The 72,089-nt window shown below is 37.7% G+C and overlaps 3 protein-coding genes across 3 annotated transcripts; 1 reads left to right on the top strand and 2 right to left on the bottom strand.

Annotated features, from left to right (window-relative positions):
* Positions 1 to 5,969: 5,969 nt before the first annotated feature.
* OOEP (oocyte expressed protein) lies at positions 5,970 to 6,996 on the bottom strand (the record flags this gene model as incomplete). Its single annotated transcript, XM_084258707.1, has 3 exons — positions 5,970 to 6,049; positions 6,432 to 6,611; positions 6,807 to 6,996. The coding sequence occupies 3 exons, from the start codon at positions 6,994 to 6,996 to the stop codon at positions 5,970 to 5,972; spliced, it is 450 nt and encodes a 149-aa protein (XP_084114833.1).
* A 12,561-nt stretch (positions 6,997 to 19,557) lies between these two features.
* Positions 19,558 to 35,963, top strand: DDX43 (DEAD-box helicase 43; the record flags this gene model as incomplete). Its single annotated transcript, XM_084258697.1, has 16 exons — positions 19,558 to 19,804; positions 22,348 to 22,403; positions 24,021 to 24,147; positions 25,252 to 25,386; positions 27,167 to 27,248; positions 28,485 to 28,641; positions 28,854 to 28,972; positions 29,694 to 29,804; positions 30,183 to 30,324; positions 31,102 to 31,202; positions 32,152 to 32,239; positions 33,251 to 33,378; positions 33,588 to 33,697; positions 34,214 to 34,352; positions 35,170 to 35,257; positions 35,847 to 35,963. The coding sequence occupies 16 exons, from the start codon at positions 19,558 to 19,560 to the stop codon at positions 35,961 to 35,963; spliced, it is 1,947 nt and encodes a 648-aa protein (XP_084114823.1).
* A 5,703-nt stretch (positions 35,964 to 41,666) lies between these two features.
* Positions 41,667 to 69,019, bottom strand: CGAS (cyclic GMP-AMP synthase; the record flags this gene model as incomplete). The annotated part of the gene is made up of 5 exons (XM_084258685.1): positions 41,667 to 42,018; positions 47,298 to 47,400; positions 52,491 to 52,733; positions 59,618 to 59,837; positions 68,351 to 69,019. The coding sequence occupies 5 exons, from the start codon at positions 69,017 to 69,019 to the stop codon at positions 41,667 to 41,669; spliced, it is 1,587 nt and encodes a 528-aa protein (XP_084114811.1).
* Between the last annotated feature and the right edge of the window lie 3,070 nt (positions 69,020 to 72,089).

The raw sequence follows: 72,089 nt of genomic DNA, 5'->3' as shown, positions 1-72,089 counted from the left end.
GTATTGTATTGTATTGTGCATTGTATTCATTTGGAGTCTCATGGGAACTCTGTATATTCTGCTCCATTTTTCTGTGAACCTAAAGCTGCTTAAAAAATAAAAACTTTTTTAAAAACTTGTCAATCATTTACATAACTATATAATTTTGGGAGTATGACTTCAAACCTCCATTGGTGAACATACTTCACTTACCCTTCACCAAAATTCCAGCACAGTTGTCCTATTTCCTTTCTTCCCTTATCCCCTCAAGGTCCAACCATTTTGTCCCAGAAGGTACTATTTCATCTTTTTTAATAGCTGAGTAGTCTTCTGAGTATTTCACATTTTCTTTATCCAGTCAGGTAGGTTCCATGAATTGGCTCTTGTGAATAATACTCTTATGAACATAGTAGTGCATAAATCTCTCATATAAGTGTTTTTATAATCATACATGGAAAAATACCTAGTAGTGGTATTGCTGGATCACATAGTATTTCCATTTCCAGTTTTTTAAGGAATCTTCAAGCTAATCCCACAGATATTGCACCAAATTACATTCCTATCAACAGATTGTTCCTTTTTCTCTACATCCTCACCAACATTTATTGCTTCCATTCTTTTTGATATAGGTCATTCTAATGAAGATGAGGTGATATCTCATTGTGATTTTGATTTGCATTTCCCTTATAAAAGTGATGTTAGACAATTTTTCATGTGCTGTGAATGTAATCTTTAGAAAATTATCTATTTAAATTTCTTTTGCCCACTTATTGGTTAGGTTCCCATTCTGTTGTTGGATTATGAGTACTTTATAAATATATATTGGAAACTTGTATCTTGTCAGATGTATGCGATATACAAATATCTTCTCCCAATCTGTCAGTTCCTTTTTGTTTATTGTGATGGTTTCCTTTGAGGTACAAAATCTTTTTAGTTTGATGTAGTCCTACTTGTTTATTTTTCCTTTTGTTTTCTTTGCTTTTGGCATTGTGTCCCCAAATGCATCTTTGCTATAGATATCCTGTATTGTATCCTTAGGTTTTCTTCTAAATAATTTATGGTCTCAGTTCATATATCTAAATCTTTATCCCATTTTGAATTTTTTTTTGTGTGTATGGGCATCAGTATGGATCTAGTTTCATTTTTTTGCACAAGGCTGTCCATATTTCCCTATACCATTTGTTAAAGCCTTTCTTTTCTTCTTTGTATGGCTGTGGCTCCATTGTCAAAGATTAAAGATCCATATTTGTGTGGGTTATCTCTGGGATTTCCATTCTATTCCACTGGTCTGTGTTTCTGTTTTTTGTTCCAATACCATACTATTTTGATTACTGTTGCTGTGTAGTATAGCTTGACATCAGGGTGTGTGATATCTCTGTCTTCACTCAAAACTGCTTTATGTTCAGCGTCTTTTGTATTTCCATATAAATTTCATCATTGTTCTGTTGTAGAGCAACCCCAATACAAAATGGGGTGCCTGACTGTGGGTCCTCACCCGCGCGCTTAAAAGGACTTATCAATGCTCTACTGCAGGCACACGTGAAAGGTTAATAAAAGGTTTATTTACAAGGGAAGGGGAAATGAGGAAATGTACAGCTCTGGGAGAAAAGTGGGAGACAAAGTTTTAAATGAGTCCTACCCGATCCACCGATCAGGAATCCCAAAATGGCGCTCTCAGAGTTGGCCGCCAGCCAGGAGCGGTGAAGCCAGGAGGTGAGCGATCGCGAGCCAGAGAGAGCGAGCAAGGCCCACGTGTTTGGTTTTTATATCCAACCTGGCTGCCCAACTCCACCCTCAGGTCCCAGCCACCCTCCCTTTGGTGGTGATGGGATTTGTCTTTCCCAATGTCCTGACGGCTTTAGTCTGGAGTGGGGGTGGAGTCCACAAAGCCTGTATGGGATTAACTCAGGACATCACTTCCCCCTAACAGTTCTACTTCCTTGAAAAACGTGATTGAGGGCCTCCCCAGTGGCGCAGCGGTTGAGCGCTGTGTTGTGAAGCTGCCCGCAGCCTCTGCAGTGCTGGTTCTATCCCTGGTTGCTCCCTGGCCACCGGAGGAGGGTCCCACATGGCTTGCAGACCTCTCCTGCCGCCCGCTGCTCCCCTCAGCAGTGTACTTGGGTCCTTCTGCCTGCTCTGCTCCCCGCTCTGGCTCTGGTGAATTCTCTCACCCTCCTGCGCTTCTGACCGTACCCAGTGCTTGTATAAATAAATAAAATAAATAAAAATAAAAATTATTAAAAAAAGAAAAAAGTCATTGAGACTTTGATAGGTATTGTTTTGAATTAGCTTATTTAAGTAATATGGTTATTTTATGTTTGTTCCTCTAATCTATGAGCACAGAATATCAATCCATTAGTTTGTATCTTCTTTTATTTTCTTAACACAATGTTATAGTTTTCAAAGTATAGGTCCTTTGCTTCCTTCACCTTCATTAAGCTTATTCCCAGGTATTTCATCCTTTTTGATGTGTTTGCATAAAATCTGAAAACCAATATTGATTGGGAAAAACACAACAGTGGTTTGGAACATTAATACCCCACTTTCACTAATGCATAGATAGCCTTAAAGAATAAGACCACATGAGCTTAATGGTTATTTATAGGGCACTGGATCCTCCAAAAAGCTGAATACACATTCTTCTTAAGTTCACATGAGACAGTCTTCAGGATTGACCACATCCTGGGTCAATACATTTATGAATTCTGAAATCACACCAAGCATCTTTTCTGACACAGTGGTATCAAGCTAGAAATCAATCACAAAAAGAAAGCGGGAAAACCCCTAACATGTGGAGATTGAACAACATACTACTGAATTACTATTAGTTTAGTGAGGAAATCAAAGAAGAAATTTAAAAATGCCTCGAGACAAATGATAATGAGGACACACCCTTCCAGAGTTTATAGAGCTTGACATAAACAATACTAAAAGGGAAGTATTTAGCAATACAGCCCCCACATCAAGAAATAAGAGCTAAAATAAATAACCTTATCTCTCACCTTAAGGGAATAGAAAAAGATGAACAAATGAAATCAAATACAGTAGAAGGAAATAATAAAAATTAGCAGAACTAAATGAAATAGAAATAAAAATGATAGTTCAAAAGATTAATGAAACGAAAAGCCTGTTCTTTAAAAAAAAAGATAGAAAAGCCTCAAGTAGGCTCATAAAGAAAAAAGGTGATAAACTCAAACAAATACAACCAGAAATCAAAGTTGAGATGCTACAAAGATGTCTGCAATTCAGAGGGTCATAAGAGATTCTCATAAACAACTGCTTGGTAGTAAGTTGAATAACCTAGAAGAAATGGATGAATTTCATAGAAATATACAACCAGATGATACTGAATAGGGAAGAAATAGAATATCTGAACAGACCAATTACAAGCAAGGAAATTGAATCCGTAGTCAAAATTCTCTCCCACCAAAAAAAAAAAAAAAAAAAAGTCCAGGACCAGACAGTTTCACAAGTGAGTTCTACCAAAACTTCAGGGATGAATTAATATCCATCCTTCTCAAATTCCTTTCAAAGAAATGAGAAAAATGTAATACTTCCAAGCACATTTCATGAGGCCAACATTACCCTGATACCAAAACCAAACAATGACCACACAAAAAAAATTAGGAAAATTTCCCTATGAACATAGATGCAAAAACCCTCAGTAAAATATAGCAAACCAAATCCAACAATGCATTAAAAGTATCATATATCATGACCAAGGGAGATTTATTCCAGGGACAAAAGGTTGGTTCAACATCCAAAACCAATCAACAGAGTTCACCACATCAAAGATACTGAACAATTCAAATCTCAGAGTAGGAAGGAATGTAAATTAATCACCACGGCAACTTAAATTTATGCACACCCTATAACCTAGCAATTCTAATCCTAGATACTCAAAAGAAATGCATGTGTGTATATATATCTATGCACCAAAAATCACGTGCAAGAATTTTTGTAGTAGTAGTAGTAGTAGTATAGTTCCAAACAGGTAAAGCAAAATGTGCACAATCAAAAAAAAATTATGACTTACTCGTAGAATGGGACCATAACTACTTGCAACGTGGATAAGTATCACAATAATTCCATTTATATGGGAGTCAGAATAGTAGTCATCCTTCAGGGACTCAAAAGGGGGGTTCTGGAGTGCTAGTAACGTTCCTTTTCTGAGTTTTGGCTAAATGGATGTGTTCTCCATGTTTTTCGATGAATCTCTTCAAGCTTTAAATGTGCTTATTTTTATATGAATGCTATGCATCAATAAAATGTTTACTAAAGTAGAAAACTATTTGGAGAAATAAAGATAGTTGAAGATAAATTACAGATAGTGAGATTAATCTTTTCTATATTGTCTAATTTTTTTACAGATTTATTTTATTTATGCATACAAGAGTTGGGGTGTAGGCCAGAGGTACAGGGGGCTGAGAGGATTCACCAGAGTGGGGAGCAGAAGAGATCGGTCTTCTGAAATACACTGCTGAGGGGAGCAGTGGGCGAGACAGGAGAGGTCTGCTGTGCAATGTGGGTCAGCTCCCTGGCTGCGGAACGAACTCATGCCAGTGGCTGGCAATAGCTTTATAGCACTGAGGCTTTAATCCATGCACCCCAGGGAGGCCCCAATATTGCCTAATTTTTTAAAAAAACATTGAGCATGTATATTTATCATGAGAAAAATCAATGCTGTTTTTTAGATGTGGTTATTTCAAACATCAGTATTTCAGCAAACTGTTAGGAAAAAAATGTATTTTATCCTGTGATAGAATGGATTCTTCACAAATAAGAGGTTTATTTTAATTCCTCTTAAAAAGAAATGAAAACAATGAGAAATGTGGGAAAAAATAGCGTAGAGGTAAGAGTTTGGGTCATGGAGTCAATGTTTGGTTCAAATCTCACCTACCCTGCCCCCACTTCCTAGTTCTGTGACTTTGGTAAATTACTTACGCTCCAATCATCCTATTTCATGTCTGAAGCCACAAAGCTCTTGGTAACCTTACACAACTCAGTCCCTGCAGGACACCTGTGCAAACCTCAGGGATAAAGCATTTCTGATTGCAGGAGTCCTTTGCCTGCTACAATGCCCAAGATCAGATCTTCTGTAAACTGCAGCACTGGAAGAATGAATGAATATTGATCACTTGTGTTTTGGATCACATGCCCAGGTGTGAGGAGGAAGGCTCCACTCCGCACACCAAGCTCTACTGGGGCCAAACCACTAGCTTCAAAGTAAGGACCTCAGGGGAAGCATTGGCATGATGTATGTACTTAATAAAGCAAATTCAAGCCACTGTCCTGCCCACCTGTGACTATGCAGGTGTCTCTCTTCACAAACCCTTCCCATTTGCAAAACAGTCACGGCAGCTCTCTTGCCCGCCTATGACCATACAGGTGCCTCTTTTTCTTTTTTCCTTTTCCTAATAAGCCTGTCTGTAAAAAAAAAAAAAAAAATAAATGAATAAAATTAAATTTAAAAAAAGGCAAATTCATAAACCCAGAACACTGAATCACCCAAGAAGTTGTTTAGGAAACTGTGTTTTAGCAAGTTTTCAAGGTGATGCTTAGATACTTCAAAGCTTGAGAACAAATGGTGCAATGAAACCAAAGCAAACTGACCCTGCATCTCTGCTCTGTGCTTAAGGGTAATTGAAAATCATAAAAAGGTGAGTAGTTTCAAAATGGTAGAAACTAAAGCAATAAAAATAAAACCACTACCTATCAGTCTTCTACCCACCCTACACATCAAGACATAAATGACTAAGAGTCAGTCTTTCATAAATTTGCTTTATTTTAAATGAGTAAAGATCTTTATGCCACTGTACAAAAAAGGAAATTCATTTCAGTTGTAGAATGGCATTACAAAATCATCTTTACATCAAAACAATCAAACCATCAAAGCACAGAAAAAAGAATTCAGAGATTTAAGGAGACTTGCTCCTCTTGAACTTCAGAAGGTAGAAGCAGGACCATTTTCATAATGCTCCTGACAATATTCATGTAACAGGATGTAGGGGAGTCTGGGGGCATGTTGTTGCAGCTTTCAAGAACTCTTCAAGTTGCTTCATTTTCTCAGCTGGAGGAAAAGCAATTGATAACAACCACCCATAAGGACAAGTGCTCACAAATTCAAACTGGTCTACCACTAAGGAGGGGAAGTGCTGGCACCCTCATTTCTCAGGGTGGAGATTTGAATCTGGGATCTGGAAATAGTGGCCTAACCAAGCTGATGATGGCATGGGCAGTGATGGGCCTTGAATGGGTCGCATCAGTTCTCCACTTACTTTCCCAGGGTCCTACTTGGATTTTTCTTGCAAAGGAATGTTCAGGGGCTGCAAGCTACATACTGTGGTTGGAATCTGCAAAAACGTTTTGGGAAGAAAGGCCAGAAAGAAGCCAGGTTCCAGCAGAGAGTTTACAGCTGTGACCGCAACACATGCAGATCTTCAGAGTCTTACCTCGGGCACGGTGTTTCCGGTGCCACGATGCCACGTTCAGAAGCATTCTCTTCACCTGACATTGCATACGAGGCCGTCCGAAGACAGTGATTTCGACTGATTTTCCCGAGTCAACTATGTCCACCAACAGGAGGGCCTGGCTCATCCACTCTATTTCTGGAATTCTGGCTCGGTCGGCGCCTAGACAATAAAAGAGACTCTCAGGGCATGCTTGGCGATCACGAGGTATGTTGGCCCGGGGAGGGTAGGAGCTGGAAGCTCAGCATCATGGCGTCAAATGTGGCCGGTGATGCAGAGAAAGACTCAAAAATTGCTGTGCCAGGCTTCTCTCTGAAAGGAAGAGTCTAACCCCCAAGCACACCGTGGGTGACTCACCAAAGATTACATCAGCCAGCCAAGCCTCCAGGTAAAACACCAATGGGTTTCTCAGCTCCTGCGCTGGAAACCACCATGGACGCATGCAAATCCGTGGGGGTGGAAGTGGTAACCTCAACAGCCTATCCAGGGACTGGTTAGGAATCCACTCATCTCCCCGGTCCTCAGCAGCATCTGCCTGGTCCACCATGCTCCAGTCTCCGTGCTAGCGGTTCTCACCAGAAGCCCGCATCCCTTTTACGGTTTCCGGTAAGCCCCACCCCTTCCTTGGCCTCGTGCCCCTGGTACACCTTCAGGGTGGTTGACACTAGGCACCCAGACCTGGTGGTGCCGGGGCACTTGTTAACCTCGTAAATCACCAGGACTTCCTCTAAGACCTTGAACTTGAATATTTATTTGAGCTCTAGCCAGGTCTCAGTGGCTACCCATGGTCATCTCTGTTGAGTAAGGTATTATTTAACCTCAAGGGCACCTGCCTCTGCTTGTAGCGGATTAACAGTGCAGTTTGAATTGGCGGCCTTGTTAACCAGGAATCAATTTCATTGCTTAGGTTTCTGTTACCGTGGGAGGTAAACTGATGAGGCCCGGGGCAGCCTCATTGAATTTGTATTTTCTTTCTTCTGCTTGTTATCGTTTGACTAGTTATTTCAAAATCAATCAAGCAAGTATGTCAAATATAAACATCAAAGGTGGTCTTAATAGAAAAGCTAGCACATATAGAGAAGTCCTGTTTATTTACAATATCCTTAAACAACTATTGTGAAGTACATCTCTTCCCAATGTTGTTACTTTTATTTTAAAATTTTAACATGAAAGATTTCACTAATTTAAAAAGGTACATGAATGTCATGATTTAAACACCCCCTCCACCTCATTTAACACTGCCCTAAGTTTGCCTCACTTCTTTCTTCTCGAAGGTAGCTATCACTAATGCATTTTTTCCTTCCCTCCCCAGGGGAAATCATTGTCCTGAAACAGGACAATGTATTATCCTATACATATTCTTACACTTTTTTCTACTGCATTTCTAGAAAAAATTTTACATTGTTTTAAAATAGATACCATCTGCAGTACAAATCATTTTGTTTTTACAACTAGTTGTAATGTTTTAAATCTTTTAAATGGAAAAAATTGATCATTCATATAAGGGTGTGGTATTACCATATTGAATTCCTTCATTCTCACAGATAATCTCTTTGAGAAGCGACTTTAATTTTAAACTTAGTGGATATTTTTATTTTCTAATTTTAAAAAATTAGCATAATAGTACATGTACATTATAAAAATATATCAAGGATATAAAGTAATATGTGAAAATTCTCCCTCAGTCTCTTCCTAATCCTTTATCCAAGTGTATTGTGAATATCTTTAAATTGTCTTTTCACTTTTTGTAAGGTGCCTTTTTATGAACAAATAATTATAATATATTCAAACATGTAAGTCTTTATATAGTAAATTCCTTTCCTGCCCTGAGATCCAAAGATATATACTTAATCTCAAGGGCACCTGTCCCTGCTCATAGCAGATTAACAGTGTGGTTTGAATTGGCAACTTTATTAACCAGGAATCACTGTTGTTCTACTAACAGTGTTGAAATTGATATCATAACATTTAAATCTTTTTTTTTTAAATTTATTTATTTATACAAGCACTGGGTACAGTCAGAAGGGTGACTGAGGGTGAGAGAACTCACCAGAGCCAGAGCGGGGAACAGAACAGGCAGAATGATGGAAGTACACTGCTGAGGGGAGCAGCAGGCGGCAGGAGAGGTCTGCGCACCATGTGGGACCCTTGCCCGGCAGCCGGGGATCAAACTGGCGCTGCAGAGGCTGCAGGCAGCTTCGCAGCCCAGCGCTCAACCGCTTCGCCACCAGGGAAGGCCCAACATTTAAATCTTTTAACCATCCGGTGTTAATTTTTAAAACTTGGTTATAAGGTAGTGATATAATTTTATCTTCTTATAAATTGATGACTTTTTAGGGAGCCATTTCAAATTAATCCTTGAAAATATACTTACTCTAAAAGCTTGACCTCACATTAGACATGGCAACACACTGAATTCAAGCATGTTAGATATTAGTTAAAAGAAGAAAAGAAACTAACAAGGATTCCCTCAGTAACAGGCAGGGGAGTGTCAACTTCAAATCCCTTCCTGGTGGTAGGGCACAGGAAATGTCACAAAAGGAAAACCACCTTACCTCCTTTGCTAGTATGGAATGGGGAAGCAAGTCATCCTGATGGATGCCAGCCCAAGGACCTTGTGAGGCTGGCACAACAACAAGCAGCTTCAGTTAGCCACAGACTGGTTTGTGGTAATAATTATTGGGTCAAGACCCTCTCGGAAAAGGGAAGATCAAGACTAGCTCCTTTGCCATTCCCATCTGGACAGGAAAGTTTATTTCTGATTTAGTTTTATTTTGGAAGTATAATTATTTGGGATTTAGCTTTATGCAGAGACCCTATATTAAATTTCCTACATTTTGTAAGCCTTGGGTAGTATTTTCTGGTGCTGTGCTAGCTTTAAAACAGAATTGTAAGGCTTTTAGGATTTAGCAGAATCTGCTAAGATGAATCAGTTTTGTCACTCTGTTATCTCCACAGCTTCCTGATTTGACTCTGGTTGGGAGGGGGGTTATAATTTGAATAATACTCTAACACTTGCTAGCTTTCTGACTGAATCCAGGGTACTTAAACTCAAACCAGATAAAGCAATGAGGACTATAGTTCTTTAACACATGAGCTGTTTCTCCATGGCACCCACATATCTGCTCATTTTATAAACATATGCACATTCTGTGACTTAAAAAGTTTACTCCTAAGTATATGTTCAACAGAAATGCACTAAAAGGTATATAAGAGTGTTCATGGTAGTGTTATTCAAAATAGAAATTTTATGAAAGTAACCAAATACCCATATACACTAGAAAGAATACATTTTGGTAGATTCATATAACAGAATATACTAGAAAGAATAAATGTTGGCAGATTCATGTAACAGAATTGATGAAAGTGAATAAGCCATTCTAATGTGAGTGAGCAAAAGAATACTGTATGATTCCACTTATGTAAAGCGCAAAAACAGGCAAGAGGAAGAAAGGACCAAGCATACTGATTATATTTTGAAGTTTGATTTGGGCAGTGATTATGGCTGTGCTACTTTGAAAATTCATTGAGCTTCAACCTTATGATTTGTATACTTCAATATGTAAATTAAACCTTCATTTTTTTTAGAGACCTAGTGACCAAGTACAATTAGTATATAGTCTCAGTAAATTCTGATTTATCTGTAAGTTTGAAACTGTTACAGAGACTTAAGAACACTAAATACAGTTCTTCCTCACCTTACAATGGAGTTATGTCTCTAAATGCATTCTAAGTTGAAAATACAGTAAGTCCAAATGCACTTAATACACCTAACCTACCAAAAATCACAGCATAGTTTAGCCTATCTTAAATGTGCTCAGAACACATATGGGAAAAAAAATCATCTAACACAAAACCAATTTTATAATCAAGTGTTGAATATCTCATGCAATTTATTGAACATTGCAATGAAAGTAAGAAACGGGTTGTTTACTCTTGTGATCACATGACTGTATGGGAACCAAAGATCTCAAGCTGAATATTGCTAGCCCAGAAAAAGATCAAAATTCAAAATCTGAAGTACAATTTCTACTGAATGCATATGTCTTTCACACCATGAGAAAGTTGAAAAATTGTCAAACCATCATAAGCTGGGGGCCATCTGTAAGTGCCCAGAACACAAGAGATAGCAGTTATTCAGAGAATAAATAAGCCAAAAAGAAAAAGAAAAATACTGGATGGTCTCACTCATAGCAGGAATCTAGAAAACTTAAATAAGGGACCAGGAAAATGAATATAAGAAAGTGAAAATCAAAATCAACAAAAAACTATGAACCAGAGACACTTTTTGGGGGGTGGGGGGCGGGAGGGGAAGGATTGGGGTCAGAATGGGGCGTTTGCAATTGTATGGGTGAATATAAAAATAAAATTTATTATTTAAAAAAAAAAAAAAAGAAAGCAGAGCTAGGTTCACTCACAAGATTTGGAACTTTGGTTGCTTGGATTTCAGTCTGTGAATCTTTGAGTTCTATCTTCAGGCACTGGAGAGCTTCACTTTGAGGATCTGGAGTAAAATAGCCTGTAGGAAGAGCTGAAGGCCAAGACCATATGTTGGCAAGTTCCATCAGTGAAACACGATTGAAGGTTTTATGTGAGAGAAGAAAGGTTGAGAAAGTGACTTCTCACTTTGACAAAAACTGCAGTGTCTGGTGAGACAGGAGCAAAAACTATATTGCAAAAGGCTAAGAGGGAACATGGGATGAACAGTTGGGGGTGACGAGTGTAGACTCTTCTTTATATTATGGATGTTCATGGAAAGATAAGGGACATATAGTACCTGATGCCAATGAAAGTTTTTACTTTCTCTAGGAAAAATATTTAACCTACAAATCAGAGGCAATATTAGAAACAGGTGACTCAAAATTAGAAGTACAGCAATAATATGAAGTAAAAAAAAAAATCACTTATAATAAACAGTGTACGTGATAGGTTTGTTAAGGATGAGAATGTTAAAATAATTATATCAAATGCCTCTATTTTTTAATCAATTATTTGCAGGGGGATGTGGTTTTATTACTGGGAGCTGACAACATGTACAATGGCAAGGATATGAAGAAAAATCTAAATGCGACATAGCAGAAGGAAGTAATGAAGATTAGAGGTTAAAAATATCAATGAAATACAAAGCAGAAGGGAACTTCCTCAATATAATAAAGTAATTGCAAAAAAAAAAAAAACCCCATGTCTATCTTCATACAACATACTTGATGAAGAAAGACTATTTTTTCCTCTAGAGATCAGGAACACCATAAGGATGCCTGCTCTCACTTTTTTTTTTCAGTTAATAATAATGCATCAATATTTATTAATAAATCATGACAAATGTACCATATTTAATATAAGATGTTACTAATAAAGGAAAATGGGCATGTGTGTATATGGGGGGGTGGCTATAGGAACTCTATGTATTATCATTATATTGTTTATAACTTAAAAACTTTTAAATAAGATGTTTAAAAAACAGAATTCAAAAAGTCTGTATGAGGTAATCATTATCACCATCAACAATATTCAACAAATAGAAATTACCCTAGAAAACAAAGATAAAGCAATCAAATTCATAAATACAAAAATCAAATAAAGATTTAGGATATATTTTTGGCCTATCAATTGAACCAAAATATAGAAAATAGACCACTTTAATTTGGCAAGAATTATTAAAACTGGTATTTTCAGAAGTGAAGGTTTGTTGTAAAGAGGTCATTTTATTTGCAGAGTAATAAAAAGTTATAGTGATTGACCTCTATAATACTAATTCTAGAAATATTTCCTAAAAAATAAATTATACTTGAACAATAACAATCATAAGCATGATAATTTTCTTAGTCATTATATTTATAAAAACAACAAAATGGAAATATCCTAAATACACAATAGTAATAGAATGAGTATTTAAATTATGGTTTATTCACTCAGTGGAATATTATGTTTTCTACTTCATAAACATAATGTATTTTGATCTGTTCTCTTTAGAAATCTTTCCAGTTGCTCAGTTGGAAATAGACTATTTGAAGAGCAGTGGTGGTAAAAACAACATTACAGTTAGGACACCTTGGAAAAGTTGAGCAGAAAATGGCAGGAGTTTGGAAAGGGATAATGTGGTGAATGTATTGGGAAATAGTTATCAGTTTGATCTACAATGAAGACTGATTTGAAAAGATTTGCTAATGGAGGGGATGCATGATATGAGGCAAAAATTGGTCAGGCATTATGTCAAAGTTAGTGCCAAGAACAACTGAAAGAGAGGAGTTAGCAGTGAGAGAGAGAAAGAGCTGAAGAGCCAATTTTGGAGAGGGAAAGCTAGTTTGACTGTTGGTTTTGGAAATATTAACAAGCCCATAGTTAATATCACTCTCAATGGTGAAAAGTTGAAATCATTTCCCTTAAGATCTGGAACAAGACAAGGGATGTCCACTTTCACCACTGCTTTTCAATATAATACTGGAAGTCCTAGCCGGAGCAATAAGACAAGAGAAAGACACAAGGAATTCAAATAGGAAAAGAAAAAGTAAAACTATCACCATTTGCAAAACTATCACCATTCGATATGATAATATACACAAAGAACCCCAAAAACTCCACAGAAAAACTAATAAAACTAATCAACCAATTTAGTAAAGTAGCAGGATACAAAATCAACACACAAAAATCAATAGCCTTCCTATACACAATCAATTGGAAGAAGAAATCAAGAAAACCATCCCTTTTATTATTGAAACAAAAAAAATCAAATACTTGGGAATAAACCTAATAAAAGAGATAAAGGACCTATGCAAAGAAAACCATAAGGTACTGTTAAAAGAAATAGAAGAAGACACAAAGAAATGGAAAGACATCCCCTGCTCATGGATTGAAAGAATTAACATTATCAAAATGGTCATCCTACCAAAAGCAATTTACAGATTCAATGCTATTCCAATAAAAATTTCAATGTCATTCTTCAAAGAAATAGAACTAATATTGATGAAATTCATACAGAACCACCAAAAATCCCAAATAGCCTAAGCTATTCGGGGAATGGAGGTATCACACTCCCAGACTTCAAGCTATACTACAAAGCCATAATAAAACTGGATGGTATCGGAACAAGAACAGACACACGGACCAATGGAACTGAATAGAAAATGCAGAAATAAACCCTCAGATTTATGGTCAACTAATCTTTGACAAAGGAACAAAGAATATGCAATGGAGCAAAGAAAGTTTGTTCAATAAATGGTGCTGGGAAAACTGGGTCACTACATGCAAAAGAATGAAGCTTGACTACTACCTCACACCATGCACAAAAACCAACTCAATATGGATTAAAGAACTAAGCATGAGTACAGACACATCACCCAAAGCAGTGATAGTGAAGGCAAAGATAAACAGCTGGGACTACATCAAATTAAAGAGCTTCTGCACAGCAAAAGAGACAATAACAAAAACAAAGAGAAACCCCACCAACTGGGAGAACATTTTTGCACACAACACTAATGATAAAGGACTGATCACAAAAATCTGCAAAGAGCTGATGAGACTCAGCAACAACAAAGAAAATAATCCAGTCAAAAAATGGGCAGAAGAGCTAAAAAGAAACTTCTCTGAAGAGGAAATGCAAATGGCCAACAGACATATGAAAAAATGTTCAACATCACTTGTAATCAGGGAAATGCAAATCAAAACTACCATGAGATACCATCTTACACCAGTGAGAATGGCACATATTAAAAAAACTAGCAACAGCAAATGTTGGCGAGGTTGTGGAGAAAAAGGAACTCTTCTACACTGTTGGTGAGAGTGCAAACTGGTCCAACCACTATGCAGAGCTGTGTGGAGATTTCTGGACCTACTAAACATAGAGCTTCCATATGATCCAGCAATTCCACTCCTAGGTATTTACCCAAAGGACACAGAAACATCAATTCCAAAGAATACTTGCACCCCTATGTTTATAGCAGCACTGTTTACAATAGCTAAGCTTTGGAAACAGCCCAAATGCCCCAAAATAGATGACTGGATCAAGAAGATGTGGTACATATATACCATGGAATATTACTCAGCATTCAAAAAAGATAAACACATGCAATTTGCAGCAACATGGATGGCGCTGGAAGGGATCATGCTCAGCGAAATAAGCCAAAAAGAAAAAGAAAAATACCGGATGGTCTCACTCATAGCAGGAATCTAGAAAACTTAAATAAGGGACCAGGAAAATGAATATAAGAAAGTGAAAATCAAAATCAACAAAAAACTATGAACCAGAGACACTTTTAGGGGTGCGGGGGCGGGAGGGGAGGGATTGGGGTCAGAATGGGGGGTTTGCAATTGTATGGGGGAATATAAAAATAAAATTTATTATTTAAAAAAAATTGTAAAAAAAAAAAAAAAGAACTAAGCATGAGACCTGAAACCATGAAATATATAGAAGGAAATATAGGCAAAACACTACATGACATACTCCTCCATAACATCTTTAAAGACACATCATCCAAAGCAGTGATAGTGAAGGCAAAGATAAACAGCTGGGACTACATCAAATTAAAGAGCTTCTGTACAGCAAAAGAGACAGTAACCAAAACAAAGAGACACCCCACTGATTGGGAAAAAATTTTTGCACACAACACTAATGATAAAGGCCTGATCATAAAAATCTACAAAGAGCTGACAAGATTCCACAAAAACAAAGTAAATAACCCAGTCAAAAAATGGGCAGAAGTGCTCTCACTTTTATTCAATATTGTACTACAATTACTTCAGACAGAGGTGACTCCTGAGCAAAGGAAAGTATCAGGATAAAGAGGGATGTTGTAATGTTAAAGGGATCAATTTTCTTAAGAAACTATAATTTTAACATGACTAAAAGCAGAATCAAAATAAGTGAGACTTACCTGGTGGAATTACAGAGTTACAGATGAATCTACTATTATAATTGGACATTTCAACACTTCCCTATCATATGGACTGTTCTGCTAAGCAGAAAATCAATAAGGAGACTTAGTTAAATTCAATATCACTGTCACTCCACTGGATAGAACTACATCTATAGACTACCACATCCATTAACAGCAGAATACACATTCTTCAGCTCACAAGGATCTTTCACCAAGATATACCACATTCTGGACCAAAATCCCACATTCTTCACAAATTTAAAAGAATATAAATCACAAAATGTATTGTATAGGAGCAAAATTAGCCATTCCCAAATATTCCTTTTTTAGCAAAAAGGTTTATTTAATAGGAGGAGCTCTGAAGTCTGCATAGAGGTCACCATTTGTAAAAGAGATTTACATGTGCGAAGGACAAACCATCTCCCTCACTGCACCTAATAGAACTAATCTCAACTCTTTTATTTATTTATTTAAATTTATTTTATTTTATTTATTTATTTATACAAGTACTGGGTACAGTCAGAAGCGCGGGAGGGTGAGAGAACTCACCAGAGCCAGAGCGGGGAGCAGAGCAGGCAGAAGGACCCAAGTACACTGCTGAGGGGAGCAGCGGGCGGCAGAAGAGGTCTGCGCGCCATGTGGGACCCTCCCTCCGGTGGCTGGGGAGCACCCGGGGATCGAACCGGCACTGCAGAGGCTGCAGGCAGCTTCACAGCCCAGCGCTCAACCACAGTGCCACCAGGGGAGGCCCAAATCTCAACTCTTTTAAATGGAGAAAGCAGAATAAATCTTCAATACTGTCATACCTTAGTTTAGTGTGCCTCCCCTGATATCCTTCCATAACTGACTTTCCCTTTTCCCCACCCCCCCCACCATCCCTTGTATTAGCTTATGTTACCTATGGTGTCTGAAGCCATGTGAATTATTCAGTCTTACTGTGTCTCTCCTATGTATGCAGGAGGTATATATATTATTATTAAACCTCTTGACTTTTTTCTCTTAATGGGTTTAATGCTTGTTTATTTTCAGCCTAGAAGAACTACGAGGTATAGGGATGATTTCCCTTTGTGCCCTGCTAATTGTTAAAAAAGAAGTAACAGGCCCCAAATTGAGTCATTTATGCCAGACCCCTTTAAGACTTAATACCTAATCTAATTGTAATCTCTCCCAAAAGTGAAAGTTTAAAGCAATCAATGGATGGTTATCACTAGTGAGGTAATCTCCATGATGAGACCCCTTCTGCCTTCCTTTAAGGGAAGGTGACTGTGCCTGAAATACTCTCTTTTCTTTTGCTAGTAGCTATTCTCTTTCTAACTATAAAAACTCTCAGTTTTGTACAACTCCTAGCACTGCCTTTCTACTTGCTTGATGGTATGCTGCCTGATTCATAAAACATTTAATGAAGCTAAGTTAGATCTCTAAATTTATTCTATGAATTTGTTTTTAACATTATTTTCTCAGACCATGGTGGAATTAGACTAATCATCAGAGGACATCTGGAAAATCCCAAAATACTTGAATAAAAACAATTTCTCAGTAATGTGGGTCAAAGAAGAAATATCAAGAGAAGTTAAGTTTTTTTTTTTTTTTAAAGATTTATTTATACAAGCACTGGGTACAGTCAGAAGTGTTGGGAGGGTGAGAGAATTCACCAGAGCCAGAGCAGGGAACAGAACAGGCAGACTGACGAAACGCACTGCTGAGGGGAGCAGTGGGCACGGCAGGAGAGGTCTGCGCGCCATGTGGGTCCCTCGCTGGTGGCCGGCTGCAGAGGCCGCGGGCAGCCTCGTAGCCCAGCGCTTAACCGCTGTGCCACCAGAGGAGGCCCGAAGTTAAAAGATTTTTTGAACTAAATGAAAACAAATATCAAAATTGTGGGATGACATGAAAGTGTTAAGTGTAAATATACATTTAATGCATATATTAGAAAAGAAAAAAAGATCTAAAAACAAATCTAAATTTCCATTCTAGGAAACTAGAAAAAGAAGAGTAAATTAAATCAAAAGTAAGCAGAAGTAAAGAAATCATAAAAATTAGGGCAGAAAGCAATGGAATTGAAAACAGAAAATAAAGAAAAGTCAATGAAACTAAAAGCTGGTTCTTTTTTTAAAAAAAATCATTACAATCAATAAACCTCTAGCTATGTTAACTATGAAAAAAAGGAAGACACTGCCGACTAAAAAAAGAATCTGTTCGTTAGAGATGTCTGTGCTCTGAGAAAACTGCAGAGCTGGCAGCTCCAGAAGCCTGAGTCAGCAAAAAGAAAGACATGTAGCCAAATCACACAAAGGAATTCACATGCCCAGTCCACCCCCATCATGGTTCAAGTTGCTGGAAAAAGGAACCAGAGATAAATGCCCAGCTGCACAGTTGAGGGCCCTCATACCTAGAGAAGCACTTTTCAGGATAGACAGAAGTGTTTATTATCCTCAGTTCTTGTGCTTTCCCACAAAGTGATGATATCTGACATTACAAAATAAGACCATTTTTTCATATACACTATTCTTCATTTATCTTCATTAAGGATGTAACCAGATAATATCTTTCTCTCTGCTACAGAACTCTGCATCTTAATGCTTACTGCACATAGTGTATGTAAAAGATCAAAACTTCTGAAGGGTGGGACCTATATTATTAGATACCAGAAACTCAGTTTTGCTCTGAATATTCTTTTTTAATAAACTTCTCTTTGAATTGCTTCACAATGGTAATTACTTCAGCCAATAACACAAATTAATGTTAGAATATTTTAGCCAACAAAACAAATTAGTATCAGAAATGAAAAAGCAGACATTACTACAGATCCCATGAACTCTTGAAAGATAAAGGAATACTATGAAGTCTATGCCCACAAGATTGATAATTCAGATGAAATGACCAATTCGTTGAAAGACACAATCTGCCAAAATTCACTCAAGAAGAAATAGACAAACGAGACATAACTGAACTGGTAATAACTTTGCAAAACAAAAGCACCAGACTGAAATGTGTTCACTGGACTACCCAAACATTTGAGGAGGAAATTAAACCAATTTTCTACAATCTTTTCCAGAAAACAGAAGCAGAAGGAAAACTTTCTAATTCATTCTATGAACTGAGGACATTACCCTTATACGAAAACCCGATAAAACACAAGAATACCACAGAACCATTTTTCATGAACATATATGGAAAAGTCCTCAACTAAATATTTGCAAATTTAATCCAACAAAATTCCTTTCTAAAAATCATTAATACTACCCATTTAAGATTAAGGAGTAACGAGATTAAATACCTAACACATTTATGTTGTTATGTATTTCCTGATTGCTCCAAATAGCACTGTAATCCTATTTCTCCAGACATTCACATTCAATTATAGATAATACCATTCAACCCAGACGGACCACCTGGTCCATCTTCCCCGTCCCCCAATTCTGGGCACAGATCACAGTGCCTACCATTGCAGTACATGTCTACTATGTTCTTAGATCATTGAACTGAGACTTGGGCAATTTGAAGATCCTAGTCAACGCAGGGGCACTCCCAGCTGGCCTGCATCACTGAAATATGTTCAGCCAGAAACAGGCTGCAGTAATTTATTCATTTATTCAATTTATTTCATTATCTCGAAAAGCACAACAAACGTTCAAGTGTTGCATGAAGCACGGAAGTAGCATCTCTGAGGTTTTTTTAACTGTGGATCATTAAACTTTGTAGATTATAAACCAACAATTTACAAACTAATATAGGTTTAAACCAGGTACTTAAACCTGATAACTGCTGATAACTGATAACTGCTCACGTTATCAATGCTAAAAGACTGTTTTGTCAAGCTTGATATCAACATTTTTATGTGTATACTGAGACATGTTGTAAAAATTACCTACTTTTACGAATCATGCGTAAAAACGTTTCTAAGCCCCTGAATTTTGGGGTAGAAGGAAAAGGAGTTTAGTAAGGCGAGGCACATAGGGCGGTCGAGGAAAGTCACACGCCTGAAAAAGGAACACAAGGTTGGCGCATTGACGCGTTCAAGGCGCGCTCGCAGGATCAAGAGATCCCATTGGTCAAATCCTGAGGGTCCCGCCTACAACGTCTAGTTCACCAATGACTGCGCGGCGAGGCAGGTGCAGGGCTGGGCGAGTCTCGCGCGGGCTCCTTAAGTAGCGGCTGCGTGGCTGCCCTTGTAGACTCGCCCCCGACGGCGCTAGACCCGAACGACGTCGGACGTGCCGGATCTCATTCACGGAACCATGTCTAGGAAAGAAGCGGGGGGCAACGCCTCTCCCGGGGTCGTTGCTTCCCAGGAAAGCTCGGCCCAGACCCGGCCACCCGAGACACCAGTGGAGGAACTGACTCGAAGAGGTCGGGGGGCCCGTAGAGGCGGCAAAGGTGGCGGCTGGAGGGACTCCGCCGACTTCCAGCAGCCAGGGGCCGCTGGTCCCCAGGAACCGCCGCTGTGCTTTAGATTGAAGAAAGACTGGGTCGGCATCGTGATCGGTGAGAGCGAGAGGATGGGTATGCGGCACAGGTTAGGGACGAAGAATGGGTGGGGCCAGGGGCGGAGCCTGGGCGAGGGCATCCCCGCCCCGGTTCGCCTCACCTGCAATCAGCTGCCACCTAATGCTATTCAGGTCTCGTTATAGTATCTCTCATGCCATCTGGTGCTAGTATGATGTCTTCTAATGCACCTTTTGATATTTTGTAGAGGTTATGTTTCGGGAAAGCAAAGTCTTAGAAGACATGAAATTTTCGGTAAAAACCAGGCCTTTTGACAGCGTACACCAACAAAGTAGTGCTTACACCAACATGAGCAACAAAGTAGTACTGAATCAGTCTGTTTCAGCACCATTTAGAACCATTAACTAATGGACATTAGCCATATCTTACACTTAGCTTCTTTAAGTGTGATTTTCTACTGAAAAACAGACTCTTCTCAGTACATCATGAATGTTACAATACATTTTTGAAAAGCATTTAGGAATTATTGGAATGTAGCTGTGCCACATTTATTGCCACTAAGTCTGAAGATAAATTCCAACATTTTTCCCATCAGGGGAGGGAGCTAGTATTTTGCTTTACCCCTTTTCGAAAACTGTTTGGAAAAATTGAACTGGCAGCGATTAAATAGAGCAATATAAAACTGATAGCTCGACCAACCAGAGATTTTTTCAGTACCTCAAGAGGCTCAGAGATCTGAAGTTAGGCTTCATTAACAAAAGTCACTAGATTTGTAATAAAATCACTATTTTTTTTTAACATTTATTTATTTTCTTATACAAGCACTGGGTATAGTCAGAAGTGCAGGAGGGTGAGAGAAATCACCAGAGCCAGAGCGGGGAACAGAACAGGCAAACTGACGAAGTTCATTACTGAGGGGACCAGTGGACATGGCAGGAGAGGTCTGCGTGCCATGTGGGACGCTCGCCCTCACCCGGGGCCAGGGATCGGAATCGGTGCCGCAGAGGCTGCGGGCAGCTTCACAGCCCAGCGTTCAACTGGGGAGGCCCAATAAAATCACTTTAAATTCAACACTTACTGAGCACCTGTGTAATACAGCCTCTGTGCTAAAAAGTACCCACTCGATGTTGGTTCTGGATCCGATTTTTTTATGGTAAAAAACAAATTTAAATTAAACAATTTTAGTGTACAGTACAATAATAGTCATGAGAACAGTGTTATATAGTACTTCTCTAAAATGTTTTCCTCTAGCTTGACTGAAACTACCCATTGAACAACTTCTTATTTCCCCATTCCAATTTCCCCCTTCCCTAGTAATCGCCATACTACTTTTGTTCTATCAGCTTGAGTATATTAGATACCTCATGGAAACAATCATACACTATTTGTTTTTAGTGATTGGCTTATTTTACTTAGCATAATGTCCTCAGATTTTATCCATGGCCCCACTAGCAGGATTTCTTTTTTTTTTTTTAAGATTTATTTATTTATGCATACAAGAGCTGGGGTGTAGGCCAGAGGTGTGGGGAGGGTGAGTGTGTGTGAGAGGATTCATGAGAGGCAGAGTGGGAGCAAAACAGGGGGATCTACTGAAATACATTGCTGGGGGGAGCAGTGGGTGAGACAGGAGAGGTTTGCTGCGCATGTGGATTAGCTCCCTGGCCAGGTATTGAACTCGTGCTGCAGTGGCTACCAATAGCTTCATAGTGCTGAGATTTAACCCCCTGCACCACCAGGGAGGCCTCAGGATTTCTTTTTTTTTTTAAGACTGAAAAAAGTATATATATATATATACACACACACACACATATATACACACACACACATACCCCATGTTATTTCCAATTATCTATCACTTCCAATCCATTTAATTATTTCCACATCTTGGAAATTATGAACTCTGCCCTGAAGAACAGGGAAGTACAGATAACATTTTGAGAGTCTGAATTGAATTATTTTGGATTAATACTGAGAATTGGCATTATATATGGTAGTTCTAGTTTTAATATTTTGAGGTGTCTATACAGATTTTTGTATAGACAAACAAAATGGTTGCACCACTAACAGTGCACAAGGATACTCTTTTTACATCCTCACCAACACTTATTATCCATTCTAATGGATAAATAAGATGATGTCTCAGTATGGTTTTGATTTGCATTTCTCTAATGGTTTCAGCATCTCATAGATATTTGTTGGACGTTCATATGTCTTTAAAGTAATGCCTGTTTGAGTCCTCTGACCATTTTTAATTGGATTTTTTGTTAAACTGCCCTGTGCAAGAGTTCCAGTTTCTCCACATCCTTGCCATCACTTGGGATCCAGTTGGTTTGTACTTGGGCTGATAATGAGTCATTGGTATCTACCTTTGGGAAAGGAGCCTTTGACTACCGACCTAAATTTGGAATAGAAAGCTCTTGATTCCCTACTTCCTAACTGAAAATGATACAAGACTTTCGGAACCTTTCTTTGGATAATATGAGAAAGAACTAGAGAAGGTTCTTTGAGGAAAGTAGGTAAATCCCCCTTACTGATTTCAACTTGGCTTTTTTCTTTAAAAACTACTTTATTTTAAAAAACAGGTCGTGGTGGGTCAAAAATAAGAGATATTCAAAGTACAACAAACACCAAAATACAGGTAAGTGATGTGTGTTCTTAAAAGCATTATTCATTCCTAACTCTAATTTCTGCTTCAGTTATTAACTTACTGTGTAAACTTAGATATGATACAGCAAAGATCTTCAACTACCATTCTTTTAAAGAAATTACCTAAACTGTGCTCCATTCCATATCCAGGTTTTTTTACTCATGGAGGTAAAAATCTTAAGTGATAACCTCCTCTGAAGAATGAGATCTCTGGGGAATACTCATCATGACCTTCCTGACCCTCACCCTTCAAATCTTCATCTTCTGTATTCCAAAACCAGAAGTCCTCAGATTATTCCCTCCCTTTATCTTACAACCAGCCCATCACTGAGCTTTCTGTTTCCTATACTTCTCAAGAAGAGTCACATCATTTGGAGCATTTTCCCCTAACTGTCCATCCTGCTTACAATCTTCACTGTGGCTGGGACAGTCTTTCTAAAACACAAATGATTATGTGTTCATGAGCTGTCTCTGCATAAAGCCCTTTCATAATATCTAATACTTCTTAGCATGGTCCACTTGATCTGGCTTCTTCAACCTCCACCTTCCTCTTTCCTCACTCCCTCAACCCAGTCCTCAAGTATTCCCACACAATTCTGACACTTCCCTGTTCTAGTTAATGTAATTCCTACTGTCAGAGAAATCTAAGACTTCCTGCTTCCTCATTCTGTGTAGGTGTCTTTTTTGAATTCTCTCAGCATCCCATTTCAGTCTCTTTTAAGCACTTACACAAAATATCTATGGACACTGCAGGTAGTAAGCTTTGTTTCAATCACCAGTCTAAGACATTTGATATAATAGTATTATATATAGTAGATAAATACTAGTAGATAAACAGTAGATAAATACTATTGAATCAATGAGGGTATCTATGATTATGTATGTTTAAAGGTGCTACTTTAGGTCTTAGCCTTCAAGTATCCTTTTAGCGTCAAAGTTTGCTTCCATTACAGTATACTGTAATACATAGATATTGAATATCTGTTTATACATGATGTGTAAGTATAGCATTCTCTCAGGTTAAAAATTTGCATACCTAACTATCAGTTATTTTTACGTAGCATATAAATTAATCCACTCCATCCCTATACAATTCTGTAAGATTAACCAAATTACCATTTTATATGTTTGAAGTGAGACTCAAAGTAATTGAAATCACTTACTAGGTATAACAGCATAATCTAATGCTATTTGTTGAATTTACTCACTACCTGTTAATAGATATAAAATTAGTGCTCTCCACAAGGGAGTATGGTGATGGTGCATGGGTGAATTGGTGGTGGGAATTTCATGGAGACTATACTGGAGAGGAGAAAACATACTTTGTACAAAAATGAAGAATGAGGTAAAAAATATATAAAATAAAATTAGTTGTCTCCTACTCCTTCCCTCCTCCCCTCATCCAACCTAAAGGTAATTCTCAGAGTGAACATAAGTAGCATCCCTTTCATCAATTAGATTCTTAGACACTGACACTGATCAGTATACTATTGCTACTATACAATAGCAATAGTATATTCTGTTTATACTTCATACTATGTTGAGTGATTGGGAGATGGTAGTGAAGGGACTTTAATCTCACCTATTTCCCCTTTATATCCCCGTATAGATAATAAAAGGGCATCCTGAAGCCGAGGTCAAAATTTTTGGCAGCAAAGCAATGCAGACAAAAGCTAAAGCAATGATAGATAATCTTGTTAAAAAACAAGAAAATTACAGTTCAGCTGCCAGAGTTGGTAAGTAATTTTACCCACGATAGTCCCATAAAATTTGTAAAATTGTATTTAGTGTTATACACCATGTTGTTGCTGATGTTTTTCCTGAGAAGTTTTAGATTGTCATCATTAAATCTAGTGTGCTAAAGGGTTTTTTCCCTTTGAAATCCCAGAATCCTTTTTTCCTCAAATTAAATATCTACTTCATCTCTGTAGTTAAGTCTAGACTGTTTATCTTAAGCCACCAAAGAGTGAGAGGACAAAATAAACATTTTTTTAAAGGGATTTATTTTATTTATGCATATTAGAACTGGGGTGTAGGCCAGAGGTGGGGGGAATAAGAGGATTCATAAGAGACAGAGTGGGGAGCAGAACAAGCAGATCTATTAAAATATACTACTAAGGGGAGCAGCGGCAAGACAGTACAGGTCTGCTGTGCCATGTGTGTTAGCTCCCCAGCCAGGGATCAAGCTCATGCCACAATGACTGACACTACTTTGATATCGCTGAGACTTAATATCGCTGAGACTCACCTGAGAGGGCCAGGAAAAAATAAACTTTTAAAATAGTCCCTAATTAACAGAAGTAGAACAAAGATTAGTCCTGGCCAACTGGCTCTACGATCTTTCCACTAGATTATCACAGACTTTGAAAAAAAGCCTAAATTATTTTTGGAGTATATTTGATATATCAGATCTTCTTGGACTAGAAAAAAAATATTGAATGATTTCCAGAGGCAACATGGAATTTTAAAGAAGAGTCTTGGTTTCAGATGACAGCATTATACCTTAGTGTTTCTTAGGAAAGATAAGAGTCTGTCCTGGGTGTAACATCTGCCTCATAGGATTATTGTAATGATTAAGTGATATGTGTGTGATTCACTAGTGGATATTAGGACCTCATGCTGTTTTCCTTACCGTCAATAAAATTTTTCCATTTCATAAAATTGATGGCAAAAACCATAACTAGAATTATCATGGTACTGTAGTACTAGAACGCTAAATTTTGTATTTGAAACATTATTTTGTGGTTATTAAACATGAAATATAATAGTATCATGATTTTGAGGATTGTGTAGTGGTAGAATGTATTTTGTAAGTAAGTCAGTAAAAATATTTTTAACAGATATTGTTGCATTCCAACCTTCTGTTGGAAAAGATGTAAGGACAGAAGACAGTGTTGTCACAGAAGATCAGCCTTTGATTGATTGGGATCAAATTCGAGAAGAATCTTTGAAATGGGAAAAAAAAAAGTGGGCAGGTTAGTGTCTTGACATTTACATGTGGTGTTGGTATTTCTGTTTATGGAAGTGTTTATTATCCTTTATAAAATGTCTCTTATTTTTAGCAATAAATCTATACGGAAAATGATAGTAAAATTTGAAATGCTACAAGAAGTTCCTAGGGCAGGATAGTTTCTGTATTGCCTGGGTTGTGATTTATTCTATAGATGGAAAATTAAAACATTAAATTTATTTATACTTTGTATTATTTGAGGTAACTCACTGCTTAAGTTTTATTTTTTATTATTTTTAAAGATTTATTTTACTTATTAATGCATGCAAGAGCTGGGGTGTAGCCCAAAGGTGTGGTGGGTAAGAGGAGTCACCAGAGACAGAGTTGGGACCAGAACAGGTGGATCTAATGAAATACACTGCTAAGGGGAGCAGCGGGCAAGACAGGAGAGGTCTGCTGTGCCATGTGGTTAGCTCCTTGGCCTGGGATTGAACTCATGCTTAGTGGCTGGTGATAGCTTAATAGTGCTGAGACTTAACCCCTAGCTCCACCCCTGCTAAAGTTTTAGATAGAAAACTAAAGTTTTAGATAGCAGGGAGGCCCCTGCTAAAGTTTTAGATAGAAAATCAGGCCCAAAGGGATAAATGAAGGGAATAAACATGCCAACATTATATTCCAATCAAAATAACCATAAGTTGTTATTTTGATGCTGTTGGTGTGTCTGAGCTGAAAACAGTAAAATCAATAGGGAAAAACATTACATGAAGTAGCAGATAGTTGTTGAAGGGACTTAATTTTTAAAAATTTGTCTTGTTTAATTTTAAATGAATTTCCAACTTGCAATTATATATAGCTTATAATATTTCACATTATAGCCATTGAATTTTAGAGTAAATTCAGGCACTAATTTTGGCTATCGGAATGAGGGAGTTTAAAAAAAAATGCAGCTGTAATATACTATTTATTTTAATCTAAAAAGTTAATGCACAATCTATGACAAATATAAATGATGATTAACTCCATGTCATGGTTAACCTATCTACATGTTAAGTTTCTGATATAATCTTGACAATGCATTTATAGGAAGGGGCGCGACTTGGGATAGGGAGCCAGAAATTTAAATTTGGAAGACATATAATAGGCAATTAAGAGAAATCAAACTTTAGAGAGTGGAAAAAAGATAATTATTCCTAAACGGTAATGAGATGGACCTTCAAAGAAAATATAAAATCAGCCTACTAAGTGTGAGGAAGATTAACCAATTGTGATATTTGTTTTGTACATTGTAGTTTCTTTTATTTTAAATTTAATTGTTAAATCCTAAAAAAAAAAATAACTGAAAGACAAGTCAAAAAGAGATCCTAGACTGTCATAAGCTTGGCTCATAAGGGCAAGAACAACTATCTATAACTGTATGTTGCAAGTATTTTATTTTTTTTTTTTTTAAAGATTTATTTATTTATTTATACAAGCACTGGGTACAGTCAGAAGCGCGGGAGGGTGAGAGAATTCACCAGAGCCAGAGCGGGGAGCAGAGCTGGCAGAAGGACCGAAGTACACTGCTGAGGGTAGCAGCGGGCAGCAGGAGAGGTCTGCACGCCATGTGGGACCCTCCTCCAGTGGCCGGGGTACAGCCGGGGATCGAACCGTCGCTGCCGAGGCTGCAGGCAGCTTCACAACCCAGCACTCAACCGCTGTGCCACCGGGGAGGCCCAAGTATTTTAGTTTAATTGTTGTTACTTTAAGTGTCAATGAAATGTAAATTCTGATTATTTATCAAAGTTTAATTTTCATGTTTGTCTCAGATTTGCCTCCGATTAAGAAAAACTTTTATACTGAATCAGAAACCACAAGCTTAATGTCACAGGTGCAAATAGATAATTGGAGGTAATTTTATTTTATTATGTTTTTAAGTGAGTTTTTATACAGTTATTAAATTAATTCATTAGGCAAAGATTTGAAATGATTGCATTTTGATTGCATTTGAAAACTATACCTTCCATCTTCAAATGAAAAATTGGTTGGATCCTTCATTTTTTATATATTTATATGTAAAGATTTATTTATTTATGTACACAAGAACTGGGGTACAGGCTAGAGCAGGGGGCACCAGAGACAGAGTGGGGAACAGAACAGGCAGATGAAACACACTGCTGACAGGAGCAGTGAGCGAACCAGGAGAGGTCTCCTGCGTCATGTGGGTTACTCCCTGGCCGGGGATCGAACCTGTGCTGCAGTGGCTGCGGATTGCTTCATAGGTTGTGTCTTAACCCCTTGCACCACCAGGGAGGCCTACCTTCATGTTACATATTTTAAAGAATGTATTTATATATAAACAGAGCATATTTAGGGTATTGGGTAGCATTTATTGCTCCTCAATAAAACTTTCTTCAAAGAAGCAAAATTTGTGTCTAAGAGTAGTCACTATCCATAGAAAGCTATCGAACACTTAAAATATGGCTAGTATAATTGAGGAAATTGAACTTTAAGTGGGTACATGTGGTTAGCATATGCTGCTTTGCACAGCAGTTTTAGAGAATTATTTTGCCAGCTGCTAAAAGTCATAAGAAATTAATCTTGATATCTGAATATTGGATTAATTGCTTATTCTTGAATCCTTCTTATGTGAAATTAAAGATGCTAGTGACCACTTTTTTTCTAAGATACATGATATTGCAGAATGAACAGTTATTCTGGGGTTGGGGTAGGGCTCAGACTTTGGACAAGTAACTAATCTCATAATTACCTGTCAAATGATAAAATTCTTACTTCTCAGGATTGTTAAGGATCAATTGAGGAAATATGCTTGGAACATTTTAGGCTTTCAAGTGTTTGCCAAGTATGATTTTGAATTACAAACATTTAATTTTCAGGTTCTATTCTTAACCTTTCTATGAATCTTTCATTGGTCCATATAATGTAAAATGTAATTTTTTTTCTTTTCTGCAGCTATTTGATGAGAAAAAGATGAACTCACTTCTCTTCTTAGTTATTAAATTTTACTGGTTTTTATATTTTGTAGTTGACTTTGTAGATATGATCTGAGCTAATGCCGGGAAAAATTTCTTGTTTGGGGAGCAAAGGGATCAAAGCCACTAATCCTTGTTCTATTTTCCCTTGAAGGAAGGAAAATTATAATATAATGTGCGATGACTTGAAAGGTGGTGAAAAACGTCCTATCCCCAATCCTACATGTAAATTTGAAGATGCCTTTCAGTGTTACCCTGAAATTATGGAAAACATTAAAAAGGCAGGTTTTCAAAAGCCAACACCAATTCAGGTATGCGTTCTCTAATTCTAATTGTTTTTCCCCCTCAAACTAATATCTGAATGTTAGGAGTTTAAGCACCATGGAAAAACTATCTTTTATGAGCTGTTTCTAGGAGCACCTGTACCACCAGTGCTTTGCACTCAAAAAAATTTTTGGAAGTGGGAGAGGTCAGACACTTGACAGAAATGTACTCTTTATTTTAATGTTTCATTCTGTTTCAGTCACAGGCATGGCCAATAATTCTGCAAGGAATCGATCTTATAGGAGTTGCCCAAACTGGAACTGGGAAGACATTGTCCTACTTAATGCCTGGATTTATTCACTTGGACTCTCAACCAGTGTAAGAATTTCTACAGCTGTGTTCTCTTTCTAGGGGTTTAATAGATATACCTAAAATGATACTAAAATTTCTTTCATCTATTGCATTAGTCAAAGAGCAAAGACAAAATATTTATTGGTAGCAATGGTAGTATCTACCAAGAGCTTTAATAGTGTACCCTTGCGGGGCATCCTGGGTGGTGCAAGGGTTAAGACGCAATCTCTGAGGCAATCTGCAGCCACTGCAGCACGAAATCAATTCCCAGCCAGCCAGGGAGCAACCCACATGGCGCAGCAGAGCTATCCTGTCTCCCTGCTGCTCCCCTCAGCAATGTGTTTCAGTACATCTGCCTGTTCTGTTCCTCACTCTGTCTCTGGTGAATCCTCTCACCCCCTTCACCTTTGGCCTGTACCCAGTTCTTGTATGCATAAATAAATAAATCTTTTTTTAAAAATGGTGTATATACCATTGGAATCAAATAGTCTAAAGTAGTATATGTCCAAATATAATATGCTATTTTCTGAGAGGATGTTTGACACAAGAAAGCATTAACCATGTAAATTGAAAAGGCTAGTATCTGGGCCCTTGGATTTTTCCTTATTTGGTTATTTTTCTATATTTCTCCACTTCCATAATGAATGTTTGTGACTTTGATACTCAGTGACAAATCCTGAAAGCACTGCAACAATGCACCAGGAGTCTAAGAAAGATATTCTAATATTACTCTGTTTTCTTTTCAAAGAACTGGAGAAAAAAGGAATGGGCCTGGTATGCTAGTCCTTACACCCACTCGAGAATTAGCTCTTCAAGTGGAAGCTGAGTGTTCAAAATATATATATAAAGGTCTTAGAAGGTAAGTCATTTATTTGGTTACTTTTGCATCAGTATTTTAATAATTTATAGCTTACCATATTCTCCCCGTTATCTTTCACACATTTTTGAGAATCTAAATGGCTCAGAATGAGTCAGGTATTACCCCAATCCAAATCAACTATAGCCACGGCAGTTGTGTTAAAATAATAATATAAACATGGTTCTTTAGGCCATGCCACCCTCTGTTGATGGGTGTGACTAGTACTCCGAAAGGTGTAATTACTACAGAACATCTGTCATTTATTTGATGTATATACCTTTAATTTGTTATCAGAGGCTCCAAATTTTTCACTTGGTTGGAATTTTGAGTTGTGATGAGATATTCCTTGCCTGAACATGAACCTCTGTTTTCTTTTAGTGTTTGTATATATGGTGGTGGAGACAGAGGTGGACAAATACAAGACTTGACAAAGGGTGTAGATATCATTATTGCAACTCCTGGGAGATTGAATGATCTGCAAATGAATAATTTTGTCAACCTGAAAAGTGTAACCTACTTGGTAATCTTGAAGTATATGAATTTGGGATACTGGGGAGAACTGAATTCTTTTATATATTTTTTGAATGGCTGAAATAATTGTTTTAAATTTTAGGAGGATTTCCTATTCTCTCTAGTATATTAAATAAGGATCTTTTAAATAATTCTATTTTAATGTTTTTTATGCATGTTGGGAAAATGCAGATAAATACAAAAGAAAATTAGAATCCATATGGATTTTTAAACAATTTTTTTTCATTAAATAGATTTAGAAACTATTAGTCAACTTAAAATAAAGCTGTTACAAAAGCCAAAACAAATGGCTTATAGGGCCTCCCCAGTGGCGCAGCGGTTGAGCGCTGGGTTGCGAAGCTGCCCGCGGCCTCTGCGGCGCCGGTTCGATCCCCGGCTGCTCCCCGGCCCCGGAGGAGGATCCCACATGGTGCGCAGACCTCTCCTGCCACCCGCTGCTCCCCTCAGCAGTGTACTTCAGTCCTTCTGCCTGCTCTGCTCCCCGCTCTGGCTCTGGTGAATTCTCTCACCCTCCCGCGCTTCTGACTGTACCCAGTGCATGTATAAACAAAACAAACAAACAAATATAATAAATAAATAAAAGCATGCCTCTATTAAAAAAAAAAAAAACAAATGGCTTATATTCCCCTGGAGAAATGAAAGTAGTCCCTTAGGTAACAGGGGAAATGAGAACAATTTACCTGTTAGTATTAGACTTATTAAAACAGAGCATAAACACATTAGCTACCTCCTATATCTAATCTACCCACAATCATTTTTAATGCAGGTTTTAGATGAAGCTGACAAGATGTTGGATATGGGATTTGAACCCCAGATAATGAAGATTTTATTAGATGTGCGCCCAGACAGGCAAACTATTATGACAAGGTAGGTGTGTGCCTAAGTGCTAGTCTGCAAAATTAGATGTCAATGGAATAGAGGTTGATTTCCACCCAGGACCAAAGAATTTTAATTTTAGAGCATTACTTGAAAGTATTGAGATCCTTAGGTAAAAGATATCAGTTTTGCACTTAAGTGTAAGGGTATGAACTGCTATTGCGTTTCCTAAGTTACATGTAGAGATTTCTGTAAAAGCAGAAGGGACACTTTCATAGTGGGGAGCCTCACGTTTGAGTAAATGGTTACCCCTCCGTAGAGATAAACATTTCATCACTGGATACTTTTTTTGCCCAAGACAAAGCTGAGGAAGAAATGATTTTCATTTAAATGCAGAGTGATCTGTAGACCAATTTCTTCTGAACGTAAATCCTTTGTGTCACTAACATTTAAAAAATAGCATATAGTTGAAGGGAAATACTAAATGTCCTCATTTTATTAGTAATCTTCCTCTTTTAAGAAAAATGAAGTTAGATTTCATTGTAACTACTGAGAAAGTACAAAAAGTGCTTACTTTCATAATATATATATGATTAAAGAAACCTAATTTATATATCTTTTCATCAGTATACTTTAAATATTTTTATTTGCCAGGAGCACTTCGATCTGCATGCTGACAGTGTATGAGTACTGTTTTTTGTCTTTCATAAAGACTGAGAGAACTAATCTAACATTTGAATTCATTTTACTTCTCCATAGTTTAGAATTTAAGATATAAGTGTCCTCCACCTACTTAAGTTTATTTAAAATTTTCATCTATTGATAGTAGTTATACTGCAGTTGAGTAGTTTTTGCGAAGCATGCATTATCTGTAAAGTATGCCACACTGAAAAGTATAAATTTGCTCTTCATGGGTAATTTGGTTCATAGCTCTTAAAAACCTTAGTAATATTTGGTTTATAGTAAATTTTTAATGTTTGTTATCTTGTTTTATTTCTAGTGCAACTTGGCCATATGCTGTCCGTCGACTTGCACAATCATATTTGAAAGAACCAATGATTGTATATGTTGGTACTTTGGATCTAGTTGTAAGCTTGTTTTTTATTACTTTTGTTAAACTATTTCTTAAGTAAGGATTTGATTTGTTTTTTGGCATGACTGCTCTGCCCACTCACCAATTTTACAGCAAATCCTAAATGCATGTGATTTTATCCATAAATACTTATATGTTTATGTCTAAAAAATCATTTTAACATGCTACAGTACTATTATTTCACATTTAATATTGTAATAATTTCTTAATACTAGTGTCTAGTCAGTGTTCTATTTTCATTAAATCCAGTTCTAAAAAGGTCTACAAATGTGTATTTATGTAAGTGTAGTATTCTTTTTGTGAAGTTAAGATTAATCAAGTGTTCAGATGTTAAAAATAATAAAATTTATAATTAAATATTTCACATCTCTCTCCCATTATAAATTTCTTACCTTTCACTTAATTGATATTAGCCTTTCAATTAGCCATTAATGAAAACTGATATTTTTTCTTAATCCCTAATAATGACTCATTATCTTGACTCATTATTTCACTACAGATTTCATGAAAGATAGAATGCTTAACTCTTTCCTTTCATAAAATGCTGTTAAAATCTATTTTATCTCTGAGTCAAAAATGATACCTATGATATTATATTTTGAAATTTTGCAAATTGTCAAAATACTCATTAAATGGAAACTCCTGTGTCATCAGCTGATCATCTTCCTTCATTGTATAAGAACTATACCCAGAATTTATAATGACAGCCTTTGTAAACTTGACCTCACCCTGTAGTTTTCTTTTCCTACAATGGTGACCATTTGCTTTCAACACACTGCCAAGCATTCAAGAGTTCCCAATTTAGTTAGGTGAGTAAGTGACAAAAAGTGAAAGGATCAGCTACAAGTACTAGGGTAAAAATGAGTAGTTTTGCAAGGACCTGCTTTTTTCCTGAGTAGCTTATAAAAAAATTAACCAATCAATGATAAAAATAAGGTGAATTTCATGTCAATGTATGGAATTTGTCCCTCAGTGTTGATATATTAATGATCTTTGAATCCTTTAGGCTGTCAGTACCGTGAAACAAAACATAATTGTCACCACGGAAGAAGAGAAACGATCTCATGTTCAAACTTTCCTAGAGAGCATGTCTCCCAAAGATAAAGTTATAGTATTTGTCAGCAGAAAATCTGTGTAGGTATTTTTTCTTTTACAACCTTAGTCATCAGTCGTATTGATTTGCTAAGCATCATTTCAGTTTGTACAGTTAACTTCAAATGGGGGTATATATATCTTACAGAGTAGTATATCAAACTTTCACTTATAGAAATAAAAACTAGTGAATAGATGGTATAAGAATAAGCCCTTAATTTTAAGATCACTACTTTTATCTTTTGCTTCAGTGCTGATCACTTGTCAAGTGACCTGGTTCTCCGACATGTATCAGTAGAGTCTCTGCATGGCAATAGAGAACAGTGCGACCGAGAGAGAGCATTAGAAAATTTTAAAACAGGTACATTTATACAGTTTGTATCTGTTGTATTTTAGAAGTGCTGAGCACCTAGGCTTGTCTGAATGACAGCAGCATTTCATGGAACCCATTTCTAAGATTGTCATCAACTTGCAGATGCCAAAACTATAATTGTTAAGAGCTCTAAATATTTATCAGACTCTCAGAACTATCCAGACCCAAAAAGCTAGTATTTAAACCTAGGTATTAGGGTAATAATTTGCAGTGGGAGACATTTCTATGAAATTACCTGAAAGACATATATATATATGCACATAGTTTTGTGGTATGGTTCAGATGATTCAGGGGCTCTTTGTGGAACCAACATATCTATTGTGTTGTAATTTACCAGGAATTAGAATATAAATATCCCTTTCATATTTTTACTCTTTTAATGAGTGTTTTACTATAAGCAATAATAGTTCACCTAATTAAATATTAAGGTAAAATGTACTTTTGATATGTGTGTTGGACTGGTTTATGTCAGCATGTCCATGTTCATTTGGTTTTACTGTTTAGGTAAAGTGAGAATACTGATAGCTACTGACTTAGCATCTCGAGGTCTCGATGTCCACGATGTCACCCACGTCTATAATTATGATTTTCCACGGAACATTGAGGAATATGTACACAGAATAGGGCGCACTGGAAGAGCAGGGTAAGTAAGCATAGTCCACCCATGAAAAAAGCCAATTCTGGCTCTTTCTTCCTCCCCATACTATTAATACCTGGAGAATTGTTTTGTTCTCTTGCATATAAATTGCTTGCACCTCCCCAGAACCTCCTTCACTACATAACCCCTTTTGAATTGGCTTGTTCCATATTCAGCCAGACCCCTTGATGTTAGCTGCACATGATTGAGTTAACTCTTCTATCTGTAGTGTCATGACATTGAGCCATATACCCAGTGGTTACTGTTGACCAGGTTGGCATATGTAAGAGGACTTTTTTTTTGAGGATTTATTTTATTTATTTATTTATAAATAACTATGTATTATATTAAGAGCTGGGGTGTAGGCCAGAGGTATAAGGGGGTGAGAGGATTCACCAGAGACAGAGTGGGGAGTAGAACAGGCTGATCTACTGAAATATACTGCTAAGGAAAGCAGTGGGCAAGACAGGAGAGGTCTGCTGTGCCATGTAGGTCACTCCTTAACCAGGGAGTGAACTCATGCTGCAGTGGTTGACCATAGCTTTATGGTGCTGAGACTTAACCCCTTGCACCACCAGAGATGCCTGTAAGAGGACTTTTTTTCCCAAAAGTACTGCTGTCATATCCCCTGTAACATGCCATTTAATAAACTGTGATCATTTAGATTCCAAGTTTCTGGTTGAGTGATGCCAAGTCTTAATACATAATACATATTTGGGTTTGTCAGAATTGAAGTTTTGTTGCTGCTGTTTTTATTTTGCTATTTTGCTAACTGAATCATGAATGCAAATTTTCATATTACCTGTTTTTTCCCTCTCCTAAGGAGGACTGGAGTATCAATTACTCTTGTCACTAGAAATGATTGGAGGGTTGCCAATGAATTAATTAGTATTCTGGAAAGAGCACATCAGGTGAGAATATGCATCTCATTACAATTCTACTTATCAATTTTCTAAATTTCATTTATTGCAAGTATGAGGGCTTACTGCTTATCAGGAAAGACAGATAGTAAGCAAGTAAACATGTTATGAATGATATGGCATGGCAAAGATAAGGAACTGTAGGATCATATAATCAGGGAACCAAATCTAATGTGGTGAACATAAATGAAAACTGCTGAGGAGGAAATCAGTAGGGTGGAGGGGCGAAAACTGTAGAAGAATGATTTAAGTGTTTCATCAGGGAACATATTCAGGCCCAGAAGAGAGAAAGAATGATACAGAAAGTGGCACCAGGTATGCAATAAGAGGACTCCACAAGTGAGGGAGCGGCATAATAATGGGTGATTTTAAGATTAGTTTGGTTTTATAGCTTGAAGATAGATTCACAGTTAGTATGCAGAGGTGCAGTTCAAATACATTTCATTGTATTTGAAAGATGTCATGTATTCCCTTGTCAGAGATTCTCTGAAAGAATTTGAAGGTATTTTAGCATATTGTTGAAAAGCTATTGTACTGAAAGAAAAAAACTCAATCCTAGTAACGCATTTAATGGTTTCAGAGTATCCCAGAGGATCTTGTGTCTATGGCTGAGAGATACAAGGCAAATAAGCTGAAAAAAGAAATGGAAAAAAAATTGGGAAGACCCCAAGGAAAGCCCAAAAAGTTTTACGATTAAGTCTGAGTTGAAAAGTGGCATCAGACTACTTATATGAGGTAAAATTTGGGTAACACAGACTTTCAAATGTCTGTTTCCCTTTACTAGGCTCTGTGTATTTATTACAATTAGCATTATCTATTAGCGTCTTTAACATAATAAACTACTGGGTGTCATTCTCTACCCATTACCTAAATTCCAGTTAATGTGTTTTATTTAAAATTGTAAGTATTAATTCAGAGTTGAAAAAATAAAAGTTATACAGAAATATCGTTAAGAGTGTAATGGTATAATGTGTTATAAACTTTTCTAAGCAATGTGGTAATATATCAATTATAAATATATATATATACTTTTTTCCCAGTAACTCTTCTCCTAATATATTCTATAAAGATGTCTGCATATATAAGTAAGTATTTATTATAGCAGTATTGTAATAGGAAAAGACAATAACCTAAATGTCAGTAGGTAATCATCTGAATAAACTGTGAAGAAAATTTTTTGCAAATCATAATCTGATAAATGATTAATACCTACAATACAGAGAGAACTCTTACAACTGAACAAAAAACAGCCCCATTAAAAATGGGCTAAGACTTGGGCCTCCCCGGTGGTGCAGCGGTTGAGCGCTGGGTTGAGAAGCTGCCTGCACCCTCTGCAGCACCAGTTTGATCCCCGGCCACCAGGCAAGGGTCCCACATGGCGCGCAGACCTCTCCTGCCACCCGCTGCTCCCCTGAGCAGTGTACTTCGTCACTCTGCCTGTTCTACTCTCCGCTCTGGCTCTGGTGAATTCTCTCACCCTCCTGCACCTCTGACTGTACCCAGTGCTTGTATAAATAAATAAATCAATCTTAAAAAAAAAAAGTTAAAAAAAAATGGGCTAAGACTTGACTAGATATTTTCTCCAAAGAAGACTAAATAGCCAATAAGCATGAAAATATAGCAAGTCTCAATAATCATCAAGGAAATAAATGCATATCAAAATCACTATGCACATCACACCCATCAGGATAACTGTTATCAAATAAACAAAATAACAAAAGTGTTGGCAAGGAGTGGAGAAATTAGAGCCCTATGCACTGCTGGTGAGTATGTGAAATGGTTTATCCACTATGGAAAATATGACAGTTCCTCAAGAAATCAAGAATATAATCCAGCAATTCATTTTGGTGTGTAAGTCCAAAAGTATTGAAAGTAGGGTTACATAAGATATTTGTATGCCCGTTTTCAAAGCAGCTTTATTAATTGTAGCCAGAGGTGGTGGCAACCCAGGTAAGTATCCAGTGGGTAAATGGATAAACTAAGTGTGTAAAAAATGCTGACACAAGCTATAACATTGATGAGCCTAGAGACACCATTATGCTATAGAAAATAAGCCAGTTACAAATTGATTCCTTTTATGTGAGGTACCTAGATGAGTCTGTTTGTAGAGACAAATAGTGGTTCCCAGGAGCTGGTGAGAGGGAGGAAATTTGGAGATGTTTAGTGGGTAGAGTTTGTTTTGCATGATGAAAAAGTTGTGGAGATTGTGCTACAACCAATGTGAATAATAACATTGCAGAATTGTATATTTAAATAGTTGGGATGGTAAATCTGTTGTGTGTATTTTATCACACTTAAAATTTTTTAAAATTTGGAACTAGCAATTTAAATTTTTCTTATTTTTCAGAATTCAAGATCTTTTAGAAATACACTGTTTAAGATAGATGGAAGTATTTGGAAGATGCTAACAGTATAAAGAAGCTACTGATTCTTAAAATAATAGTGTTTAAAATGTAGAATTTGAGGTTTTGTATTTTCTTTAATAAAATCAAAAGTATTTAAACTTGTTGAAAATTTTTTCTGGGATATTAAGGAATTAGTAGCGTTAAGATTTTTTCACTTTTTACTGTCTCTTTATTTAAAAAATAATAAAAGTAAAGTTTGTCTCCTGCATTGTTGCTATATCAAGGCCAGCCTTTAAATGGTTTAAAGCTTATTCAGATATTGTAATGGTAGTGGAATAGATACTGTTAACAAAATATATTAATATGTATGATAAAAAATAAGCTGATCTGCTCTGTAAAGCTGTCTGCAGCCTGTGCAGTGCTGGTTCCATTCCTGGCTGGCCAGGGAGAAACCCACATGGCGCGGCAGACCTCTCCTGCCTCACCCGCTGCTCCCCTCAACAGTGTCTTCGGTCCATCTGCCTGTTCTGCTCCCCACTCTGTTTCTGGTAAATTCTCTCACCTTCCCGTGCCTCTGACTGTACCCCAGTTCTTGTATAAATAAATCTTTAAAAAAAAAAAGGCTGATCTCTATTTCTGAATAGCCCTTTAATTTTGTTTGCTAAATATTTATTTGGGGTACTTTTCTTAGATGCTTACACTTTGTTTGGAAATAAAACAGTAAAAGGGTTTCATGGGACCAAAATATGCAATAGCTGTTCTTTAAATTTTAGCCTATAGCTCCATGCTGTATAAATGTACACTAGGAAATAATTTCATTTCCATGGAAGTTCCTTTGACTAAACAGTCACCAACTTTTCTTATAGTTTTGTATATAGTTTTCTGTTTTATACATGATAGTTATATTTATTAGTATCTATCACTTAGGCAGGTATTTATATTTGTATATAATTAGTTATACCTTCATTATCTCATCTTATTTACACTTAAACATGAGCATATGATTTTGTTGGTGGACACATTACTTTTCAATGTTTTCCTTTGTATCAAAAATCCTATGTGCGTGGAGTATAGAATCAAATTGTTCTACAAGGCTTATTTTTAAAAAGTAGTCCAGTAGTCCTCAACCTTTCTACACTTCATTTTCCATTACCAAGAGGCAACCATTCACCTTTTTAGCCATTTCTAAATAACGTGCTTGTATTTTCATTTTCTTGATTTTTCAAATTTCATATCTACTGACTTCCCACTGTAATCCTATGCCTGTGATGGTCAGACTCTTAGGGAAAGTCCAGTGATTGCCATCTACTGGGGTTCATGTCTATGTAGTAGAGAATTTTTTATTTTATGTATATTTTACATCATTATTCCATTTTTGTACAATGCATGCTTTCTCCTCTCAGATATGTAGTCCCCGTAAAATTCCCACCACCAATTGTAGTAGAGAATTTAACCTAACTCAGAGAAGTCTCACCTTTGCCCTTGGCTTTTAAGAAGTGATCATTCATTAAACCCTTTGAATATGCCAATGTGATTTATGTGGGGGTGTTGGGTCACACAGTATCAGCTTCTACCGCTTGATATCCAGAGGGAATGGAGACTGAAGTTAGATATGTGGGCAGCCATCCACTGAGCCCCAGTAAAAATCCTAGGCGTTGAGGTTCAGGTGAACTTCCCTGGATGTCATAATATTCCATGGTATTATCTTACATCACTGCCTTGAAAAAGAATAGAAAAAGGTGTAAACAAGCTCTTGGTTTGCTACCCTTCTAGACTCTGCTCTATGTGCTGTCCCTTGGCTAATTTCAACCCATACCTCTACATTGTAATATGCCATAACCATGACTGTAACCATTTCATTGAGTTCTGTGTCTTTTCAGTGAATTATCAAACCTGAGAATGATTCAGGAAGTTTTCTGAAACTGCAAGTGGTGTCAGAAATTAATCGAGTGGGCAATGCTTTTCCCCTAACCAGTTTACTGAACTAATATGGCACTATTGAATATGGCAGGGAACTATGACTTACTTCCAAAAAATTAAATAGGGTAAAGATGATGAGAGGTTCATAACTATAATATGTAATTATGCTAAATAAAACTTAACATTCTTCTTGTTGGAGTTCCTCACTCCCTTTCTGACTTTGAGGTGAACTGCTACATTTTGGCCTGCCAATGTTGGGAGGATCACTTAGCAATGACCTTCAGTTCTGGGCAGTTTCTTGGAGCTAAGGAAATCCTCTAGTTTACAAAATCCTCTAGCTTCTTACTAAAGTTGTCTTAAAACTATAAGCAACTGAACTTTGCCAACAATTGTGGATCCTTCTTTACTTGAGCCTCAGATGATACCAGAGCTCCAGTTGATATCTTGGTTGTAGCCTTATGAGACCCTGTACAGTCATGCCTAGAATCTTAACTCACAGAAACTGAAATAATGTGTGTTGCTTTAAGCCATAAGTTGATGTTAACTTATGTTGCAAGAGGAAATAAATACAATCCAACCACCATGACCATGACCACACAAGTAATCAGTCTGTTGCCTTATCCTCCCCAAATAATCATAATTTTGATTAATAGTCAAGTATTACTTTAGCTTCATAAATACAGCTGAGCAATATTCTTTTTTTTTTTTAAAGATTTATTTATTTATACAAGCAGTGGGTACAGTCAGAAGCATGGGAGGGTGAGAGAATTCACCAGAGCCAGAGCAGAGAACAGAACAGGAAGACCAACGAAGTACACTGCTGAGGGGAGCAGTGGGCAGCAGGAGAGGTCTGTGCTCCATGTGAGACCCTCACCCGGTGGCCAGGGATCGAACCGGTGCTGCAGAGGCTGCGGGCAGCTTTGCAACCCAGCGCTCAACTGCTGCGCCACAGGGGAGGCCCTGAGCAATATTCTTAAATTAGACTATGTTACTGTTCTTTTCTTGTATACATTCATTGTTTTCCTGGAGTTAAGAGTCGCTTGTATTCTTTGTATGCCATGTTTTTCTATTTATCATTACTTTCTTCCCATTACTTTTTCTCTCTTAGTATGTTCAAACATGGCTTGTAAAACAAGATTCATAACATGCACAAACCATAAAGGAGAAGATTGATAAATTCAACTACATTAAAATCTTAAAACCATGTTTATTAAAAGTCACTGAAGAAGATGACAGTGACAGACACACATTGGAAAAGGTATTCCAAATTATATAAAGAACTACAAAACAATGAGAAAAAATATAAAGTAGCCAATAAAGTGTGCAAATGAGTAGGAAAAAAATAGCAGTTGCCTGTAGGTTGAATACTGCTATAGCACAAAGGAAAAAGAGTGACATTTTATTCCATGCCTGTTCTATGAGTCTTACACCATGTGTGTTGCCTTTTCAAAAATACAGTAAATTCTCACTTAATATCATCAATAGTGTCCTGGAAACTGCAACTTTAGCAATTTGAAAGTATGTCCTCAATGTCATTTCATTTAATGTTGGCTGGGAATGTTTTTGCTAATCAAGCTTAGGACAAAGTGACATTTTTTGGGGGACATGGTATAGATATAAAAGTGTTACTTAAAAATAAATATATAAAAGAATAAGTTATGTTTTATATTTAATTTATTTTAGTATTAAATACTCTAATTTTTTGTAAAATAATGAATATCCAACTTGTTTTTCATTTTCTTTTTACCTATTAACATATAGGACAAGACAGTACTTCAAAATATATTTGTACATTGAACAAAACCTTCCAAATTTATGGAGGCAATAGTTATTTCTAATAGTATCTCTTGAACAATTGTGCTATGTGAGAACTTGTATTTAATAAGTGCTTTATGAACTTAATTAAGGTAATATGTGTTTTTGTCCTTTTCATTCCAATCTAGTAAATATTTTAGGTTTTAAATATTCCTTTCTTCCTGTTCCTTGGCTAATTTCTTTTCTCAGATAGCCAAAAATCATTTGTACTTGATTAGCATTTACTAAGACAGACTGAGAGAGAAATGATTTACATTCATTTGATCAATCACTGCTATAGCAAATTTCCACAGTCATTAATGCTTTTTAAACTTAAAATTTCAAAATTCATCAAAAACTGGAAATCCATTGTTACTTTCATGTTCAATTTGCTTTGAGAGAAATTCCTTACTTATTCTGTTAATCTGTTCTTGAGAGAATAGATTGACTGAAGGGATAAAATAATGTTGAAGATTTTCTTTGTTGAGGCAATCAAGAAAGTATGCCACACATCTATCAAAGCATTCTTCTAGTTTTTCAGAAAGCCACTGATCGTCTTTTGGGTACTCGGTACACAGGATAAAGAAGGCGGTTTTCACATGATAAGAACAGAACTTATCCAGGTCCCTTCGGTTTTCAAACTTTTTTTTCAATTGTTGTAAAAGATATTTCATTAGTTTTAAGCAATCTTTCCTGTTGAATAAAAAAGAAAACCATTTATTTTTATTTATTTACAACCTACTATATTCCACAAAGAACTTTACACATCTTATATGAAAAGCATAGATACAATAAACAATACAGGTAATATAACATATAGAGATGAAAATATACATAAATAATATAAATGTAATTCTAGAGTCACTATAATATAGAGTCACTCTAAAACATTAAACATATATGCTTTGCAAAGGAACAGACAAAATAAACCCTTGAGTGCAGATATGCAGTTACCAGAGGGGGAAGGGAGGGAGTAAAGGGTGGAGACGGTCCAATGGACTATGGTGGATGGTTATTGGTACTTTAGAGTTGAGAATAGTGTGACAAATCATTTGAAGAGATACAAATCATACTCCCAGAACATATACAGTGTTGTAATCCAATAAACAAATATATGTGCTGAGTCTCACAAACATATTTTCTTCCCTCTTCCTCATCCTAACATACTTTTTTTCCATCAGAATTACTTCAACTAGGGCCTCCCCGGTGGCGCAGCAGTTGAGCACTGGGTTGCGAAGCTGCCTGCTGCCTCTGCGGCGCCGGTTTGATCCCTGGCTGCTCCCCGGCCACCGGAGGAGGGTCCCACATGGCGCGCAGACCTCTCCTGCCGCCCGCTGCTCCCCTCAGCAGTGTACTTCGGTCCTTCTGCCTGCTCTGCTCCCCACTCTAGCTCTGGTGCATTCTCTCACCCTCCCGCGCTTCTGACTGTACCCAGTGCATGTATAAACAAAACAAACAAATAAATAAAACATGCCTCTATTAAAAAAAAAAAAGAATTACTTCAACTATATGAGACTCACAGATATTTTTGTTTATCCAGTTATTCGCTACCTAACTTCAATATTTCACTTTTATAAAATGATTTTAATTTACTAGGCTGCAAATATTTACATTATTTACCCAGTCATTTGGGATTTGACAAAATTTTAATATTTGTAAAATTATTTAGCCTTGGCAGCAACATACTTTTCATAATGCTTGCTTCAATGCCTGCATATGAAGACTTAAAGAACCTCTTGTGGCTGGAAATTGGAACCTTGTTGTTTTCATCTTTAAACTTTTATGACCCTTATACTAGACATTACAAACTCAAATGAAAAGATCAATGAAACCAAAAGTTGGTTCTTTGAAAAAATAAACAAAATAGACAAACCTCTAGCCAGGCTCACAAAGAAAAAACAGGAGAAAACACATATAAATAGAATTATAAATGACAGAGGAGAAATCACAACAGACTCAGTGGAAATCAAAATTACTATGAATACTATGAATATTACTATGAATCAGACATCACTATGAATACTTATATGCAAACAAATTCAACAATCTAGAAGAGATGGACAAATTCCTAGAATGATATATTCATCCAAAGCTGGACAAAGAAGAAATTGAATACCTAAACAGCCTAAGTACAAGCAACGAAATTGAGGCAGTAATCAAAGCACTCCCCAAAAACAAAAGCCCAGGCCCAGACAGCTTCACAAATGAATTCTATCAAACGTTCAGCAGTGAATTAGTGCCTATCCTACACAAACTCTTTCAAAAAATTGAAAAAGAAGGAATACTACCAAATATGTTCTACGAAGCCAACGTTACACTAATACCAAAACCAAACAAAGACAGCACTAATACCAAAACCAAACAAAGAAAATTACAGGCCAATCTCCCCAATGAACACTGATGCAAAAATCCTCAACAAAATCCTTGACAACAGAATCCAACAATGCATCAAAGAGATAATATACCACGATCAACTGGGATTTATCCCAGGGGCACAAGGATGGTTCAACATATGAAAATCAATCAGTGTAATCCAACACATCAACAAAAAGAAAAATAAAAACCATATGATCATATCAAGAGATGCTGAGAAAGCATTTGACCAAGTCCAACATCCATTTATGATGAAGGCCCTTGAAATTCTAGGGATAGAAGGAACATACCTTAACATGATAAAAACCATATATAACAAACCCACTGCCTATATTATTCTCAATGAAAAGCTCAAGGCCTTTCCTTTAAGATCAGGAACAAGACAAGGATGTCCTCTCTCACCACTGCTCTTCAATATAATACCGGAGATCCTAGCCAGGGCAATAAGACAAGAGAAAGACATACAAGAAATCCAAATAGGGAAAGAAGAAGTAAAACTATCATTATTTGCAGACAATATGATATACATAGAGAACCCTAAAAACACCACAGAAAAACTACTCAAAATAATCAACCAGTTTAGTAAAGTAGCAGGATACAAAATCAACACACAAAAATTAGTAGCCTTCCTATACACAAGCAATCAATATGAAGAAAAGAAATCAAGAAAATTGACACAAAAAAAATTCAAATATTTGGGAATAAACCTAACAAAAGAGATAAAGGATCTATACAAAGAAAATTATAAAACACTGTTAAAAGAAATAGAAGAAGACACAAAGAAATGGATTGGAAGAATTAACATTATTAAAATGGCCATTTTACCAAAAGCAATATACAGATTCAACGCTATTCCAATAAAAATCGCAATGACATTCTTCAAAGAAATAGAACAAATACTAATGAAATTCATATGGAACCACAAAAAAACCACAAATAGCCAAAGCCCTACTAGTGAAAACAAAGGAGAAAGGAGGTATCACACACTTCTAAACTTCAAGCTTTACTACAAAGCCATAATAATTGAAACAGCTTAGTATTGGAACAAAAACAGACACACAAACCAATGGAACTGAATCTTTCACAAAGGAGCAAAGAATATGCAATGAAACATGGACAGTTTGTTCAATAAATGGTGCTGGGAAAACTGGACCACCACATGCAGAAGAATGAAACTACACCACAACCTCTCACCACGCACAAAAATCAACTCAAAATGGATAAAAGATCTGGACATAAGACCTGAAACCATAAAATACCTAGAAGAAAATATAGGTAAAACACTACAAGACATACATCTCAATGACATCTTTAAAGACACATCACCCAAAGCAAAGAAAGTCAAGGAAAAGACAAACACCTGGGATTACATCAAACTGAAAAGCTTCTGTACAGCAAGAGACATTAACCAAAGCAAAGAGACACCCCACTGATTGGGAAAAAAATCTTTGCCCTCCATACAACTGATACAGGACTGATCACAAAGATATACAAAGAACTGACATGACTCAATGAAAACAAAGTAAACAATCCAGTCAAGAAATGGGCAGAAGAACTTAAAAGACATTTCTCCAAAGAGGAAATGTAAATGGCCAACAGGCATATGAAAAAATGTTCAACATCCCTTATAATCAGGGAAATGCAAATCAAAACCACATTGAGATACCACCTTACACCAGTGAGAATGGCACATATCAAAAAAACAAGCAACAACAAATGTTGGCGAGGATGTGGTGAAAAGGAACTCTCCTACATTGCTGGTGGGAGTGCAAACTGGCCCAACCACTATCAAAAGCTGTCTGGAGGTTCCTCAGTCTACTAAAAATGGAGCTACCATATGACCTGGCAATTCCACTCCTAGGGATCTACCCAAAGGACACAAAAACATTGATTCAAAAAAACACCTATACCCCTATGTTTATTGCAGCACTGATTACAATAGGTAAAATCTGGAAACAATACAAATGCCCAAAAATACATGACTGGCTCAAGAAGCTGTGGTGTATATATACACAATGGAATATTATTCAGCAATCAAAAAGATAAACTCATGCCATTTGCAGCAATGTGGATGGAGCTAGAAGGAATTATGCTCAGTGAAATAAGACAGAAGGATAAAGAAAAATATTGGATGGTTTCACTTATAGCAGGAATACAGGGGAACCAAATAAGACATCAGTGTAAAAAAATAACAATACAAAACATAACAAAGCAAAAACAGATAATTATAAATCAGACGTACTACAGGGGAGGAAGAGAGAGAGGGATCAAAGGGAGAGAAGGAGGAGCACAGTAGACTGAGGTGATGGTGCATGGGTGCATTGGTGAAGGAAACTTTGGGAACTACACCTGACAGGGTTGGGGGGGGAAGCAAATATTGTTTAAAAATGAACATTGAGGGTCTCCCTTGTGGCGCAGCGGTTGAGCGCTGGGTTGTGAAGCTGCCCGCAGCCTCTGCAGCACCAGTTCGATCCCCGGGTGCTCTCCGGTCACTGGAGGAGGGTCCCGCATGGCGCGCAGACCCCTCCTGCCACCCGCTGCTCCCCTCAGCAGTGTACTTCGGTCTTTCTGTCTGCTCTGCTCCCTGCTCTGGCTCTGGTGAATTCTCTCACCCTCCCGCACTTCTGACTATACCCAGTGCTTGTATAAATAAATAAACAAATAAATCTTAAAAAAAAAAATGAAAAAAAAAATGAACATTGAGGGCCTCCCCGGTAGAGCAGTGGTTGAAGCGCTGGGTTGCGAAGCTGCCCACAGCCTCTGCAGCGCCAGTTCGATCCCCGGCTCCTCCCCGGCCACCGGAGGAGGGTCCCACATGGCACGCAGACCTCTCTTGCCGCCCGCTGCTCCCCTCAGCAGTGTACTTCGGTCCTTCTGCCTGCTCTGCTCCCCGCTCAGGCTCTGAATTCGCTCACCCTCCCGCGCTTCTGACTGTACCCAGTGCTTGTATAAATAAATTAAAAATAAATTAAAAAAAAATCTTTTAAAATAAAAAAAATGAACATTGATGTAAAAAATTTTTAAAAATTAAAAAAAAGAATCTGAAATGAATGATTCCTTTTCAGTCTCAGTTCTTTGCGTTGTGTATGCTACCAAAAAAAAAAAAAAAAAAAAAAAACCAAAAACAAAAACAGAATTACCCAACTCTTAGTGTTGTTTCAAGTTTAGCTAGTCACTCCCTCCTTTTGAACACAATCAAACCATCTCAAAACGGGCACTAGTGTCAACAAAGAGTGACCCTTTGTCCCTTCATTTTATGACACTAATATTCATTATCTTTAAGCAACCAGAATACTAAGGCCATCCAATTGTCATGACTAGTAATGGCTAGTGCCTACAACCTCTCTCTGTCCTACTTTACATAGCTGTCTGATACAGGTTCAGGATTATGCTCCTTTGCCTTGTTTTATACTCTTTCCTTGATCTGCTGGATCCAGCTTCCCTGGTTTCAAGCTCACCCTCTAATTAGTTTTCCAGGTCAATTCAGTTAATCACTGGCCCCAAAACTCAACCCAGAAATGATCAAGGTTGAAGTAGGGACTCAATAAAGATAAAATACTCCATAAATAATCTAACATTTAACAAAATATAGACATTACCTGCAACATTTCACTCCCTCACTTTCACAGCATGTTTTATGTTGTCCATGATTATTCAAAATATCCTTTTCGATGTTAGAGAAGGAAAGTCGCCATGTTTCTTCTTAATTTTCAAAACAAAAATAGAAAAATAATTTACTAAAAGCACCAATTTACAAGCAACACAATATTTAACTGAACTCCTTCATTAAAATGTCATTTTAGGGGAAGACAGATCAAACAAAGTGAACAGATAAATAATGGAATATGGAAACAAGTGCTTTGAAGCAAACAAGGACTAAGATAGAAAAAATTGGAGAGTAGGGGTGAGGGAAAGGTCAAAGTTAGCAATGATAACAAGTATTACCTTTTAGACATTGCTAAATTTAGTTTGTTGATGTATTTCTTCAATAATTGAATTAATTGATTCAAGCATTTTCTTTATTTTTCTATACTATCCATACAAAATTTTGGTATTCATGTAAAATGAACTAGGGAACATTTCCTTTTTATTCCTTGGGAAAGTCATATAAGAACAGAATTATTTCTACTCTTTTCTCCCTCTTTTAAACTGTAATCATCCCATTAGTTGGTTTAAATACTGGAAGGGCATGATTGGTTTACAAGTTAAAAATCAATCAATATACTGTTACATTAACATAATGGAGAATAAGCATCTGGTCAGCTCAAGAGAAACAGAAAATGAAGCTAATAAAATGTAATATTTATTAATGATTCAACAAAAAGCACCAATCAGTAATATAAAGCTAGATAGGAACTAGATCTGATGAACGATCGGTTGAAAAACAGCCCAGAAACAATGATAATAGAAGGTAAAAAAAAGTTGAGGTCTTTGCCTTTGAAATCAGGAAGGCAGGATGTCTGTTATCTTATTTCTTTAAAGATGTACTCACCATCTTGGCACATAAGGGAATAAAACATGGTTGGAGCATTAGAAAAGGAGAAACAAATCTATGACTGATAGATGATACAACTGTATATGTAGAAATTCAAAAACTAGGTGACAGGTACGTGGAAGTTCAATGTATTGTCTACTTTTCTACTGGTTAAATTTTTTTCAAAATACAAGGTCTTAAAAGATCAATTCCTATGAAAGATTTATAAAACTTTTATGGAAAAACTCTAAAACTTCAATGAGAAGTGTTAGAGGAAATTTAAATAAGTAGGGATGGGTACCTGGTATATGGATTAGAAGATTCATTATTTTAAATATATCATCTGCCCTAATTTATCTATAATTCAATATACTCTCAATAACTCGAAAAACTTTTTGTGGAACTTGACAAGATATGAACTTTTTATCAAAAATGCAAAAGGTCAAGAATACCTACAACACTCTTAAAGAAGAACAAAGTGAGAGAACTTACCCTACTGGATATCAACATTTGTAATGTTACACTTCGTATGACAAAATAGTGTTAGTGCAAGAGGTAGACAAAGATTCTAAAGGGACAGATTAAAGAATGCAATAAAAGCTATACGGGTAATGAATATATGGATAATGAATCTATGGAAAAGCTGGCTCTGAGCTAGGTGTGCTCATTCCCACTGTAAATCCATTTATGACATCCATTTGTGCCATTCTGGAAGATGCAAAACTATTGATGGTAAACAGAACAGTGATTGCAAAGGTTTGAGACAGAGGGTTGAATAAAGGAAGTACAAGGGATTTTTTAGGTTAATGGAAATATTATGGAAGGTTAATGGAATTATTATGGAATGGAATTATTATGGAAGGTTAATGGAATTATTATGATAACTAGCATTTGGCAAAACCAGTAGAAATTTATAGCATGAAGAGTGAAAGTTAACATATGTAAATTTAAAATCATTTAGGGGGTCAAAGAATCCTAGGAAATAATGCAGGCTGGGAATAGGGAGACTAACTGAATTACACATGTATGAAACAAGCTCTCTGAAGTAAGTGCTTAAGCTGACTTAAGCTATTTGGAAATAAATGGTGTCGGAAAGACAGAAGGAAAAAGGAACTAACTGTACATCAACCCTATACTCTAGTTGATATGGATTTACAATTCTAAACCAACTATACAAATATACTGGATCTGCACAATTTAAGGTAACAATTGGCAAAGGGCGGGAATCATATTTTTCACTGCTGTAATTAAAGGTTATAGACAGCAAGGACTGAAGGCAGAATGATCCAAGTGATAAGAAATTATAGTGAGAGATATCAGTATGAACTCATGTATAACAATATAGACAGGGGATTACATAAAGAAAGAGTTACAGAGGAAGGAGGTAGGTAGGGGGCAAAAAACAAAATAGCTATAGTATGTGTATTTATATGGGTTAGTAGACAGATATTTCCTTGCTCCTCCAGCTGAGTGATAACACCCTAGTTAGTAGTAGCGAATACATAACACCCAGATCTTGGTATATAGTACATTCTGCAATAAAAGCACCCAGGGTCCTTGAAATATGGTTGATTCTAGAACTGGAGCAATAAATATACAAGATGAATCTGGAGCATAAAGGTGCCAAAAGGTGAGTTAGTGCTTAAAATTTAAGAATAGCTCCACAATTACAGGGGGCATGTGAAAAGGACACAGGAACTGATTGAGAGGATTCCTAAAGGCCAAAGCAGGACCATTTAAGCAATAAAATATTTTTGGATTATAGTCTAAATATCCATGAGTCCATTCTGATATAAATGATTAATAAATGGGAAGGAGAGGCAAATCTATTATGATGAAGAATTCCAAATAATTTGCATAAATACTCTGCTCTTAAAGAGGTACACATAAATCCAAAATACTTAAGTGTGTGCCATGCAGTGATACCTCCCAAACAGTCCAGTACGAAAAGTGAGGAGAAGAGCAACTTAACAGTGGAAAAACCTGACAAATACTACCTCAGTCAGTGGATCAAGGTCAACATAGTAGTGCAAAATCAATTTCATGGCATATATCCTTGACATATGATGGCAATGGAACTTTACCTCTGTGGTATTCCACCTCAAAACTGTCTAACCATAACAAAAATATCATACACATGCCAAATGAGGGACATTCTAAAAATAACACAATTAGCACTCCTCAAACCTATCTCAATCAAAGGAAAGAAACAATGAAAAGCTGGGAGAGTAAAGAGACTCCAAGGAGACATGATGACGAAATATAATGTAATATTATGGCTGGGATTCTGGAACAGGAGAATAAAAACATTAGGTAGAAACTAAGGAAAAACTATAGAACTGAGTCTACCAGAGGGGGAGGAAGAGGGAGTAGGCAAAGTGGGGAGCAGACACAATGGACTACATGGAGGACTATGGGTGCCTTCGGAGTGGGTGTGGTATGGTAACATATGCACGAAGGATGTGATCCTATACCCCTGAATGATACACAGTTTTGTAAACCAGTGTTCCCTCAATTTAAAAAAAAAAGAAAAACTGAATAAAGTATGGACTTTAGTTAACAATACTGTATCAATATTGGTTTATTAATTGTGACAAATATATTAATATAAGATGTTAATAATAGCGAAACTGGTATGGAATAGAGGGAAACTCTACTATCTTTGCAAATATTCTGTAAATCTAAAATTATTCTAAAATTCAGTTATTTTTTAAAACTATATTGAGATCTCATTTCTCACTTTTTGGATTTTTGACAAAAATTCTGAAGTTTAATGAGTTCTGTTGCTAAGGCCAAGGATAAAGTAGGCACTCTCATTCATTACTGTGGAAATGTAAACTGATACAATCCCTAATGTAGTGATACTAGCAATATCAAGCAAAATTATACGTGGATTTATTCATTAACCAGATGTAAAAATAGTCTGTAAAAAGGAATGGGTATTTGCTCTCTGTAGAGCTCTGGTATGATAGCCAATATATCTTAAAAGGAGAAAAAGGTCTACATTTTATCCAAAAAGAAGAGTGGAAAATGAGTGGAAATACATTATGTATTTACTTTTTTTCTTAAAATGAAAAGAAAACCAAAAAAAATTAAAGGGGTTACTGATCGGGGAAGGACATAAAAGTGTGGAGGGGACACAAATGGAAGTTGCTTCTTTAAGAACATCTTTTTCTGTAACTTAGATTTTGGAACTATGTGAATGCTTTATGAATTTATGAAACAAAATTAAATGAAAATTTAAAAACCAATAGCTAAAATTAGAAACCACAAAGAAACAGCTGACTATAACTGTTGAGTAGTTCAACCACCTAAAAGCATCCTTTCTTGGGCCTCCCTGGTGATGCAAGGGGTTAAGCACCGCACGATGAAGCAATCCACAGCCTCTGCAGCATGAGTTCGTCCTGGTCGGCTAGGGAGAAGACCGCATGGTGAGGCAGACCTCTTCTGTCTCGCCCGCTGCTCCCCTCAGCAGTGTATTTCAGTCAGTCTGCTTGTTCTGTTCCCCACCCTGTCTCTGGTGGATCCTCTTACCCCCTGCATCTCTGGCCTGTGCCCCAGCTCTTGTATGCATAAATAAATAAATCTTAAAAAAATAAATAAAAATATCCTTTCGTGTGAGTTTATTTCCCCCTCACATGCTCAAAATTTTAATTCTTCCAAAATATTATAGAAATGAATCCAAACTAATGAGATATGTATATATACACATATACAAAGTTTTATCAAGTGAGTTTAAACTTGATTATTTTAACTGATCTTTTAAGTAAAAAAAGATGCAAAAAACCTTACTACTTGCTATTTTTTATAACTATCATTTTGGTAACAACACTGGTATCATTTTGAAACAGGTACAGAATTCAACATCAAACAAATTATATTTTTAAAAATATAGCTTATGATACCAGGAATCTCATGGTAAAATGTTTGGAAAGAGAAAGTTAAAGTAGGTGTTATAAGTACTACTAATGTAGTCAAGTTTTTTCATTGCTAATGTGCCCCTGTGTTCAGTTTCTCAAATGCACGTGCACACACATACACAGGCAAGGCTTTGTCTGAATATAAACTGGAATGATGGGAGATGGAAATTAGCTATGGTTAACAAAGAACAGAGGAGAGATGAGCACCCATCACCAGACTCCACTTTCATCTTAATTCAAGGGTGTTAGGACCACTCACCAACAGAGGCATAACATCTTGCAAAACATTCAGCCTGGATAACTCTTGGAATGCCAACACCAGCGTCTGATCTTTTACTGCCCTAGTATAAAATATTAATATCTCTTTCATATGTCTTTAATTTCCACATTCAAAATACCTTGAAAACCATTTTCGTTTTTTGCATGCTTGGGTACCAGGTAAAATGGCTGCCGTCTTAGACTGGTCCTAACTTTGGCTCCAAGCCAGGTTTTGATGGGGAGGCCTTCCCCAGTGCAAGCTGGCCAAGCACTTCTTGATTCCAAAGCCAGGATTATATCCACAGATATTTCCTCAGGGTTTCTAATAAGAAGTGTTACAGCAGGGCTCCCTCTCTTCTTCCTCTCCAGAGTGATATCTGTACCTGTTGAAATGCATAAAAGGCAAGAAAGGGCTTATTGATCCAATTTTCTCTGGTAACACACAGAAAATAATATGACTATAATTGGGGATCTATAAAGTGCTAAGTGTGGCCTCCCTGGTGGTGCAAGGTGTTAAGCACCACACTACAAAGCAATTCGCAGCCTCTGCAGCACAAGTTCTATCCCTGGCCAGCCAGGGAGAAACCACATGGCGCAGCAGACCTCTCCTGACTCACCCGCTGCTCCCCTCAGCAGTGTATTTCAGTCTGCCTGTTCTGTTCCCATTCTGTTTCCGGTGAATCCTCTCACCCTCCACATCTCTAACCTGTACCCCAGCTCTTGTATGCATAAATAAATAAATCTTAAAAAAAATAAAGTGCTAAGTGTAAGATGTTAAGTCACTTCTAAAATAGAAACCACCCACTAAGCAAAATGTATAACTGATACCTAACTTGTGAGGATAAGCATTATCAAGATTGCCTGAAATATACTGAGGAGCCCCTGAAGACTCTGGCATTTGGGATTAAATTTTCCTTTAAATTTATAGATGGCAGTTTGATGAGAATCTGAAAAGAAGGCCAAATGAGTGTCAGAGAGGAGAGAGGTGTGAGCACAATGATGAGGAGAAGGGTAATGGAGACCACAGAACAGCCCAGCACAGAGTGGGCACCTGTGCTAACACAGAGGCACTGAGCACTAGGGCCCAGAAAATAACTTATGTTTATTGCAGCACTATTTACATTAGTCAGAGACGGAAACAACCTAAGTGTCCATTGATGGATGAATGGGTAAAAAATTGTGGTTTATAATATACAGTGGAATTACTCAGTCCAAGAAAGGAGACCCTGGGTCTCCCTTGTGGTGCAAGGGGTTAAGCACAGCAGTATGAAGCAATCCACAGCCTCTGCAGCACGAGTTTGATCCCTGGTCAGCGAGGGAGCTACCAACATGGTGCAGCAGACCTCTCCTGTCTTGCCCACTGCTCCCCTCAGCAGTGTATTTCAATCAGTCTGCCTGTTCTGTTTCCCACTCTATCTCTGGTGAATCCTCTTACCCTCCTGCACATTTGGCCTGTACCCCAGCTCTTATAAAGAAAGAGGGCCTCCCCGGTGGCGCAGCGGTTGAGCGCTGGGTTGCGAAGCTGCCTGCAGCCTCTGCAGCGCCAGTTCCATCCCCGGCCACCAGCTGAGGGTCCCACATGGCACGCAGACCTCTCCTGCCGCCCGCTGTTCCCCTCAGCAGTGTACCTCAATCCTTCTGCCTGTTCTGCTCCCCGCTCTGGCTCTGGTGAATTCTCTCACCCTCCCGCACTTCTGACTGTACCCAGTGCTTGCATGTATAAATAAATAAATCTTTAACCAAAAAAAAAAAAAAAAGAAAAAGAAAGAAAGAAAGGAGACCCTGCCATTTGCCACAACATGAAAGAAACTGGAGAACATTACACGAAGTGAAATAAGTTAAACTCAGCAAGGCAAATACTACATGATCTCACCTGATTGTGGAATCTAAAAAAGTCAAATACAAATGATCCCTGAATAAATATGTTTTAACTTACGATTTTTCAACTTTATAATAATGCTTTCAGCTGTATATGTTAACGGTGAGGTCAAATACAGTGAGATCAAATACCGCCATTCTGGGGCCTCCCCTGGTGGCGCAGGCTATTGAGTGATGCGCTGTGACGTGCTGTGAAGCTGTCCGCTGACTCTGCAGCGCCGGTTAGATCCCGGCCTGCGGGCAAGGGTCCCACATGGTGCTGCAGACCTCTCCCGTCTTGCCTGCTGCTCCCCTTAGCAGTGTATTTCGTCAGTCTGCCTGTTCTGTTTCCTGCTCTGTTTCTGGTGAATCCTCTCACCCTCCCGCGCATCTGGCCTGCACCCTGGTTCTTGTATAAATAAATAAATAAACAAACAAACAAACAAATAAATATTTAAAAAAAAACAAATACCACCATTCTGTTTTTCACTTTTAGTATTCAATAAAAATAAGAGAAAAAAAAAACGGTTCAATAAATTGCATGAAATTCAACACTTTTTAATAAAATAGCCTTTGTGTTTGATGATTTTGCCACACTGCATTGGGAATATGCTTAAAATAGGCTAGGTTAAGCTATAATGTTTGATAGGTTAAGCATATTAAGTACATTTTCACTTATGGTAGGTTCATTGAGACATAAACCATGGTAAGTCAAAGAAATCCTTATATAGAATCAAAGTGTAGAACGGTGGTTACCAGGGGCAGAAAGAGTTGGGGAAAAGGGGAAGACATTGGTCAAAGGGTGTAAAGTTGCAGTTAGGGAGGGTGAATAAGTCCACAGATCTGACCTAATGTATAGCATGATGACTACAGTTATTTCTACCACATTGAATACTGGAAATTTGCTAAAAGACTCTTAACTATACACCAGAAAAAAAAAAAAAGGTTCTGTGTGAGAAGTATGTTAATTAGCTTCACTGTGTTAAATTTTCAGTGATTGTATCAACACTCTGTGAAGTACACCTTAAATATACACAATTTTTACTTCTAAAAATTGGCATAGGTAGCAGAAGCGAGAACAATTAAAGAGGTTCAAATCAACAGAACTGGTATTTGGACTGAATCTGTGAGGTAAGGAAGGAGGTATGAGTCTCGTATGCCATCCCAGGATTTTGGTCTCAGAAATAGTTGGTGTTGGGCCTCCCTGATGGCACAAGGATTGAGATGCAACCTATGAGGCAATCCTCGGCCACTGCAGCACGAGTTTGATTCCTGGCCAGCCAGGGAGCAACCCACATGGCACTACGGACCTCTCCTGACTCACCCACTGCTCCCCTCAGCAGTGTACTTTGGTCAGTCTGCCTGTTCTGTTCCCCACACTGTCTCTGGTGAATCCTCTCACCCCCACACCTCTGGCCTGTACCCCAGCTCTTGCATTCATAAATAAATAAATCTTTTTTAAAAAATGAAATAGTTGCTGTTGATTCAGACTCTAATGCAGACAAAGCAAAAGGAAGAAAGATCATGCCTAGCGGAACTCCATTTTAGACACACTGAAATCTAGGATGCTGTGGGATACCTAAGTAGAGACAGCCCCTGGGTAGGTGGCTATGATAGTCAAAATTTTGGGAAAGGCCTCTACATGTAAGACACTGATTTTGGAACTTGGGGTGTATAAGCAGTATTAAAGATCACGCCCAGAAAAGACTTCTGGAAGGACCTATAATGAGAGAAGACAGAGCCTCAAAAGAAAAAATACAAAAAAAGAAAAAAAAAAGAAAACCCTAGAAAATATCCTCATTTTCTCATCACTAAATAATGTTTGCACCTGTCTACTTCTTTTTTAAAAAAGATTTATTTATTTATGCATACAAGAGCTGGGGTGTAGGCCAGAGGTGTCGGGAGTGAGAGGATTCACCAGAGACAGAGTGGGGACCAGAACAGGCAGACTGACTGAAATACACTGCTGAGGGGAGCAACGGGCCAGACAGGAGAGGTCTGCTGTGCCATGTGGGTAATCTCCCTGGCTGGGGATCCAACTTGTGCTGCAGTGGCTGTGGATAGCTGCGGCGCCCCCTCCCGCGGCAGAACTCAAGTGATAACAATCTAGTCCTTGATATTCAGCGCAGTCAAGGCACCGTGCACGCGGGAGGAACGCCTCAAACCCCCAGAAGATTACTGCGGATAACACATTGGATCCTGAGAAGATTGTTGCTGAAAGTTATGCTTACAATATGTTCACTTTTCCTGCGTAGCAATGCAAATAACCCTTTGTCTGTTCATTTCCTGACTCTTAGGAATATATCTGGTAATGGTGTTAATTTTTCTCTGTTAACTTGTCTGGTTATGAACAACTTTTCTTTAATTCTTTTAATAACTGTAATCCTCTTGTTTCATGAGAAGAGGCTCATAAAAAAACAATTACAGAACGTAGCTGGGAAACTTCCCTCAACAGTCAAGACCTCACTTAGAGATTTGTGTTATTGGACAACGTCCATGGCAACCACTTCAAGGTAGTCTTGGAGAGAATTCAGTCACATAACCTACTGACGAGCCTACATTATATACTGGAACTTACCCAAATAGTAAAAGAATAGTTAATAAATTAACTAAAAGACATCTAAACTTAGGAACAGAATCAAAGAGTTAGGGTCGCCATGGATTTCATATTTAGTGCATAGTAAAGCTAATATTTCAATATGGTTTTAGAAGTCTATGATGTGGAAACACGTTGCCAGGGAAATCAAGGCACTTGTATAGAACAAGAAAAACAGGTTTGGAAATAATGTAGCCATAGTTACACTTCATGTATGGTTAATTACATACGCTTAGTTTCTTGTAATCATTATTAAAATATTGTATTCTGTACCTTGCTATGGAACACTGCACACAGCTTTTATAAAAAATAAGAAAATATATCACATGTCATTTATGATTGATATCATCTTTTGTTGATCTTATGTAACCTAATGCTGTTTGAAAATGTATAAAAATGCATAATGATTTGAGCATATTACAGTCAGATTTTCACTCCTGAAGTGTGTCTGTCTGTCATTTAATGCGCCGAATGCTTGACCACCCTGCACAGTTTCTCATCCCTGAGTGGGCCTTGCTAGTCTACCGCTGTGCTGGTCCGCAGCAGATAGCTTCATAGTGCTGAGACTTAACCCCTTATGCCACCAGGAAGGCCCATACTTCTTAACCATTATATTCTTCTTCCTCCTTTTACCCCTAAAAACCACCATCACACACTGTCTCTGGATCCCTCCTTTTCACCTCAAGCACCTTGGTGCTTCAGTTATTTCCTCTCTTGCATCAGTGGCCTCCCCATCCTTATTGGATCATGCCTACCTGCATACAAAGGGTTCCAGTGTCTCCCTCTCTAAATTATACCCTTCCCTCCACTCTACATCAGCTTCCTTTCCAATACTTACTCATTTTCTACTTCCTTCTCAGTCAAAACCTTTCTGAAGAGTTGCTGCCTCATGCTGTCTCTACTCCATCCCTGCCCTTTCTCTATATTTTAACTATAACCCACTGAAACTGCTAAACCAAAGAGCAAATTCAGTGGTTTTCTGGATGTCAGCAGCATTCTAAACACTTACAAATCCTTCTGCAAAATGGTCATTGTCCTTTATTCCTTCTCCTCTCCCCAACTTCTTTTTTTAAAGATTTATTTATTTATACATACAAGAACTGGGGTGTAGGCCAGAGATGGGGGGTGAGAGGATTCACCAGAGACAGAGTGGGGTCTTCTCCCCAACTTCTAATGGGATCTTCTTCTTACCACTCTACTTAACATTGTAATTTTCCCCCAGCCCTATCCCCTGATCCCTCCAGCCATTACTTTGCCACATTTTTTCATCATAGCACTTACTATATTCTAGTACACAATATATTTTTTCTAATTGTTATTAAACATGGCTGTCCTTACTTGATTATAAGACAGAGAAGGGTAGGGGCCTCCATTTATTTGTTTATTAATGAATTCCAAACACCTAGAACACCTGGTATATTGGATGTTCAATACGTATTGATTAAATTAACAAAGAAATGAATATACATTCTTTGCCTAGGTATCTCACTCATTCCCAGTGCTACTTATATGTTTACAAGCAGCCCAAACATATCACTTGAACTTCAAACTCATATCTAACTACGTATGTCACACATTTACTTCACGGTACCATGGGAATCTCTAACATATCCATAACTAAAGTCTTTGTTCATACCCCAAAATGTTCCTCCTCAGTCCTCCCCACCTTAGAAAATGACGCAATCAACCCAGAACAGGTGTCCAATCCAGAAACCAGGAAGCTATCTTTAACTCAATCCTCTGTTGGAACCCCTACATTTAACCCAGAAGTGAGCAGTGCTACAATGTGGGTGTGTCTGATCCTTTCTATCCTTTTGCACTCTACCCCCACTCCCAGCTAAGCAACCCCCATCTTTCACCTGAACTATCAGAATATTCTCCTTCTTACACTATCTTCTGCACTGAATTTTAAATACAGTAGTTCCTGCTTCTCCATGTGTTCCAAGACCCTGGTGGATGCCTAAAACCACATGTATACTTATATATACTATAGACTATATATATACCATATGCCCTACTTATTCTATACTTTTTCCTACTCATACATATAATATTTTAATTTATAAATTAGGTACAGTTAAAAGATTAACACAATGTGATAAAATAGAAATATTGAAAGAAACGTTATACGAATATAGTATCTCCCCCTCCCTCACTCAAAACATTGCACAAAATATTTTTGGACTATGGTTGACCACAAGTAGAAAACAAAACCACAAAATAGAACAAAACCACAGAATACTGTAAACTTTTAAAATGCAAAGCCAACCATTACTCCCTAATGTAACCTGGCTTTTCAATGAACATAGAATAAAATCTGAATTCCTTTCCAGCATCTACAGTTCCTCAGACTTTGGTTCCCTGTCATTTCTCCAACTTCATTTGGTGTCACTCTTCCCTTGTCTACAGGGGTCTCTTTTTCTTCCTTGAGTTTGGAAAGCACTGTTCTGCCTCAGGACCTTGTTCCACAATCCCACTCCAACCCTCTACCATCACTTTTCCCAGTTCATTCTCTCCAGAGCACTCACTGCAATTTGTGTAATACTACAAGCTCAAAGAGGAGATCCCACAAATTTTATTCAACCACATATATCCAGTAGCACAGGCAGCAACAGTTCAATGAAAATTCAGTGAAGATCAAAACAGAGCCAACATTAATGTTGAAGTACAAGACTAAAATTGAAAGCAAAGAGTTTCTAGGAAGGAGTGGTCAACAGTCTATTGCAGAGGGCTGTTTAAAGATCACCAAGGGAATGTGTACATTATCAGTTAGTAGGCCGAGTAGACCTATGAGATTCAAATAAAAATTCTTACCTGGAATGTTTTTAATTTCTTCCTTAATGATTGTCCGAAACTTGGACAGCATCTTAGAAGCTGATAATACTTCTTTTTCTAAAAACTCACTCAGAGGATTTCCTTTGGGAATTCTTTTGAACTTCACTAAGTAATGAGTACCACTGTCGCAATATTCTTCTAGCTGAATTCTGGGCATTTCCAATGTGAACATAACATCAAATTCATTAGGAGCAGAAATCTAAGATAAAGAATAAATAACACTGAAATATGTACTTGTGAACATTTTCCAAGCAGCCACAACTTTCACCGTGAAATTTCTACTTGAAACTCTTTGAAAAGTAAATTTTTTTTTTCACCCCTAGATCATAAAATAATCCTATTTTCAATTTTTTTTTTGTATTCACCAGTTTTTAATGTATACAATTCAAGCACTTTGGAATAAATATATACATCATATAACCAACACAATCAAACTACAGACTATTCCCTATACCCACTGGGTTATTTTTTATTTTTATTTTTTTATTTTTATTTTTTTTATTTATTATTTTTTTTAATAATAAATTTTATTTTTATATTCCCTATACAATTGCAACCCCTCCCATTTTGACCCCAATCCCTCCCCTCCCACCCCCCACCTCCCAAAAAGTGTCTCTGGTTCATAGTTTTTTGTTGATTTTGATTTTCACTTTCTTATAGTTATTCATTTTCCTGGTCCCTTATTTAAGTTTTCTAGATTCCTGCTATGAGTGACACCATCCGGTATTTTTCTTTTTTCTTTCTGGCTTATTTTGCTGAGCATGATCCTGTCCAGCGCCACCCATGTTGCTGCAAATTGCATGTGTTTATCTTTTTTGAATGCTGAGTAATATTCCATGGTGTATATGTACCACATCTTCTTGATCCAGTCATCTATTTTTGGGCATTTGGGCTGTTTCCAAAGCTTAGCTATTGTAAACAGTGCTGCTATAAACATAGGGGTGCAGGTGTTCTTTGGAATGGATGTTTCTGTGTCCTTTGGGTAAATACCTAGGAGTGGAATTGCTGGATCATATGGAAGCTCTATGTTTAGTAGGTCCAGAAATCTCCACACAGCTCTCCATAGTGGTTGGACCAGTTTGCACTCCCACCAGCAGTGCAGGAGAGTTCCTTTTTCTCCACACCCTCGCCAACATTTGTTGTTGCTAGTTTTTTTAATATGTGCCATTCTCACTGGTGTAAGATGGTATCTCATGGTAGTTTTGATTTGCATTTCCCCGATTACAAGTGATGTTGAACATTTTTTCATATGCCTGTTGGCCATTTGCATTTCCTCTTCAGAGAAGTTTCTTTTTAGCTCTTCTGCCCATTTTTTGACTGGATTATTTTCTTTGTTGTTGTTGAGTCTCATCAGCTCTTTGCAGATTTTTGTGATCAGTCCTTCATCATTAGTGTTGGGTGCAAAAATGTTCTCCCAGTTGGTGGGGTTTCTCTTTGTTTTTGTTATTGTCTCTTTTGCTGTGCAGAAGCTCTTTAATTTGATGTAGTCCCAGCTGTTTATCTTTGCCTTCACTATCACTGCTTTGGGTGATGTGTCTGTAAAGATGTCTTTGATGTGAATATCACGTAGTGTTTTGCCTGTATTTCCTTCTATGTATTTTATGGTTTCAGGTCTTATGTCTAGTTCTTTAATCCATTTTGAGTTGATTTTTGTGTATGGTGTGAGGTAGTGGTCAAGCTTCATTCTTTTGCATGTAGCGACCCAGTTTTCCCAGCACCATTTATTGAACAAACTTGAAAAGTAAATTCTTAATACTTATACTCCCAGGTAGTGGGACTAGTAGATGTACAAAAGTATTACTGATTTTAGTTTTAGGTTCTATACCCATTTTTTTTTTACCACAAGTTTGCATTTTATAATTAAAAAAATAAATGATATCATGTGAGCCATTGGCTAAAACTACTAATGTTAAGTGATTTCTATATAAGCTTTTCACGCAGTCCAAACTCTACAGTTAGTAAGTACATTAACATCTGTTTTCACCTAGAACTTAAAATATTACCATAAAACATATGAGAACTATGTCAATATGTAACCACATAAATAAACTACAGGGAAGTGTATTTTGACTAACCTTTTACCAATTATAAAGAACTCTGAATCCAATGTTATTTATTTTGAGGGCATCAAAGTGCTTTTATTTCTGTTACATCTGTTGACATAGTATAACAGAAATGAAAGTTGAGAAAATATTTATTAATTGGTGAAATACAACATTTGGTGTGTTATATGTAAACTTAAAGAACGATTATGAAAAGGAACCATTTCTATATAAATAAATATGTGAAAATCTATAATTTTTGCTTAAGAGAAAACAGCTATATTCTCATTATTACATCTGCTTCTGCATTCAATCTCCTGTAACACCCTGAGACTCTGTTCTCATACAGATACATAGATAGAAAATACAGGAGTATCATACTTTTCAGATAATTGTGGTGTTCTTTGTTATTATCTTAGAACTCAACAGTGGTAGTATTTCAAAGGTTAGCTGCAATGGGGAATCTAAACCATATCAAAGAAATGTTCACATTCTCTTACTTTAAAATCTATAGGTCTATCTTTAACTCTGACATATTCTTTATCTATGTTAGTATATAATAGCTGTATGGTTACTGGAAAAATATTATTCATTGAATAATTCAGAGCTCCCAAATGTTGATATATTCATTCAATAAACTACCACTGATTTCATCAGAAAAATTTTAATTCAGAAACTTATAGGCCAACAAAATGCAAGTTTGCCAAAATTTTAATTTTCTTTTAACTGAGGACCAAAGATAACGAGGTTTTCTGGTTAGTAATTTTTTTTTTATCTCACCTTTGTATTCTCTTAATTTTATTTTTTTAAATAATAAATTTTATTTTTATGTTCCCCATACAATTGCAACCGCCCCATTCTGACCCCAATCCCTCCCCTCCCACCCCCCACCCCCAAAAAGTGTCTCTGGTTCATAGTATTTTGTTGATTTTGATTTTCACTTTCTTGTAGTTATTCATTTTCCTGGTCCCTTATTTAAGTTTTCTAGATTCCTGCTATGAGTGAGACCATCCGGTATTTTTCTTTTTCTTTCTGGCTTATTTCGCTGAGCATGATCCCTTCCAGCGCGGTTAGTAATTTTTTTTTTACTAAGGTAACACTGGTATGCAACACTGTGCATGATTCAGAAATACTGATCCCCACCTCCTCAAGTCTATGCTACCACACTATATCAAGGCACCCACAGGTCTCCACCATAATCCATTGTGACACTTCCTCCCATTTCCTTTCCATTTGGTAGCTCCAGTTTTATAGTCAGATTCCTATTTTTTTTGTTTGGTTTTATTGGTTTATATCTTTGTTAGTGTTTTGGTAGTATGGGATTTTCCCACTCAGGTATAGTCACCATATAGTAGCCACCACCAAACATCCATAGTTGTCCACAATAGTTCACTGGTCTCTCACCAACCTGTTCCTACTCCCCTATATCTCATCCCTCCAGATGCCTCAGTTCTATGGTCAGTTCAAGGGTTAGCTTTAAAGTTTGTCTTTGACCCTTTGTTTCATTTCTCTATATTCCACATATAAGTGACACCATCTGGTATTTATCTTTCTCCTTCTGGATTATTTTACTTAGAATAATCCCTTCCATCTCCATCCAAGTAGCCACAAATGGCATGAGTTTATCTTTTTTTGACTACTGAGTAGTATTCCATTGTATATATGCCACATCTTCTTGATCTACTCATCTGTTTTGGGCACTCAGGCTATTTCCATATCCTAGCTATTGTAAATAGTGCTGCGATAAACATGGGATTGCAAGTTTCCTTTCAAATTAGTGTTTTTGTAATATCTGGATAGATACCTAGAAGTGGAATTCTTGGGTTGTATGGCAGATCTATTTTTAATCTTTTCAGAAACCTCTGTACTGCTTTGGATAGGGGCCAAACCAGTCTATATTCACACCAACAATGTAGGAGAATTCCTTTCTTGCCACATCCTCAACAACCCTTCTTTCTGGACTCTGATATGGGTCATTCTCACAGGTGTGAGATGATATTTCATTGTGGTTTTGATTTGCACCTCCCTCATAAGAGATGATGAGCATTTTTTCACGTGCCCATATGGCTGCTTCTTTGGAAAAGTGTCTTTTAATCTTCTGCACATTTTTTGATTGGGTTGTTTTCTTTTTGTTGAGTAGTATGGGTCTGGAGATCTGTGGTATCAGTCCCTTGTCAGGTGTATGATGTGCAATTTTATTCCTGCCATTCAGTGGGTTTTTTTTAAAGGTACATTTTAAGAGGATAAGTTTATTAGGAAAGGGAGAAAGAAAAAGAGAGGCAGCAGGCAGGAGAGTTGCCTCAGTGGGTTTTTAATGATAGTTTCTTCCACTATGCAGAAGCTTTTTATCTTGATGTGGTATCATCTGTTTACTTTTGCTTTTGTGTCCTTGTTGTAGGAGTTAAGTTCCTAAACATCACTGAGGCAGATGTTGTTCCTATCTTTTCTTATATGTATTTTATGGTCTGGTCTTATGCCTATTGTATTTTTAATTAATTTTTGTGTAAGTTGGAGATAATGGTCTATTTTCATTCTTTTGCATGTGGTTATCCAGTTTTCCCAACACCATTTGTAGAAGAGACTTTCTTCAATATGTACTCTTCACTCCCTTGTCATAGATTAACTATTCATATAAGTGTGGGTTTATTTCTGGGGTCTATTCCATTTGTCTGTGTGTCTATTTTTATTTCAGTACCATACAGGTTTGGGTATTATAGCCTTGTAGTACAGTTTTTAATCCAGATGTGATACCTCTCTTCTTCCTCTTTTTTGTCAGTATTTCTTTTGGCTATTTGGGGTCTTTTGTGGTTCCATATGATATCAGTAATGTTTGTTCTAGTTCTAGAATATCACTGAAACTTTGATAGGGATTTCATTGAATTTGTATATTGTTTTCAGTAAGATGGACATTTTAACAATGCTAATTCTTCCAATCCATGAACAGAGAATATCTTTCCATTTCATCTTCTATTTCTTTTCACAGTGTCTTAAGAATTTTCACTTTGAGTTTATGCCTAGGTATTTAGGACTTTTTGATGCAATAGTAAAAGGAAATGTTTTCTTGGTTTCTTTCTTTCTAGTTCATTATTTGCATAAAAGAACACAACTTATTTCTGTGGATGAGATTTTGTAGCCTCATTTATTTTACTAATTGTTCCTAATTTTTTTTTTTTTAGTGGCCTTCTTAGGGTTTTCTATGTATATTATCAAATTGTCTCCAAATAGAGATAGTTTTACTTTTTTCCCATTTTGGATTACTTTAATATCTTTCTTGCTGTTTGCTCTAGCTAAGACTACCAATACGATATTGAATGGTAGTAGTCAAAGTAGACATCCTTGTCTTTTACTTGATTTTAGAGGAAAGTACTCAGTTTTTCACCATTATGTTAGTTGTGGGTTTGTCATATATGGCCTTTATTATGTTAATGTATGTTACTCTACCTCCATTTTTAAGAGTTTTATCATAAATGGATGTTGAATCTTATCAAATACTTTCTCTGTACCTATTAAAATAATCATATGATTTTTATCTTTCTTTTCTTTTTTTTAAAGATTTATTTATTTATTTATACAAGCACTGGGTACAGTCTTAGAAGGGTGGGAGGGTGAGAGAATTCACCAGAGCCGGAGTGGGGAGCAGAACAGGCAGATTGACGAAGCACACTGCTGAGGGGAGCAGTGGGCATGGCAGGAGAGGTCTTCACGCCATGTGGGACCCTCACCAGTGGCCAGGGATCGAACCGGCGCTGCAGAGGCTACAGCAGCTTCGCAGCCCAGCACTCAACCGCTGCGCCACCCGGGAGACCCTCTTTCCTTTTTTTGATGTAGTGAATTACATTGATTTTTGGATGTTGAATTTTTTATGCACATTTTATTTGCATTCATGATGTAATTTTCTGTTAATGCGTTGTTGAATTCAGTTTACAAAGATTTTGTTGATGATTTTTGCATGTATCTTCATCAAAGAAATTGGTCTGTACTTTTTTTGTCTTTGTCTGATTTTGCTATGAGGGTAATGTTGGTCTCATGAAATGTGTTTGGAAGCATTCCCTTTTTCTCATTTTTTTGGGAAGAGTTTGAGAAGGAGAGGTATTAGTTACTCTGATAATTCGTAAAACTGCCTGGTACTGGGCTTTTGTTGTGTTGGGAGCCTTGATTATTGCTTCAATTTCCTTGCTTATAATTGGGTCTGTTCAGGTTGTCTATTTCTTCCTGATTCAGTCTGGGAAGGTTGTATATACCACTAAGGAATTGTCCCTTTCTTCTAGATTATTCAATTTATTGTCATATAGATCTTCTTATGGTCACCTATATTTCTGAGATATCTGTTGTTACTTCTCTTTCATTTATGATTCTATTTATTAGAGTTTTCTCCCTGGAGTGGGTGGGTGTACATTTGTCCGTGCATATGTGTGTGTGTTTGTCTTTTTATTTTTTTTAAATACAGTTTTTTATTTCATTGCTCTTTTAGGCTATTGTTTTCATTTCTACTTCATTTATTTCTGCTGCAATTTGTCTTCTTTTTTTCTACTAGGTTTTGGTTTTGTTTGTTCTTCCTTTTCTAGTTCCTTAAGATGTAAGGTTAGGGCCTCCCCGGTGGCGCAGCGGTTGAGCGCTGGGTTGCGAAGCCGCCCGCAGCCTCTGCAGTGCCGATTCGATCCCCGGCTGCTCCCCGGCCACCAGAGGAGGGTCCCACATGGCGCGCAGACCTCTCCTGCCGCCCGCTGCTCCCCTCAGCAGTGTACTTCGCTCCTTCTGCCTGCTCTGCTCCCCGCTCTGGCTCTGGTGAATTCTCTCACCCTCCCGTGCTTCTGACTGTGCCCAGTGCTTGTATAAATAAATAAATAAATCTTTAAAAAAAAAAAAAAAAAAGATGTAAGGTTAGATTATTTGAGGTTTTTCTTTTTAGTTGGTATGGGCCTGTACTGCTATATATATACAATCTGGAGGACAGAAGGTGATTTTAAAAAGTCAGTATGTATAGCTAAAAACACATTTTGATTATTTATTAAAGATATGCTATCATCCTCTACTTCTGTTCATGCTACTCTTATGATCTTACCAAGAGCAAATGGAGGTACACAGCCTAGAACTCAGAAAACTAACAGAAGAGGTCAAAAGCACAGCCAAAGAAATCTGTCATTTTCAGAAAACAAACAGCAGTCAGGAACTTGCTCCTAAATCTTCAAGTTATACTGGAAGGATGGCTTTAATGACTCAACCACCCAGAAGCAAATAGAGCTGTAGAATACACAGTTTTAAAAATTGCATCATATGTGTATTTAGGATGTAAGATTTTTAGTATTCACAGAAAATTTTTTAAATTTTTTTTAACTTCACTGTTTCCCAAGACATCTGTATAACAAATTGAGTAGAGACGGGACCTATGGGTACTGGAGGGAGAGACTGAAGAAAAAAATTTCAATGAAATAAAAATGTTCAACATCACTTGTAATCAGGGAAATGCAAATCAAAACTACCATGAGATACCATCTTACACCAGTGAGAATGGCACATATTAAAAAACTAGCAACAACAAATGTTGGCGAGGTTGTGGAGAAAAAGGAACTCTCCTGCACTGTTGGTGGGAGTGCAAACTGGTCCAACCACTATGGAGAGCTGTGTGGAGATTTCTGGACCTACTAAACATAGAGCTTCCATATGATCCAGCAATTCCACTCCTAGGTATTTACCCAAAGGACACAGAAACATCAATTCCAAAGAGCACCTGCACCCCTATGTTTATAGCAGCGCTATTTACAATAGCTAAGCTTTGGAAACAGCCCAAATGCCCAAAAATAGATGACTGGATCAAGAAGATGTGGTACATATACACCATGGAATATTACTCAGCATTCAAAAAAGATAAACACATGCAATTTGTAGCAACATGGATGGCGCTAGAAGGGATCATGCTCAGTGAAATAAGCCAGAAAGAAAAAGAAAAATACCGGATGGTCTCACTCATAGCAGGAATCTAGAAAACTTAAATAAGGGACCAGGAAAATGAATAACTATAAGAAAGTGAAAATCAAAATCAACAAACAACTATGAACCAGAGACACTTTTTGGGGGGTGAGGGGCAGGAGGGGAGGGATTGGGGTCAGAATGGGGGGGCTGCAATTGTATGGGGAATATAAAAATAAAATTTATTATTTAAAAAAAAAATAATAAGCACAAAAAAAAATTTCAATGAAATACAGAAGTCCTCATAGAAAAATTTCTTAGATATATTAATTTTGAGAAATTTTTCTCAAACCACTCCTAATTAAATTATGTAAATCAGAATTGGACCAGAAACTGAGTGTAGTGCTATCACAGAAACTCAATAGAAGCCGGCTTGCGTGAACGCATCTCTACATTGGAACTCCCCCAGCAGCAGTGTCTTGACAGCAGTTGGCGATCAATATGGGTTGGTTGGTCGTTAAACGTACCTATGTTCATGGAACATAAATGTAAAGCTGAGAGTTTGTAGCATGTATGGAGGATTAAAGGAACGAACAAATGTCGAACCATGTCACAATCTATGTCACAAACAGGCCACCGCGCACCAAGTCTGAGTTACTCTGAAGGGAAGCGAGGTGCCGTGCCCCGTGGGCTATGGCGAGGCTGGGGAGAAGGGTGAGGAACTCGTGCGGCGGGAACAGAGGGCAGGTGCTGAACAGCTCACCTTCACGTGCTCATAGTAGCTCCCCGCGGACAGCCGCGTCACCCCTTTGAACTCGGACTCGCGGCTCTGCATTCTCCGCAGCAGGTGGTCCACGACCCTGTTCACGACCTCGGCCGCCGCTGAGATTTCCTGGCGGTTCAGCTTCAACTTCTCCAGAACCGACCGGAGCTTCCCTGCGGTCACCTCCCTCCCGCCGAGACTCCGGGCTGGGACCAGCGGGCCTCGCGGGGGGACCTCAGGGGGTCGGGTCGGGGACCTCTGCTTCCGGAGCGAGGAGCGCGCGCTCCCCTTGCTGCGAGACCCGCCAGCGGGAAGGGACGGCTGCGGGTCGGCGGGAGGTTCCAGCCCCTCCGCGGGGACCGCTTGCCCGTCGGGCTGGTAGGTGCCGGGAGCGCCCGGGGACTCAACGCCCCGGGAGGGCAGAGGCCCCTTTTTGGAGCCGGCATCCCCCGCGCTTACTCGCCGTCCAGTCTGGGGGGCCCGGGCGCCCTTCTTCTGCGGGGGTCTGGACTCCCCAGCCCCGCCGCAGGTCTGCGCTTTGAGCCCGGAGGCCCCGGGGGGCTTGGCCTGGGCGTCCTTCGCGCTGGGCGCGCCTGTCTTCGGGGCTGCGGCTCCCGCTTTCGAAGTTTTCGAAGCCCCCTGGGCCACCTTTCCGCGACGTGGGTCCATGGCTGGCGCTCGCGGCTTCCCCGGAAGGAGATTCGTTTTCCGAGCGATGGCGGGAGGAGGAAGCTGAGATCCCGGCTAGGATGTTAAAAATCTGGCGGGAAAGCCGCAGTCTCGCCCAGGATTACCCAATCCCTGAGGTCAGAGGGGCCACTCCCCTCCGCCCAGGCCCGGCAGCCCTTTAGCAACACCCGATTTTTCTCACCCTTCTGTGTGGGCGATACAGAGGGCTGGGAAATGCACAAAAGTGAAACCTAGGAAAGCAGAAAATACTATCCTGAGCTTTGATAACCAGATTCCTTTGGTAGTGTAGCACCTAAAAGAACTTTGTCAAGAGCTGCATGCCTTCTCTCTCGCCCACGAAAGTTGACAGTAATTTTTCCCATTAAGTTTAAATAAAGGTCTTTTTTAATTAATAGGAAATAGAAAACGTTCAACTTTTTCACAAGCTGGAATGAGATGAGGATTGACTGAAATTGGAATAATTAATTCATTTTGACTTTCAAAAGCACACACAAGCAAACTGTGTAAGGTTCTTATTCACAAGTTTTATTGCTGGTTCTCAAAATTCCATCAAAATGTTGCCTTGGCCTTGTTGTTCCAGTGTCTCAATACACACTACTTCAAAGTGGCCGCCCCCATGGCGCAGCGGGTTGAGCACAGCGCTGTGAGGCTGTTGGCAGCCTCTGCTGCTCTGTGGCGCGGGTTTGATTCCCAGCTACATGGAGCGGCAGACCTCTCCTGTCGCGCCCGCTGCTGCCCTCGGTCTGCCTGTCTGCCTGCCTGCCTGTTCTGCTCCCCACTCTGTCTCTGGTGATTCCTCTCACCCTCCCGCTTCCCTGGCCCGTACCCCAGCTACTGTATTTGGAAAAAAAAAAAGTATCTAGGGCCTCCCTGGTGGCGCAAGGGGTTAAGATGCAACCTATGAAGCTAGCCACAGCCACTACAGCACGAGTTCGATCCCCTGCCAGGGAGCAACACACATGGTGCAGCAGACCTCTCCTGATTTGCCCGCTGCTCCTCTCAGCACAGTATTTCATTCAGTCTGCCCGTTCTGTTCCCCACTCTGTCTCTGATGAATCCTCTCACCCCCCCCACTCTGGCCTGTACCCCACTTCTTGTATGCATAAATAATTTTTTTTTAAGTATCTATTTCTAAAGTCACAACCTTTTCAAGAATACATATTACGCAAGAATGCCCCTGGGTTTAAAATGCCTTGGCTTCTTTTACAACCGGAAATGCAACCCTAACCACCATCCATACCCAGAACTCGTCATTTTGCTAAATTGAAACTGTAAGTATTAAACGATAACTCCCCATTTCCCCTTCTGCAGTCCTTGACCACCACCCTTCACCTTTCTGTCTCTGTTACTCCACTACTCTAGGTACTTCATTTAAGTGAATACACAGTATTTGTCCTTTTGTGACTGACTTATTTAACATAATGTCCTCAAGGTGCATCCGTGTTGTAGCATATGTCAACTTTCTTTTTAAATTTGATTAATTTCAACTTTAGACATGTATGTACATATATATAGATAGATAGATAGATGCAGATATATCTACATATATACCACATTTTGTTTATTCATTCAACTGACAATGAACAACAAAAGTGCCTTGATTGCTTTTTTAAAAGTTTTCCCTAAAAGCAATAAAACAACATTTTGATAATCCTTCTCTTTGGCATGATCTTGTGTATTTTTTTCCACAGGACTAATGAGTCATACTAGAATTGTGAGGCAAGAGATATTTTACTTTGGCAAATGGGAGAACTATTGTGTTCAGGCTTGTCAGTTTCCAGAAAGAATAACATGGAAGTTGAAAAGTAAAATTCCATTTCCTTTAACTGCAAGTGCATTTGGGCAGTCATCTATTCTGAAGACCTCTGCTCTACAGTTATATTTTTATTCTCCAGAAGCTCGGTTATTTGTCTTGGAATCCTATAAATTACTCTACAGCTAGTTTAATGCCGTCTTCCAGCTGTTTTAAAGGTCTCTGGATCCACTGATGGTTAACCAAAATTGTGCAAGCAATAATCCAGCAGACCTTAGTCAAGTACCTCTACTGCTCACCTATCAAAGGAGGAAAATTTGTTATTTGTTTAATCTTGTTGCAACAACTGGTGTTCAAATCATAGAATGACTTTTTAACTGACTTTTGATGTGGAGCTTGCATATTTTTACCTTATAGATGAAGAGATTGTGAATACTTTATATACTTTGATCTTACACGTAGTTTGATCTCACACATAGTTCTTTATATCTCATGTTTGTCTCAGTAATTCACTGAGTCACTCACCAAACATTCAAATATCTACAATGTGCAAAGTTCTACACTAAGCTCTTGTAGAGATCCTTGCCAGCTAGAGCTAGATCCTTGCCAGCTACATTCTGGTAGGGAGAAACAGATAGTAAACATCACACAATGTGCAAATTATTTCATATAGAAAATGATAGCTGTATTGGAAAAGGAAAAGAATAGTGCAAGGGAGATCAGAAATGAAGAGTGCTAAATACTAAAACACTGAAGATGACATCTTCACACAAATGTAAAGGAGGGGATCTCCAGGCAAAGTATTCCGGGCAGAAGGGAAAGCTAACAGAAATTACTTAAGGTGGGATTATGCCTAATTGTTCAAACAGCAAGTGTGGCTGAAGCTCTTGCAGTTTGAAATATGTTAGTTACTAACTTACTATCTCTCAGCTCCGAGCACACCTGACAATATGTCATCTCTAATAAACAGAATTCCTTTAAGCATTTCTCTTTTCAGACACCATCTAAATTGCACTTTTTCAGTAGAGATTGCTGGCAGGACACTGCAGAAAAAAGGTTTCTTGCAATTTCTGACATAGGGGTAGGAGTGGAAAGGAGTTAAGAGGGGTAAGATCAGTTTAGTGAATAGAAGACCATCTGGTGGTGCCTATCCCCAGCCACAGACCCAGAAAGAGATGCCCGTACGATCATATACTGGTCACAGTTTACTAAACAGATACCAAGATTCCCACCTGATCTGCATATAGCTGTCTCTGGGCCCAAGTATTACACAGCAAACAGCTGATCCTTGTGCAA

This window comes from Talpa europaea (genome assembly GCF_964194135.1).
Source record: "Talpa europaea genome assembly, chromosome: 2".
Classification (NCBI taxonomy): Eukaryota; Metazoa; Chordata; class Mammalia; order Eulipotyphla; family Talpidae; genus Talpa; species Talpa europaea.
The sequence above is the reverse complement of the archived record's forward strand: the minus strand, read 5'-3'. Positions and strand labels throughout refer to the sequence as shown.